Consider the following 72,089-nt stretch of genomic DNA (forward strand, 5'->3'; position numbering starts at 1 on the left):
CACAAGAGGATCAACTGTGAGCCTCACTAGAAACAAGCATCCAGGGGAGATATTTCTTCCTATGGCCCCGAGACTCTTCTTTTTGCAGAGAGTTACTGAAAGGGGCAGGGAGACTAGGCAGGGGAATTCAGCTATAGCAGGCAGCCTGCTCAGGAAAGACCCTTTATCTCGCAGGGAGACTCTTCTTCCCCAAAGACTCAGGACAGCCAGGAGCCACTGATGAGGGATCCTCCCACAGCCTTCTCCCACTGAGAGACACCCGTGGGCTTCCTGAAGAATCTCGCTTGGTTTCCTCAGGTAGCACCAGCTGGGATCAGTGGAAGCCCCAGGGACACTAGATGGACCAAATTAACAAAAGTAACAGACTAAACCTCTAAAAGTTAGACTGCCATTGGAAGCACAGCCCATGGGTATAAGCCAAGACCCACAGGCTACATCTAGACAGGGTGACTGCTTGTTAAATAAAAGATTTAAATAGGACTCAGAGTCTCCTAACAAAGCAGAGAATATGTCCAAGGTAAGTATCAAATCATAACTCGAATGAGAAAAGACAGTCAATCCACTAATGTCAGCACCAAGATGAATCAGTTATCGGAAATATCTGACAATGATTTTAAAGCAGCTATTAAGAAAATGTGTTGACAATCAACTAAAAATTCTCTTGAGACAAATTAAAAATGTAGAAAATCACAGCCAAGATGTAAACTTATAAAAGAGAACAAAATGGAAATTATAGAACTGAATGACACAAAAATTGAAATTATAAAAACTCACTGGATGAACTCAATACTTAATTAAGCACAGATAATTGATAGAGGATTATGCATTCATTTTTAAAATAGTCACTGAGAATTTACAAAGTGTGAAACAGTCAGATCTATTACCTGTAAAGACCTTCAGTGAAATAGAGGAGATGGGTATTAAATAAATCATTGCAGCAATAATTACAATTGTGACAAGTGCTATGGAGGAAATGCTACAAATAAGAAGTACACACGATCATTCTCAAGGGTGTGGGATTTGAAGAGAAGATGAGGTGAACAGAAGATGATTCTTAAGGAGAGAGTTTTCTCTTTGAAGGGAGTTCAGTGAGTTTCCTGCCGAGTTCCTCCTGCCTTAACCAGCTCACGATTGCCTCAGGCATCTGTTGCCAGTTCTCTTGTTAAGGCAGAGACTATCTGAAATCCTTATGCTTCCTCTGAACCTTAGGATTGTGATGAGGGGCGTTATGGGTGACTTGTAGGTTTCTGGTATGGATGATGGGGTGAATGTGGCAACATTATTAAGACTGGTTGCAGAAGAAGTAGAAACAGAAATGAGGTCACTTTTGCATGCACTGAGATGGAGATGCTCAGTTATCTGTTACACCCTCTGGCAGATTTGTGGTTTGGAGCTTGGCAGAGATTGAAGTTAGTGATATGGATTTACCAGTCTTTAGCATAGATGGAGGAGAAGGCGATGGCACACCACTCCAGTACTCTTGCCTGGAAAATCCCATGGACAGAGGAGCCTGGTAGGCTGCAGTCCATGGGGTCGCTGAGAGTTGGACACGAGTGAGCGACTTCACTTTCACTTTTCACTTTCATGCATTGGAGAAGGAAATGGCAACCCACTCCAGTGTTCTTGCCTGGAGAATCCCAGGGACGGGAGCCTGGTGGGCTGCCGTCTGTGGGGTCACACAGAGTTGGACACGACTGAAACGACTTAGCAGCAGCAGCATAGATGGAAATTAATGCAAGAAAGAAATGAGGTCACAGGAAGAGAGTATGAGAAAATGGTATAGGACATAAATGTAGGAATTTGGAGAAGAGAGCCTGCAAAGAAGATGAATACAGAGAAAACAGAGAGAGGAAATAGAAGCCAGATAATGTTAAAGAAGGAAGGAAAGGTTAATGTCAAATGCTGCATAAATGTCAAGGAGGTAGAAGGACAAAAGCAGTTTGCAATAGAACACTCAGTGCCCTTGGCAGGAGCAGTTTCAATAATTTTTAAATGGAAAAAAATGGGAACAGGACATGTAGACTCAGTTTCTGGGAATTTGGCATAGAGAGAAAAAGAAAAAGGGAGAGGGTCAAGGTAAAGATTTTGTTTTTGATTTTGCTATGAGACACAGCAACTGGAATGTTTCCAGGCTAGGTAGAGAAGGCAAACCAGAAGGAAGAGGTTGGGACCCCAGTAAGAAAGGAAGTGACAGATGAGGCAATGGCCTTAAGTGGCCATGAGAGCTGGGATGATGGAGCAGAGGAAGGGACGTTATCCTTCATGGGACGGGGAGGGAGATTCCTTTTCCAATGAGGGGAGGGTTATTCCTAAAGGGGGCAGGGATTGAAGTGTTATTACTTGAGCCACTTGAAGCTCCTTGTCAGGTGGAAACATTGTGTCCTGCTAAAAATAAAAGGAGAAGTCATGGCTGGTGAAAGTTTGGAAAATATATTGGAAATCCTAAGAGGAATAAGGAAAAGGAAATTAGACATTTTCTGGGACTCACTGACTTACTAGTTGAGGTTAGAGGCATGCATGTGATGAATTCTTTTGAATATTTCTTCAGCAGGTAGTTTTGAATGTGAATGTCAGCTGATCAATTTTGGAATGGGAGTTTAAGGAAGTGTTGGCACCTAACCAAAGTTTTCAGAAACAAAGTGGAATATTTTGTAGCATTGTTACTGTCAGTGTTTACTTCCTGGCAAACCTTGTCAGTTTACTAAATGTATCTCTAATTAGTTGATTAAAAACATGGTTTTCTTTTATTTATTGTCCTGTAGGCCCTAATCCATTGACTACGGTGTGTACAGTACTTGGTCTGTCCCAGCAGGGAAGCCTAGAAAAGTTGCATTTCCTGCTTGCTATAAATTATCTGTTTATTTGGAAGGAAATGATAAATAGTGCAACAATCAGGGAAGATAAGCAAAAATGAAAAGACAACTGTTATTTGTGTTAAGGCTTGCTACGTATCAGACATTGTTTTACAGAGGCAATATCGGGTGATGATTCAGAGTGTGGCCTCTGGAACCAGATTCTAAGTGCCTAATACATAATGGCGATTATTATCATCTGATTGATTTCACAATAAATACAGGGAATAGACATTATTATTCCCATTGTATAAACAAGAAAAGTGAAGCTAGAGGGGTTAGAGAATCTTGCCCAAGATCACGATTGAGGTAGATTAAGATTCTGATTTCTGATTGTGCCTGCATTTATTTCCACGGACTCTGTTGTCACTCCGTTCGTGTATAAAGTTGCACAAGTTGTATTGTCCTTAGAACCTTTGCTTGCAACGTAGGAGGTATGCTCAGCATGTGGTGACACCAATCACAAAAAATGCAGTGATGAAAATGAGTCTTAGGGAGGGATTTGTGTGTTTTAATTAGAGAAACAAAGTTAGAAAGACATTCCAGAAAGAGGAAATAATGTAAATCAAGCAACCGCCATGGGAATGACTTTCTTTTTTAAGGTCTGGAAAATGATAGGGAGGTAATTCTACTGGAGTTGACCTGCATGCGTTGTGAGATGAGAGGGCAAGTAACTGTATGACTGTCCTAAAAATTATGTGATTTGTGAGCTTTTTTTTACTTGCCTGCCCTTTTGATATTATTGCATTGTAAGAAAAATTGGAAATAATAATTTCTTCTCCTTTCAATTTAGATCAGTCCAGTGGGCCTACCCAGTTACATGGCCTTTCTTTCCCTAGGAATCACTAACACTGAACACAATACTTGTGTACAGCAAAATTTGTACATTACTACTTTTCTTATGGATTGCCTCTTAAATACTAAGTATATTCCATTTGAATGGCTTTTGTTTCTAGAATTTTCTAACTGGCTTCTTCATTTCCATCTTGACCCCTCTACAGTAAAGGCTCTTCCCACAGCCATGGTGATTCTTGGAAAATGTAAGTCCAGTCACGTGTGGACTGCTCAACATTTCCAATGACTTTTCTATTTTCTCAAAATGAAATTCAGTGTTCTTACTCTTGCCTATACAACCCTATAGACCTTGTCTCAGGCTAGCAACCTTTCTGACATTGCTGCTGCTGCTTCTTTCTCTATCCACATTGCCTGGTTCATCATTTCCTTCAGCTTTCCACTCACATGCCATCTAATCCATGGGGTCTTTCCTGACTACTTTCTCTAAAATAATCCAGTTCTTCTCACCTCTTCTCACATCTGTCCTGGCAACTTCTATTCTTCTTTACTTTGACTTTGTTAATATTGCTCATCACCACCCAAAGTATTATATATTAATTTGTTTATTGCCTTTCTCTTTTCATTTGAGATAAGCCCCATGAAAATGGGAACTTTGTTTGGTTTACAGTTCTTGGTATACTATAAAGAACACTGACATTTTTTTGTTCACTCACCAAGTTGTATCCATCTCTTTTCAATCCCATGGTTGGCAGCATATCAGGGCTCCCTGTCCCTCGCTATCTCCTAAGTTTGCTCAAACTCGTGTCCATTGAGTCAATGATGCCATCCAACCATCTCATCCTCTGTGCCCTCTTCTCCTCCTGTCCTCAATCTTTCCTAGCTTCAGGGTCTTTTCCAATGAGTAGGCTCTTTGCATCAGGTAGCCAAAGTATTGGAGCTTCAGATTCAGCATCAGTCCTTCCAATGAATATTCAGGGTTTATTTCCTTTAGGACTGACTGGTTTTATCTCCTTGCTGTCAAGGGGACTCTCAAGAGTCTTCTCCAGCACCACAATTTGAAAGCACCAATTCTTAGGCACTTAGCCTTCTTTAGCTCAGTCAATAAAGAATCTGCCTGCCAGTGCAAGAGACACACGACATGTGAGTTCAATCCCTGGGTCAGGAAGATCCCCTGGAGAAGGAAATGGCAACTGACTCCAGTATTCTTGCCAGGAAAATCCTACAGTCCGTGGGGTCACAATAGGACACAACTTAGCAACTAAACCACCCACCATCACAGCCTTCTTTATGGTTCAACTCTTATATCCATACATGACTACTGAAAAATCCATAGCTTTGACTATACGGACATTTGTCAGCAACGTGATGTATTTGCTTTTTAATATGCTGTCTAAGTTTGTTATAGCTTTTCTTATAAGGAGCAAGTGTCTTTTAATTTCATGGCTACAGTCACCATCCACAGTGATTTTGGAGCCCAAGAAGGTAAAAACCTGTCACTATTTCCTTTTTTTCCCCTTTTACTTGCCATGAAGTGATGGGACCAAATGTCATGATCTTAGTTTTTTGAATGTTGAGTCTTAAGCCAGCTTTTTCACTCTCCTCTTTCACGGTTATCAAAAGGCTTTTTAATTCCTCTTTACTTTCGACATTAGGGCAGTATCATCTGCATATCTGAGGTTGTTGATATTTCTCCTGGCAGTCTTGATTCTAGCTTGTGACTCATTCAGCCTGGTTAACTGTTCTTGGTGTAACACCAAGAGCATTGGCATGTAGTAGACTCTAAACTAATATATGTATGTATATGCTTAGTCCCTCAGTTGTGTCTGACTCTTTGTGACCCCATGGACTGTAGCCCATCAGGCTCCTCTGTTCATGGGATTCTCCAGGCAAGAATATTGCAGTGGGTAGCCATTCCATTCTCCAGGGGATCTTCCTGACCCTGGGCTTGAACCTGGGTCTCCTGCACTGCAGGTGGATTCTTTACTGTCTGAACCACCAGGGAAGCCTAAACAAATACTTATTGAATAAATGGAAAGAATGAATAAAACTGTTTGTACCAGTGCTAGTATATTTAATATTTTAAATGTATATTGGGGAGAAATGTGTCTCTAATACGGGAGCTATGCTGTACTAAAGTACTTCTTAAAATCATTGACTAAAACTTGTCATGCAATGCCAGAATTTGTGCCAGCAGGGCTATTTTCCTTATCTAAATAGTATTTAGTACAGTGAAAGCATTTCCTAAAACAGACATGAATGTCTTTTTTAAAAAATTGAAAACCATTAATGTACAGTGGATATATGTCAACCCCAATCTCCCATTTCATCCCATTGTCTCCCCTTCCTCCTTGGTATCTGAAGATTTGTTCTCTACATCTGTATCTCTATTTCAAATAAGTTGATCTGTACCATTTTTTTTTTCTAGATTCCATGTGTAAGTGTTAATATACAGTATTTCTTTTTCTCTTTCCATGCATAAAATAGGTAGCTAATGAGAATCTACTGTATAACACAGAGAACTCTACTCAGTGTTTTATTATGACCTAAATGGGAAGTAAATCTAAAAAAGAAGAGATACACATATAACTGATTCATTTTGCTATACAGCAGAAGCTAAAACAGTATGTAAAGCAACTATATGCAGATAAAAATTAATATAAAGTTTGGATGGGGTTAACAATCCAGGGATATGAACAAAGCAGCAACAACAACAGCAACAAAATTTGCATTTTTCTTTTGGCAGAGTGGTGATATTGTTGTGGAAAATCTGGGAGGGGTTATGAATGAGAAATCTAACATGAAAGTAAGTTGTACTTCAAGCCTCTCTGCTTGAGAGAGTCTAAGAAAGGCTAGAGTGGTTTGTCTATATTTGAGATACAGTAGGAAAAAGAGAGTTATGAAATCCTCCTCAAACATCAACACAGTTTATGAACTTGGGTGGGTTCCCAACAACCACTCAAGGTCTGCCATTTCCCCTTGGGAATGAACCAGACTGTCTCTCCTTTTTCAGGAAGGAGTCAGGAGTTGCTGTTTAGTCATCATAGTGACCTCTGGAGATGGAAGGGTAGACTATAGAACCCTCTGAGGCAAGTCAGCATCCAGGTTTGTGTCTTTCTAGGTGTCCTTGATCTAATCAGTTTAACCTATTTATCTATCTCCTGGATTCAAATGAAAACCGGCAAACAAGAGAGTATTGTTACTAACCTCGAATTCGCGTCTTCCGAGTTTTTCATGTTTTACTTCACTGATCTTAGGCAAGGCTGAGAAAAACACAGTCGTGTACTAATAATAAATTATCAAAGACAATCAGGCCAACCAGCCTGGTTGTGTTGTGTTGAAGAGATTGGCAAATTGGCAAACAGTAGGTTTGTGGGTTGTCGCTGGCTTTTTATGTGTTGCCCGTGCCCCCAAATTTCTTGTTTTGGCATGGCTGTCTTTTATAATGGTTCTATTACAAGTGAAGTTTTCAAATTTAGTATCAAGTGTATTATAGTAGAAATGATAGCTGCATGTGTTTGGTTGTCTACTAGACAAAAACATTAGTTAGAAGTTAGAACTTCTTCCCTGACACCTAAGTTCTCTTGCAATCATGTAAATACAGTGTGTTGTGTCAAGAGACTACAGTCACAGCAGTGATATTCCTTTTTATATTTATGTTCTTAAAGAAATCTCCCTGATGGTAGAATATATGTCAAGTTCCAGCAAACTTCCAGGTTGAGAATGGGAGAGGAATTCCTGGCCCAGCATTATTGGTTAACATAGAACTCATTATGTTAAATTGGGTCATGTGTATTGCCTCCAATACTTGCCAGGTTTTTTCATTCAATAATGCCAACAATGCCACTTCATCATGCAAACAAACAATCGAAGCCTCAAATATTCTTCTGCAGATACTAATGACAGCAATCTCAGAGGGAGGCTAGTTTTTGTTTCAGCGCTGCTGTCCCTCAGAGCATCATGTGGCACTCTGCAAATAGTGAGTTTTAAATGAAAAGTGGTCAGCTGTCTCAGTGACTGCAATTGAAGTCTTGGGATCTGGCTGTGAGTGTCATCCCTGGGATATCCGAATTCACCAGTACATTGGACGCTTGGAGAAGAGCCCTGCCTGTTACCATCTGTTCACTCATGCCATGCCATCCTCTTTTTTCCATGGGGCTCAAAAGACTTCCTTCCCAATAAGGAGAAACTAGAAGTTCAAATTTGAATACTGTTATCATGGTTAGTCATCCACTCATAGATATTTACATTTTCTGGGACCCCACTGGTATGTGGCATGGCTCCTGCATCTTCTGTATCCTTGGCCATTATGATCTAGTCAGAAGGCTTGTTGCTGCTATCAGAGGAGATGTCTGTACCCAAGATGCCCCTTGGGTAACTCAGTTTAACCTGTTCTCTATCTTTAAAATCTTTTACCGTGGGAAAGTAGCATGGATTTATCTCATAGGTGTGGGCGTGTAGTGGTGTTGTAGGTATATCATTGTTTTAATTTGCAGTTAAAAGATGATCAATGATGATAGCATCTTTTCCTATGTTTATTCTTCATCTGTATATCTTCTTTCATGAGATACTTATTCAGATTTTTTTGCTCCTTTAAAAAAAATTGGATTGTTTTTATTTTTATGCTTGAGTTTTAAGTGCTTTTTGAATATTTTGGATACCAGTGCTCTATCAGGTAAGTATTTTGAAAACATTTTCCCTAAGTTTATCACTTATATTTTGATACAGCAAGCCCCCTACCTACGAACTTTCAGGTTGTGAGCTTTCAAAGAGGCGAAATACGTTCCCATGTCCAGTCATGTAAATTAGTTCGTGTGTCTGGCGTACATTGTCACACGTATGCCTCCTCTACAGGAGGCTGTGATTTTCTGCACTTTACTCTACAGCACTGTTGTGCAACATGAGGTGCTTGCTAATGAAGACCTGATGGAACTGGAGGCCCAGAGAACGGGTGAAAAGAGGCAAGAGGAAGAAAAAAGAACCAAAGAGAGTCTCAACACAGAACATGGTGAGGGGGCTTTCTTGATTTGAAGAGGCACTGTTAGCTTTTGAGGCCCCGGACCCAAATGTAGAATGGTACATGAAGGTTGCAGAAGCTGTTCAGAATGCAATCCAGTGTGACCGTGATGAGCAGAAAAGAAGAGCTACTACCCAGATATCACTGGGTTATTTTTTCAAGAGGGTAGAACGAATTGAATCCAGCAAGGAACCAGAACATGTGCCATCAATGTCAGGCATGAGTGAAACTGCAGCCTGCTCTCATTCTCCTATTGCTGAAGATCCTTCAGCTCTACCATCTCCCACCTCCTCTCCTTCCTCCAGTCAGTAGCTCTTCTTGCTTGTTCACTCGATGGCAGTCCCTTTTATGCCAGCCATTGTACTGTACTTCTCAAGGTACTATACTGTAAGATTAAAAATGTTTTGTTTATTTTTTATGTTTACTTCTTTTTATGTATTGTTTGTATAAAAAGTATAAATCTATCACAGTATAGTACTATATATCTGATGGTGTTAGTTGGGTACCTAGGCTAACTTGGTTGGACTTATGAATCAACTGGACTTACAAATGGGCTCTTGAAATGGAACTCATTTATATGTAGGGGACTTACTGTACTTTTAACAATGTATTTTGGAGAGCAGAGGTTTCTCATTTTAATAGAGTCTAACATCACATTTTCTTTAAAATTCATGGATGATGCTTTTTAAGTTGTATCTATAATCTCATCACTAAACTCAAGCTTGTCTAGATTTTGTTCTGTTTCCTTCTAGATATTTTGTAGTATTGAATTTTATATTAAATCTATGACTCATTTGAAGGTAATTTTTGTGAAAGGTATGAGGTATATGAAGGGGTTTATACATTTATTGTATCAGTTCAGTTTAGTTCAGTCGCTCAGTCGTGTCCGACTCTCTGCGACCCCACGAATCGCAGCACGCCAGGCCTCCCTGTCCATCACCAACTCCTGGAGTTCACTCAGACTCACGTCCATCGAGTCAGTGATGCCATCCAGCCATCTCATCCTCTGTCGTCCCCTTCTCCTCCTGCCCCAGATTCCTCCCAGCATCAGAGTCTTTTCCAATGAGTCAACTCTTCGCATGAGGTGGCCAAAGTACTGGAGTTTCAGCTTTAGCATCATTCCTTCCAAAGAAATCCCAGGGCTGATCTCCTTCAGAATGGACTGGTTGGATCTCCTTGCAGTCCAAGGGACTCTCAAGAGTCTTCTCTAACACCACAGTTCAAAAACATTAATTCTTCGGCGCTTAGCCTTCTTCCCAGTCCAACTCCCACATCCATACGTGACCACTGGAAAAACCATAGCCTTGACTAGACAAACCTTTGTTGGCAAAGTAATGTCTCTGCTTTTGAATATGCTATCTAGGTTGGACATAACTTTCCTTCCAAAGAGTAAGTGTCTTTTAATTTCATGGCTGCAGTCACCATCTTCAGTGATTTTGGAGCCCCCAAAAATAAAGTCTGACACTGTTTCCACTGTTTCCTTATCTATTTCCCGTGAAGTGGTGGGACCAGATGCCATGATCTTCGTTTTCTGAATGTTGAGCTTTAAGCCAACTTTTTCACTCTCCTCTTTCACCTTCATCAAGAGGCTTTTGAGTTCCTCTTCACTTTCTGCCATAAGGGTGGTGTCATCTGCATATCTGAGGTTATTGATATTTCTCCCGGCAATCTTGATTCCAGCTTGTGTTTCTTCCAGTCCAGCGTTTCTCATGATGTACTCTGCATATAAGTTAAATAAGCAGGGTGACAATATACAGCCTTGACATACTCCTTTTCCTATTTGGAACCAGTCTGTTGTTCCATGTCCAGTTCTAACTGTTGCTTCCTGACCTGCATACAGGTTTCTCAAGAGGCAGGTCAGGTGGTCTAGTATTCCCATCTCTTTCAGAATTTCCCACATGTATATGGGCATCCAATTGTTCCAGCACCATTTACTGAGAAGTCCATCCTTTCTACATTGTATTGCCTTTGGTCCTTTGTTAAAGAAGTTTCCTTTATTTGCATGGGTCTGTTTCTGGCTTTCTATTTTGTTCTACTGAACTATTTGTTTTCTTTTACCAACACCACACTGTCTTGTTATATTGAGTCTTGAAGTTAGCTTTAATAGTATATGTCTTCCAGTTTTGTTCTTCTTTCGTATTGTGCTGACTACTTCATGTTTCCATATAAAACCCTTAAAACTAGATTTTACAAAATAACTTGTTAGAATTTTGGGAAAAGACTGTGTTGAATCTATAGATCAAGTTGGGAATAAATTACATCTGAGCAATGTTGTCTTCCTATACATGAATATCAAGTATCTTTTCATTTATTTAGATCTTCTTTGATTTCTTTTATAAGAGTTTTGTAGTTTTTCTCATGTAGAGCTTATAATATTTTGTTAGATTTTTACATGATTTTCCTGTAAATGGCATTATATTTTTAACTGAAAAATTCAACTGTTTATTGCTGCTATATAGGAATCAACTAACTTCTGTTTTAAACTTTGTATCCTGAAACCTTGACATTATCACTTATATGTTTCAGGAGTTTCTTGGTCTGTTATTTGGGATTTGGTATAGACACTCATATCATCTGTGAGCTAAAGCCATTTTATTTCTTCCTTTTCAATCTGTATATCCTTTCTTTTTATACTAAATAAGACTTTCAGTTAATATCTCTTGTTTCCTATTTTAGGGGAAAGCATTCAGTTTCTCTCAGTTAATAACAATGTTGGCTGTAGATTTTTGTGAATGTTCTTAAGTTGAGGAAGGTCCCCTCTATTCCTAATTGCTGAGAATTTTTATCATGAATGGGTATTGTGTTTTATCAAATGCTTTTTCTTTTTCAGACTGTTAATGTGATAGATTACATTAGCTCATTTTCAAATGTTGAACAAGCTTTGCATACCTGTAATAAATCCTTTTTTGGTCATGGTGCATAGTTCTTTTTATACATTTTTTGACTCAGTTTATTAATATTTTGTTGAGGAATTTTGCCAATAGGCAAATATCTTTGATTCCCTTTCCTATGTGAATGATATCTTGGCTGAATATTTGATTTGGGGGTGGTATAGTCTTTGCCTCTTTGGAGAATAAGGGTGAGAGATGGCAGGTTGTCAGGCTCCTTTGAAACCACTCAGTTTCCAGTTCTCCTTAGCTGCAAAGTCTAGAGTTCTTCTAAACTTTGAAGTACGAAGTATAAGAAAGAACCAGTCCATCTTTTCAGGGGTAAGTTTCCCCAGCCAAGCTTTCTCCATTAGTGCAGAGCTTTGATATTTCCCCTGAGAGCCTGCATATTTGGTCCTCAGACTGTTGTCAAGAACAATGCACAAGAGAGTTGCTAAGGGCTTCTCTCTCTCTCTCTCACACTCTCTCATTTTCTTTCTCAGGAGAGCCTAAAGCCTGAATCCTTCTTCATACTCTCTAGTCTCTCTGCCTGCTAAATCTAATCACTGCAAAACACAAAACTAAGGAAAATTAATTGGCAATTAGCGTCCAATGAAAGAGGAAGAGAACAAAGACTTATAGTTAGCGCAATAACTTCCCATAATCCCTGCCACATTGTAATCTATTTAGCTCCTCTTTCTCCGCTTCCCAGCGTATAATAAATTTCATTTAATACCTTTTAAATGAAATAGTACAATGCATCAGACAAGCCGCCATTTTTGGTGTCAGCTGTACATAAACTTTAAACTTAGAAAAAAGTATGTTACATATAGCATGGGATTCAATTTAAGCCTGAACTTTACCGATACAGACAGTACAGACAGAAGTAAAATGACTTCATGCAGCTTAATCAGCAACAGGGGCCTTGGAGAAGTGCCTGGAAGTGAGCTGTCATTGAAGTGGGCAAGTGGAAGAGGAGGAAATGGCAGAGTCAAGTGGTAATAGGCAGGACCAGTTCAGGAATACAGGTGAGACCACTCTCAATATCTCCAAAAAGAGTTCACGATATTTTACACAAAACTGGAGATCTTATGGGGATGGAAATTTAGTAGCAAAACTAGCAAAATTCAATCACGACTTGTAATATGATACCCTTTTATTAATGAACACCCAAGTGTGGCTTAGGTGACTCAGGTTACACAGTATTAGAGTGTGAAGATTAACTTTCTTAACAATTATATTTAACAAGCAAGTAGATCTACTTTATCTTTTAACCCATGTTCTTTGGTCTTCAGTATTTTCTTTGTGTGATTTAAAGAGGAAAATTAATTAACACATTTTAATAAACATCTCATTATTTACTTGGAGAATATGACTTTATAAAGTATGCAGGATCGCTTGATCAAGGGAAAGGAATCTTTAGATGGTCAACAGCTGCCAGTGTTCATTTATAAGGAGGCAAAACCTTTTCCTCTGTTATTTTTGCTGTCTTCCCGACACATTCAGCAGACCTTGACAAGTACAGCACATAAAGCTTATTTCTGTAGTGATAGGAGTAGTACTCCCCTCCTCACTAAGAAACCTTTATAGGCAAGGCTTCATTCAGTTCCACAAAAATGAGCTGAGACAATCTTACAGCTTGCAAAACGTAGCTCGCTAGCCTTGCTTCATTTCACTGGGTTTCTGAAAGCAGTCCTGAACCATTGTTGCACCGAGTTATCTCTTTAATTCATCCATCAGTTTGGGGTACCATTTTTTTCTTTTTTTTGATGGAGATCAGATTGCTTAGGAACCAAGATAGAAGTATTTGAAATCCAGGTCTTTGGTGCTTGGGAAGGAGTTCTTTGTGCTTTTCCTACCTGTAAACTCTTAATTTGTATTCATTTACAGTGTTTTAGTTTCTTATACACAAAGAATGGATTTTCCACAGTTGATGAGAAAAGTGAAGAAGAGTGTGAATTTTTGCTGAGCTTAGAGCTAACCTGCTTGAGTTACTAGGAGCATCTTAGAAATACACACTGTCAAGTTTAAGAATGTGATATAATCTTTGGGGGAATATTGTTTGGGTTCTAGAAAGAAGGGATTTGTTTCATTTGATTTGGTAGATAGTATTATATATCTGACAGATAGTGGAGTTGGAAAAAATACAGTTTCTTCTCCTTTCCCTTGCCTTGCATAAAGAAAAGATTAAGATAAAAATAAATAATTTTAAATACTTTAAAATAATACTCTTTCCTTTAATTATATAGAATTGGAATTGAGAATGTGAACTTCATTTGGCATTCGACAATTGAGTTGGAAAATCATTGTAACTTTACTAAGATTGGTGCAAAACAGTGTTTCTCAATGTTCTGATCAGCATCATTTGGGAAATTGTTAGAAATGCAAATTCTTAGACTTCATCCCAGACCTACTCAATCAGAAGCCCTGGGGTAGATGCCCAGCCATCTGTATTTTAATAAGTCCTCTGAATGATTATGATGTAGGATAAAGGGAATCACTGGTGTAGAACACAGGTCTTTCTTAATGCCCTTGCAGATCATTTATTGCTAGGAGCCTGGAAGAAGGTGCTATCGTTCCATTTCACACATGACATGCTAATGAAATGTATATTTCCAAGATCAGTTTGATAGATAATGCTGTATCTAATTAATTCCTGCTTAGACCTTAAGTGCTAAGAGAGTCTGCTTTTGTGGAAGGGTAGATTAGAGTCAAATCTTGTGTATTGAAGGGGGAAACATAGTCATTTTATTAATAGAGAATATACATGGTGAATTGGGGTATAATATATCAGTGGAGATTAAGGGTAAACATAAGAGATGTTTTTTATGCCAGTGTCAGTCACGTTCTCAATCTGACCACCATAGGTGAAATAGCAAATGCTTTCAACCCTGTTCTGGCTATTCTTTCTCCCCCTAATCATCTCTGCTCTTTTTCTCTTCCACTTATTACTTCTGCTGCTGTCACTTCAGTCGTGTCCGACTCTGTGTGACCCCATAGATGGCAGCCCACCAGGCTCTGCCGTCCCTGGGATTCTCCAGGCAAAAACACTGGAGTGGGTTGCCATTTCCTTCTCCAATGCCTGAAAGTGGAAAGTGAAAGTGAAGTCGCTCAGTCGTGTCTGACTCTTAGCGACCCCATGGACTGCAGCCTACCAGGCTCCTCCATCCATGGGATTTTCCAGGCAAGAGTACTGGAGTGGGGTGCCATTGCCTTCTCCAACTTATTACTTCTATTCTATTCTAATTTTCTCATTTATTATTTTTGGTATTTATTGTCTCCCCACCGCAACTGAAGAATGCAAACTTCTCAAGGGATGGTATATTTTTCACTCTCTTGATATCAGTGATAATGAGAGAAAGATAAATAAAACAGTGCCTGACACATAGTTGCTGTTGTTTAGTCACTAAGTCATGTCTGCCTCTTTGCAACCCCTGCCAGGGAGAGTAAGTACTCAATAAATATTTGTACATGACTAGGATATGTAGTGTTTATATTCCTGCCACTGTAAGAGTGAAGAGTTGTGGGAATATAAGCAAGTGAAGGAGATAATTCACCTGAGGTTGATGTGGGGAAGCATTATGCTATTTGTCCAAGTTGTGGGGTTTCCTTATTGCACTAATGATGTTACAATGAATCATGTTACGGGCAAATAATGTGAATCTTAATTAGGAGTGGAGTAACAAGTGTTCCAGCAGGCTTGTACACTAGAGGAGGGTTAAAGCGGGAAGTTTGGGAGGATCTTTTATTGTGGACAAAGAGGTCCCAAGGACTTTTAATGAAAATAATAGGTGTATACATAAAAAAGACTGTCTTATAAATAAAAGAGATTGTATTGGATTGTAAATTCATGAGTTTGGGGGGTCATGCATGTCTGGAGGCTTCACTGAGGAATCAAGACTGGAAGGTAGTGGCTTTTGTGAATGATTGTTATTTTGACCTGTCTTGACTGTTTTTCTTACTCCTTGCTGCTACCCAGCAGCTTACCTGAAGGGATTAGGGTGCTTAGAAAGTGAAGATAAGCACAGAGTATATTGGATTAAGATTCTATTATTACAATCTTTAACTGAGGGAAAATACTTTTTAAAATAATTTTCTTCACAATATTTTTGTCCTAGGTGGTAAATGTAAGAATGTTACAGAATGCTGAGAAAGGTGGATAAATTAAATAGTTAAACACAATTCTATAGTATCATGTGTGTGCTCTGTTGTGTCCAACCCTGTGACCCCATGGACAGTAGCCCGCCAGGCTCCTCTGTCAATGGAATTTTCCAGGCAAGAATACTGGAGTGGGTTGCCATTTCCTCCTCCAGGGGATCTTCCTCCTGACCCAAGGATTGAACCCCTGTCTCTTGAGTCTCCTGCATTGGCAGGTGGATACCTCTAAATTACACTCCTGTCCCATCAGTAACACAAGGAATACTTCTTTTTTTCAAAGTTATGATTTCAAATATTTTCTTTTACTGAAGAGAATGCTAATTATTGAAAGGATGCAGTTAACTTCAGTCATATTTGTAGCCTGAGACTCACTTAGGTTCTTGTGAAGTTGCTTCAGTAACTAAAGCTAATTCTGTTAACAGTGTTTAACACAATTCACCATGGTAGATTCTGAAAAAATTAAATGAACAGCGAGCCAACATTTTTTAAAACTGTTTTATGTTTATCCCTGGGCTTTTCCCGTTCACAGCCCAGTAACAATTAAGAAACATAACCATTTCCCTAAGCTGTGGCTATTCATTTCAGCTGTCACCGACACCCACTCTGGTAAACAAGAATGCCCATGAAAAGAGCCATGTTGGCTTCTGTTCTTTGGGAGACTCCAGAGACAACTTAGCATCTGGCAGATGGAAAATAAAAATAGTGGCTGTGTGCTTTACTAATTATAGACTTCTAAAACAATAGCTATGTCAGGAAAACACATGTTAAAAAAATGAAAAGCAAAGCATAACTATCTACAAGTTTCTTCAGAGGAACATTCTCGCGTTAGGTGTTAAACTTGAGTGCTTGCTAAAAAAGTCATTTTTAGCAGAAGGAAAGAAAACTGCGTCCACAAACATGTCTCTCTGCGTGTGCCCATGTGTATGAGTGAGGTGAGAGGTAAAGAGCAGAAGAGAGGGAACAGGAAGCAGGACAAGAGGCCGAGAGAGGGAGAAAGGGAGAGAGAGACTGATGGATTTCCTTGCAGGAGATTTTGATTACACTTGTTTTCCTGAAAGCAGAGGCCCACGTAGCGGGGGAGCAAAGGTTTGGGACCCACAGATCTTGAGTGACAATTTCAGTAAGAAGGGGATGCTCCAATTTTCTTTGCTGAAAGAGTAGAAGTGGGAAATTTATGCATGGGTTCAACTGTTTGCTTCAGATACCTGTTTGCTTTGAATATCTGTGTGCCCTAGAACTTGGGAAATGCCTGGATGCAAAATATTAATATATGTGGAGATGAAAGAGATGTCCAGAATTTTGCAGAACATTTGTAAATTATGAGGGGCTTTCTGTCTCCAGATAACCTTAAACTTGATCTGTATCAATGAGTTAGCTGAATCTTCAAGGAGCTAGACTGTATTTGTAACTGACGGTATAAACACACTTGATTCTATTTCAAGGTTGCATATTTTTCTGGGTGAAGTTAACAATGTTGAGTAAAGCAAATTAACAGTGGAAAATAGTTATTGTTCAGAAATTTATATTTTAAAATGTGACATCATTAACATTATTCTTTTAATTCTTCTGTGGTATAACTTTAGGACTTGATATACATTTCATTAATAGCAGCAACCGTTGTATCTAGTTAATGGTTCTGGTAAATTTAACCTTTAGTGGAGTAAGGGAGAGGAGGTCATTAACAAAATTAGTAACAATTGCTCTTGTAGACAAAGGCCTCTGAACACACGCTGTGGATGTGGTCTGCTCTAGGGGACAAAGAACCAGCCACATGTCTTGTCTGTAGAGGGTTTTAAAAACAATTATCAAATTAGGTGAAAGTCTCTTATTTATTATCATAAAACACTTGGACAATTCTAAATGTCAATTCATTTAAGACGTTAATTTTCCTAAATAGTAGAATCAAAGGTGGTGTATGAGGATTACACTCATAATCAATATGCCTGAAGGCTTTTCTAAAACAGTTTGGATATTAAACTGCATCAACTTCCCCTTTGCCGCACCATACTTTTTTTCCTACTAAGTCAGGTAAAGGAAATCTGATGAGTTCATAGATTAATTTCTTTCAGATAACTCTGGACTAGAAATTTTTCCATCCTCTGTAAAGCCTTGTAGCAGCACTTGTGAACAGGAATCAAGCTTCAGATTTTTACTCTCAGAAGGAAAAATGACTCATACATCTTATACTGATTTTATTAGATCCTTGTCAGATGTGGTCTTGAATCAAAAGCAGGCATTATAGAGAAAATGCAATAGTCTGCAATTCTTCTCTGGAGTTAGATTGGGTGGTTAGAGATTGCACTGGTCAATCACCGATAAGAAAAGGAGCTTTGTGGATTTTACACATAAGGATAGTTCAGTTCAGCCGCTCAGTCGTGTCTGACTCTGCGACCCCATGAACTGCAGCATGCCAGGCCTCCCTGTCCATCACCAACTCCCAGAGTTTACTCAAACTCATGTGCATCAAGTCGGTGATGCTATCCAATTATCTCATTCTCTATCATCCCCTTCTCCTCCTGCCTTCAATCTTTCCCAGCATCAGGGTCTTTTCAAATGAGTCAGTTCTTCTCATGAGGTGGTCAAAGTATTGGAGTTTCAGCTTTAACATTAGTCCTTCCAATGAATATTCAGGATTGATTTCCTTCAGAATGGACTGGTTGGATCTCCTTGCTGTCCAAGGGACTCTAAAGAGTCTTCTCCAACACCACTGTTCAAATCATCAATTCTGCAGTGCTCAGCTTTCTTTATAGTCTAACTCACATCCATACATGACTCCTGGAAAAACCATAGCCTTGACTAGATGGATCTTTGTTGGCAAAGTAATGTCTCTGCTTTTTAATATGCTGTCTAGGTTGGTCATAACTTTTCTTCCAAGGAGCAAGTGTTTTTTAATTTCATGGCTGCAGTCACCATCTGCAGTGATTTTGAAGCCCCCCCAAATAAAGTCTGTCACTGTTTCCATTGCTTCCCCATCTATTTGCCATGAAGTGATGGGACCAGATGCTGTGATCTTAGTTTTCTGAATGTTGAGTTTTAAGCCAACTTTTTCATTCTCCTCTTTCACTTTGAACAAGAGGCCCTTTAGTCTTCTTCACTTTCTGCCCTAAGGGTGGTGTCATCTGCATATCTGAAGTTATTCATATTTCTCCTAGCAATCTTGATTCCAACTTGTGATTCATCCATACCAGCTTTTCTTATGATGTACTCTGCATATAAGTTAAATAAGCAGGGTGACAATATACAGCCTTGACATACTCCTTTCCCGATTTGGAACCAATCTGTTGTTCCATGTCCAGTTCTAACTGTTGCTTCTTGACCTGCATACAGATTTCTCAAGAGGTAGGTCAGGTGGTCTGGTATTTCCATCTCTTGAAGAATTTTCCACAGTTTGTTGTGATCCACAGAGTCAAAGGCTTTGGCATAGTCAATAGAGCAGAAGTAGATGCTTTTCTGGAACTCTCTTGCTTTTTCTATGATCCAATGGATGTTGACAATTTGATTTCTGGTTCCTCTGCCTTTTCTAAATCCAGCTTGAACATCTGGAAGTTCATGGTTCATGTCCTGTTGAAGCCTGGCTTGGAGAATGTTGAGCATTACTTTGCTAGCATGTGAGATGAGTGCAATTGTGTGGTAGTTTGAGCATTCTTTGGCATTGCCTTTCTTTGGGATTGGAATAAAAACTGACCTTTCCAGTCCTGTGGCCACTGCTGAGTTTCCAAATTTGTTGGCATATTGAGTGCATTACTTTCACAGCATCATCTTTTAGGATTTGAAATAGTTCAACTGAAATTCCATCACCTCCACTAGCTTTGTTTGTATTGATGCTTCCAAAGGCCCACTTGACTTCACATTCCAGGATGTCTGGAATAGTGGTAGATATCTAGGAGATCTAAGTGGAGAGTTTTGAGGACACAAGAGTATGTGTTTGTGTGTGTGTGTGTGTGCACATGTGTACACACATATGCATAGGGATACACAAGTGAGTAAGCATGAAATGAGAGGACCTGAGAAGCAAGTTCCATGTAGTATAATAAACTCTGAGTAACTTGAGGTTTGTGCTAGTAACCTGGGAGTCCAGGCCCAAAGCATAGGATGTGAATGAAGTGACCTGTATTCATAACAGGGAAGGTAGAGGAAAATCCAGCCAGAATACCAGGACCTGGTGAAGTTCCACCTTGGCAAAAGGAAAACAGGATTCCTGCTAGTGTGGAAGTGGGCCAGGACTCAGAGCACTGTCACATCCATTGTGTCTTCCAGCATAAAAACACAAAACAGTTGGGAGATCAAATACATGTGGACATTTTTTAGCCTTTTTTAAACTAAATATCTTTTCCATTTCCCATAAATTTCTTTTCCATGCTTTTGAAACTCCTGCTCTTATTGCTTTTCCCCTCAGAATAAAAATATAATTCCTAATTTTTAATGAACATAAAATTTACAGAGGGGATCTCCTTCAACTTTCAACCAACAAACACAGATTTGGCTCAGTCTACACTGACTTTAAAAAATTTCTTTCTTTCTGTTACAGTGAAATATACCTAGGAATCTCCTAATATTCTTCCAAGTTTTGCTTTTGAGCTCATCTCCTCCCTCCTCAGGGATCTTAATGTACTGATCATTTCCTCTTTCTTGTGTCTTCAATTTCTCCCTACTTTATTCTTCCCAGAAGAATTGAAAAACTCGAGTCTCTTCTATCACAAAACAAACACAAAACATCTGCTTTCTTTACCTGCCCAGTACTCTGTAACTTGCTGTAATCTGGCTTCTGTGTCCACTCAGTTACTGAAATTATTTTCACCAAGATCACCAAATGTCATTATTAAATCTAATAGATACTTTTCAACTTTTTCTAAATGGAACCACTGTCACTCTCTCTCTCTCCTTTAAATACTCCTTGCTTTGTCTTCTAAGTTACCCACTCCTTTTTTTTTATTTCATATTTTTCTGATAGCCACTATACATCTACTTTGCATGGTCTTCTGCTTCTTCTACCAGGAATTTCAGCTCCACCTCTTTCCCTGCCTTGTTACTTGCACTCTTGCTTTATCCACATCACCCCTACTCTTCCTAAAATCAGTTTTGTTCTTACACACTCCAAGAAGTTTTTCCTGAATTTTGAAATGTGTGTTCTGTTCAAGTTTGTATGCTTTCATAACACATTTTCTTCAAATAGCGCTCACCACTGTGGTATTGTAATCGCCTCTATACACACCTGTTTTCCTCATGTTATTGCTGCTCAAATTATGGCTTGGAAATGCTCAGCATCAGCTTCGCTTGAGAACTCCTTAGAAATGCAGAATCGTGGGCACCACCTCAGACCTACTAAATCAGAACCTGCCTTTAAACAAAATCCCAAAGGATTAATATCCACATTAAAATTAGGAATCTTGGTGTGGTCATAGTAGGCATTTGATAAAGATTTGTTCAGTGAAATAGAAAAATCCCTATGTACCCAAAAAATCTGGACAGAAGAAAGCAAATAGGATGGATTGTCTTAAGGTTAAAGTGATATATTTAGATGGAGAAGAAAATGGCAACCCACTCCAGTGTTCTTGCTTGGAGAATCCCAGAGACGGGGGAACCTGGTGGGCTGCCGTCTATAGGGTTGCACAGAGTTGGACATGACTGAAGTGACTTGGCAGCAGCAGCAGCATATATTTAGAAAGACACAACTTAAAAGTACTGCGGAATTGAGAAGGCTCTTTTGATCAGGTTCAGAAAACAATTGCACACAGCTGCTCTGCATCTACTTAATGCAAAGATGAGGGGGTGTGAGTGAGTGAGTGCACGTGTAACAGAGAGAGGGAAAGAGAGAGAGAGAAAGAAACAGAAAGAAGACGGAAAATAAATGTAGTTTAGCTAGTGAGCTTTGGAAATTTTCACTGGTTAAATTTCCTCTGACTGCAGAGCCCCATGGAGTCACTGTCTCAATGGAAACTCCTAGAAGATGCCGAATTCAGAAACTCCTCCTAAGGCAACACCAGGTCTGTTGATTTTATTCCATTTAAAAAATTATCAGAACAGGTTTTGCATTTGGTTAATATTTACTGCTACACAACTTACACAACTTGCAACATGCTCTGCCATCTAATGATAATTCAAAGGAGGGTCAGCAAACTAGGCCCCAGGGCCCAAATTCAGCCTTAGCCTGTTACTGAATAGCCAAAAAGCTAAGAATGGTTCTCATTTCTTTAAATTGTTTTTAAGAAAACAAAGAATAAAATATGACAGACCTAAGTAGCCCTCCAATCCTAAAATGCTTACTGTCTGTGTCTTTACAGAAAATGTATGATAGTCCTAACTCAAAATTAACACTAAGATCCATAACACTATCAGAACCAATTTAGGGCACAATCACACAACAAGGGAAATATTCAGTAACAAGAAAAGATCTTTAAGTCACCATCTGCCATAGCTCTGGTGTGAATGTACACACACCGCCCGCCCCACCCTCCCCTTTCTCTTTCTCTAATATTGACCAGAAACTCCTGGATAACTTTTTTTTTCTTTTTTGGCACAATCATTATCACAGAAAATAAGGAAAATAGAGCTCTTCTTAACAATTCCTTGCTTCTGTTTAAGGGGTAGTATTTAACAAAATTTATTTTGTTTGAAAAATACTCTTCCAGTTTTCACTTAAATTTTATAAAGAAATCATTACTCTGCCAGAAAAAAATTAACTTTTCAAAAAGTAGGTGCAGTCATTTCAGAGTCTTGCACTTGTGTGTTAGTTTGGGTATGTTAGTTTACAACAGCTTCTGGCTTCACTTCTTTTTTTTTTTTAATTTTATTTTATTTTTAAACTTTACAAAATTGTATTAGTTTTGCCAAATATCAAAATGAATCCACCACAGGTTCAATTCTTATGCACACAGTGGTAGCAGTGCTTAGGAAAATACTTTATTCCTGCTGATAAAGTGGATTCTTGTTATGATTTGATATAAAGATGGCAGTTTGTGCAAAAGATCCCAAGATTTGACTGGGTGGAAAGGTGTCTCTATCCCTGTTCAGAATATGTAAAGAAATTTGTTTTAAAATTTGTCAATAGTTTGATCATGGGATATGTGCGCATATGAGTGTAATTTTTGACACATTGCCTATTTTTGATTAATGAAGTAAAAAAATACTTTCTCAAAAGGTAAAGTGATTTTATACTATTTTGTTTCTGTTTAGTCTGGGAATTATGACCTTGTATATATGTAAAATGTAAAATTATCTCTTATCACATTTGTGAAGTGATATTTTGGAAGCACCTGTTGGTATTCATAATTTCTTAGGCCTGCCCGAGCTAGATAATCCAAAATTAAGTGAAAGTGATTTTTAGGGAGCTTTTGTGTATGATCATATGCAGGTTTCCCTGGGTTTCCCTGATAGCTCTGTTGGTAAAGAATCTGCCCTCAATGCAGGAGACCCTGGTTTGATTCCTGTGTCAGGACATGCTGGAGAAGGGATAGGCTACCCACTCCAGTATTCTTGGGCTTCCCTTGTGGCTCAGCTGGAAAAGACTTTGCCTGCAATGCAGGAGACCTGGGTTCAACCCCTGGGTTGGGAAGATCCCCTGGAGAAGGGAAAAGGAAAGGCTACTCACTCCAGTATTCTGGCCTACAGAATTTCATGGACTTGTATAGTCCATGGTGTTGCAAAGAGTCAGACACGACTGAGTGACTTTCACTCACTCATATGCAAGTTATGGAGGGAGGAAATACTCATGACAATGGAAATTATCCCCTAACTTAGATTTCCAGATATTTTGTCTTTATTTCCACTTGAATGCTGAGTGCTTATGCTTGGAAAAATAACTTTACAAAGTACATGTGTCTGTGAAATTATTTGAAAACAGTTTTAATTGTTAGGGTTTCTATGATTAGACTTGAATTGAACTTATCCCCCTTCTGTTTTATACAACATATAATGTGACCCAGAGGGTGCTTTATAAAACTTAATATATTTAAGGAATCAGTAATGATGTTAATTAAATTTGATCTTACCTTAGGGTAGGGTAGAACAATCTTGAAAAAATTAAAAAAAAAAATTAGTTTGTGTAACATTCCAGGCTAATTTTCTCCATATTACATAGCATCCCCAAAGTTAAGGTTAGTCATTACTTTTACCGTATCAGTTTTAGAGAGGAGCATTGACTTCACATCAGGTATTAACGGTTTTTACATAACATACAAAACTGTCAGCTACCTCTCTTATTTTTTGTTTATTATCAACACTCGAGTTGTAATGACTTAAATGATACAAATACCTGTTTTATGACTAATATTTGCACAATAGCATTCAAAGCATGAATGGTAGAAAAAAATGAGTGGGTCATGCTTTCAAAGTAAATTTTATGAGGCCAGGGTAATATCATATTCATCTTTACTGAATAAGATCATGGTACATGGTCTGTACACAGAGAATAATCATTCGATGTACATGTTGAATATGAGTGAATTTGTGATGAATATAATGGGAAGTGGATATAAGAAAAACGCAGAATTAATCGTAAGATAATAGAAGCATGAGAATATAAGTACCTTAGGAAAGGTTCAAAGTGATGTGAGAGTTTCAGGAAGACAGTAATTACATCAGGTTACATACAAACAGACAGGAGAAGAAATGTAGGAAGATTGCATGTCAAAGGAATTCTTCAGATGCCACAGGAGGGTAGGATGGTGAGAAATGGTTAAGGGGCAGTCCAGCCAGAGAGAACTCACATGAAAAAGGCACAGAGATGGGAACACACGGCAGGTGTTAAGGGATTGGTGACTCCTTTGGATGGACTCTACTGTGAGGTACAGATGGGGAGGACATGGGAAGATTGGGATTTAACATGCTCTGCTAGAATCGGAGAAAAAAGAGTAATTTATATCATCTAATCTGTAGGATTGTCAAAATGCTCTACAATAAAGTATTTAAACAAATCTCCTCAAGTTGACAGCAAAAATTATACAGCAGCTTTAGGTAAATTGTTCGAGTTTTTAAAAGGCAGAGTTATCAAGTAAGCACCTTAAATTAAGCCCAGATTTGCTTCAGAAGTAGAAGATGTAACTTTGATAATCCTTTTAGCAAATATGTTCTAAAATTCTCTTTTGTATTAGTTTTACCTTTTGTGAATGGAATGAGCATAGATATTTTTACATCCTCTTAAAGGTAAAATTATCTTACTACTTCTTTGCTTGCTTATTAGAGCATCAAAATACTGGGCAATAAATTTGGTTATAAGACATCTTGCATTTAGTATACATGGTAAAGAATCTGCCTGCCAATGCAGGAGGTGCAAGAGACAATAGTCATGGTTTGGTTCCTTAGTCATGAAGATCCCCTGCAGTAGGAAATGGCAATCTAGCCTGAAAATTCTAGGCTAGAAGAGAAGCTGGTAGGCTGCAGTCCATGAGGTCACAGAGTCAGACACGACTGAGTGACTAAGCACCACACAAAATATGCATTTAAATCTTGATTCCTTATATTTGCTTATTCTTTGCTTTTCATATATCATTAAAAATTATTTCTTGATTATACTTTCATAGGGAGCATTTGAGAATATTTCTTGAACATTTGCATTTCCAGTATATGGCAATGCTGTCATATGGCTGTTTGAAATTGTAAGAACAATCATAATGAAAGGAAGCAGATGTTCATTGCTGCGAAGGAATCGTATGTGATGCTACTACCAAAATATACATCTTCCATCTCAAAAAGATATTTTTCGTTTCTCCTTTCTTAGAATTTCCTATGTATATTATTCACTGCAGGAAATAAAATGTTAGAGGGAATATCATAATAAAATTTAAGTGTCATACCAAAGAAGAGTTTTTGGAAATTAACTTCAGAGATTTGAACAACTGCTTATTTCTTCTTTTTATTTCTAGGAGGTGAAACTTTTAAACTAGATTTTCCTGAGATGGTTTATGGGTGGCTCATATACTAGGGAATATAGAAAGGTGCAGGAATCTAGGGAGAAGAAAATATTTGTGTCTAAAGAATATGTTTAAAAATTATTTCTAGTGAAATATTGTCTTCACATCTTAGTGAATTTTATTGAGATGTTTTGATGTAATATTACTTTATTGAGACGTTTTTCTCAAAACTCACTGGAATAGGAATAGTTTTTTAGTACACATAGAGCATTTATTTGGAGTCAGTTTTGACTCTGAAACGCAGTACTTGGATGCAATCTCAAAAACAACAGAATGATCTCAGTTTGTTTCCAAGGCAAACCATTCAGTATCACAGTAATCCAAATCTATGTCCCAATCAGTAAAGCTGAAGAAGCTGAAGTTGAATGGTTTTATGAAGACGAACAAGACCTTCTAGAACTAGCACACAAAAAAGATGTCCTTTTCATTATAGGGGACTGGAATGCAAAAGTAGGAAGTTAAGAAACACCTGGAGTAACAGGCAAATTTGGCATTGGAGTACAGAATGAAGCAGGGCAAAGGCAAATGGAGTTTTGCCAAAAGAACACGCTGGTCATAGCAAACACCCTCTTCCAACAACACAAGAGAAGACTCTACACATGGACATGACCAGTTGGTTAATACAAAAATCAGAATGATTATATTCTTTGCAGCCAAAGATGGAGAAGCTCTATAGGGTCAACAAAAACAAGACCAGGAGCTGACTGTGGCTAAGATCATGAACTCCTTATAGCCAAATTCAGACTTGAATGGAAGAAACTAGGGAAAACCACTAGACCATTCAGGTATGACCTAATCAAATCCCTTATGATTTTACAGTGGAAGTGAGAAATAGATTCAAGGGATTAGATCTGATAGATAGAGTGCCTGAAGAACTATGGACAGAGGTTCCTGACATTGTACAGGAGGCAGAGATCAAGACCATCCCCATGAAAAAGAAGTGCAAAAAGGCAAAACGGTTGTCTGAGGAGGGCCTTACAAATAGCTGTGAAGAGAAGAGAAGCAAAAGGCAAAGGACAAAAGGAAAGATATACACAGTTGAATGCAGTGTTCCAAAGAATAGCAAGGGCAGATAAGAAAGCCTTCCTCAGTGATCAATGCAAAGAAATAGAGGGAAAAAAATAGAATGGGAAAGACTAGAGATCTCTTAAAAATAATTAGACATACTAAGGAAATCTTTCATGGAAAGATGGGCAAAATAAAGGACAGAAATGGTATGGACCAAATAAAAGCAGAAGATATTAAGAAGAGGTGGCCAAAAATACACAGAAGAACTATACAAAAAAGATCTTCAGGACCCAGATAATCACGATGGTTTGATTCCTCACCTAGATCGAGACATCCTGGAATAAGAAGTCAAGTGGGCCTTAGGAAGCACCACTACGAGCAAAGCTAGTGGAGGTGATGGAATTCCGGTTGAGCTATTTCAAATCCTGAAAGATGATGCTGTTAAAGTGCTGCACTCAATATGCCAGCAAATTTGGAAAACTCAGCAGTGGCCACAGGACTGGAAAAGGTCAGTTTTTATTCCAATCCCAAAGAAAGGCAATGCCAAAGAATGCTCAAACTACCGCACAATTGCACTCATCTCACATACTAGCAAAGTAATGCTTGAAATTCTCCAAGCCAGGCTTCAACAGTATGAGATGTTCAACATGGATTTAGAAAAGGCAGAGGAACCAGACATGAAACTGCCAACATCTATTGGATCATCAAAAAAGCAAGAGAGGTCCAGAAAAACATCTATTTTTGCTTTATTGACTATGCTAAAGCCTTTGACTCTGTGGATCACAGCAAATGGTGGAAAATGCTTCAAGAGATCGGAATACCAGAAAACCTGACCTGCCTCTTGAGAAACCTGTATGCAGGTCAGGAAGCAACAGATAGAACTGGACATGGAACAATAGACTGGTTCCAATTAGGAAAAAGAGTACGTCAAGGCTGTATATTGTCACCCTGCTTGTTTAACTTATATGCAGAGTATGTCATGAGAAACGCTGGGCTGGATGAAGCACAAGCTGGAATTAAGATTGCTGGGAGACATATCAATAACCTCAGATATTCAGATGACACACCACCCTTATGGCAGAAAACAAAGAAGAACTAAAAAGCCTCTTGTTGAAAGTGAAAGAGGAGAGTGAAAAAGTTTTAAAACTCAACATTCAGAAAATTAAGATCATGGCATCTGGTCCTATCACTTCATGGCAAATAGATGGGGAAACTGTGGAAACATCGACAGACTTTATTTTTTTGGGCTCCAAAATCATTGCAGATGATGGTGACTACAGCCATGAAATTAAAAGACACTTGCTCCTTAGAAGAAAAGCTATGACCAACCTAGACAGCATATTAAAAAGCAGAGACATTACTTTGCCAACAAAGGTTCGTCTAGTCAAAGCTGTGGTTTTTCTAGTAGTCATATATGGATGTGAGAGTTGGACTATAAGGAAAGCTGAGCACCAAAGAATTGATGCTTTTAAACTGTAGTGTTGGAGAAGACTCTTAAGAGTTCCTTGGACTGCAAGGAGATCCAATCAGTCCATCCTAAAGGAAGTCAGTCCTGAATATTCATTGGAGGGACTGATGTTGAAGCTGAAACTCGAATACTTTGGCCACCTGATACGAAGAACTGACTCATCTGAAAAGAGTCTGATGCTGAGAAAGATTGAAGGGGCAAGGAGAAGTAGAGGACAGAGGATGAGATGGTTGAATTGCATCACTGACTTGATGAACATGAGTTTGTGTAAGCTCTGGTGTTGGTGATGGACATGGAAGCCTGGCGTGCTGTAGTCCATGGGGTTGCAAAGAGTCAGACAGGACTGAGTGAAATGAACTGAACTGAATTTTAATTGTTTTATGATTCTTATTTGATAAGATGGGATCAAGGATCTTCTCAGTATCATCTCCTGGTGCCTTGTGTGTTGTCTTGGGTGCATGACCACATATGGGCACAAAGTTCCAATAATGTAATAATGATAAAAATATTTATTAAAAGTCAAAACTAAGAATATTGCTTATATTTGATTCTCCAATCAAAGATCAGTTGTTCTGATCTTAGCCTAGCAGAGACAATAACTAAATGATGATAATACTTTAGATTTAGACTAACATTTGCAGGTAACAATATTATTTACATTAACAATGTAACTAACAAGTAGGAATAAAAATAATATTTATATTGCTGATAACTAATTATAGGTAACAGGTGTTTTAATTTGTGCATTAGGAAAGTGATTAAGTTCTTAATCTCAGTGAGTCTCAGTTTTTCCAACTGTAAAACAGGCTTTAGTAATCATTCTCACTTGTTTTGAGTTTACACAGCTAATGAGTATGAGAGCTGGGACTCTAATCTAGGACTGCTGAATCTGAAATGATGGCACTTTCTCTTTAGTAAAAGGTTAGTTGTCCTAAGACATGACTTTATCTTATCTATTCAAAGGCTGTTGACTCCAGCTTTCACGTTATTTTTATTGTATCATATATTTGAGCTAATTGCATGGTAGCAAACATTCAAAAATGAAAACGTTCAGTTAAGAATGCAGACATTTTTGACTGTGATATTCACCACATGGTAGATGTAAAAACTCAGAATCAAGACAATTTTGAACTAACAATTTCAAGAATATATGATCCAATATCCTCGTTCTGCTGAGGACAACAGTGGATTGATGGCTCTCTGTACAAAACACAGGAGGGCTCTTCATGAACCCAACAAAAACTAAAAATGATATTACAGTAATGGTATTTTTGGAGGAAATGGTTTGCTCTTTTGGATTTTTCATTTAGATAGTCCTTTTTATATTTGGAGAAAGACGGCACTCTGTCAAACTCCTAAGTAAAGGAAAAGCAATCCAGACCATTTGTGTACACTGGAAGGCACATCAGGGCGTTAGCAATCTTGAAGGAAATTGCCGTTTGAATTATTTTGCTCACTTTTATTACCAGATGGTTTAAGATATTTAATAGACATGACAATGCTGATGTTATGGCCTGACAATACAAGAATATTCTATAGAAACCAGACAGTAAAAAAATAATTGGCTTTATTCTTTGTAATATATGAGTTCTCCACAATCTGGCGGGACTAAAGCATCATCACTTTAGCTCATGAGCTATGCCAGAGCCTGAGTCACTGCTCACAGAGAGGTAAGAAATGTTCCGAAATGACATCAACAGAGTTTGTGACTCCATGACAACGAAAGGTGCGGGGAGTTTCATTTTACCATATTAAAGATTTTCCCCTTTAATTTACCATATTTCATTGAATCTAAGATGTTACAATGATGCACATTACAGTTTAATGGTGTTAGCTGAAACCCAGGTTGCATTCTCTCAACTTAAATCTGTATTATCCTGAGCTGAATGAATTCTCTCCATAATAATAAAATAAAAATAATCTAGGACAGCAGAATTATTTTTCCAGTTTATGTTAGTTTATCAATCCTCAAAATATAATTGAGTGCCTCTTTCTGCTTGAGAAAGTGCTATATATAACAACCTGGGACTTGACCTCAGAGAGCTTACAGTTATATGGGCATTTGTGAAGCAATGTGATAAGTGCAGTTTATAGTCATATACAGAAGAAATTATAGCACCTGTCAGAGCATAAGTAGGTTGTGTGGGCTAAGAACAGAGTTCTTAAGTTCTTAATTACAGTAATTATTAATAATTGCTAACGACAATGATGCAACATATACTCTCGCTATTATATAATGAATGGTTTTCTGCCCCTTTATTTGGTATCAGCAATCAAGAATTCTCTCTTTAAAAGTAACATTTACTAGTATATTAGGTTGAATAATGTGAAATTGTTGTTTCTATAGGTTAAAAATAGCTGAATTGTGGCAATTCATGTGACTCAACCTATTCATCTTGCTGAATAGAAATTTCCAAGTGAGTCTTTCATGCTGTTTTGTGCCTTCTTTTTGCAGTTGCTTAGATCTTATGAGAAATACAGAATCAGTACTTTTCAGTTTTGATGAATCTATTCCTCTTACCAAATAGCAAAATTTATATACATATTTTTTTTTAACATGTGATTGGGAACTAGAAGAAAGAAATTTTGAATTAAAGTAGTAGATTTCTTTCCTTTAATTTAATTATTGGCCTCTAAGACAACTCTCAAAATTCCCAAGAAGACATGAGATACTACCAGATCCCATAAATAAACTTGTCCAAGTTAAGTAACTGTTCTTGGACATGAAAAACCGTCGACTTGTTCAGCATACAGTCAAAAGCAAAGTTCATACCGTTTTTTGGAAGTGGCCCCCCACTCCTGTCTTAAATTCTGAGTTCTTTATGGTCATCTTTGTATTCAGTTCCAGTTGGTATCGAGACTTGTATCCATAAGAAGTAACCCTACCTATTCAGCTGAAATGTTCTGAAACTTTCTCTAAGAGATGGGATAATGGAAATACTATACATATGGATCATTAGCAATTTGACTCTTAGAATTGTTTCCACTCCACTTTCTACTGTATTGCAGGATCAATAATCAAGCAATCTTCTTTCTGCTGGAAAGAAATGAAACATGATGACTTAAATTTTTTAAAATGTTTGAATCTTTGAGAGTTGTTTTGCCTTTAGAGAGTGGTTTAGAAAACTACTAAGTCTTTTGAAGCCAAAGCAGAATGATACAAATTTTTTTAAAAAATGAAAAAAATAGAAATTTTCAAAATGTATATTTTTAAATTTCAGTATGTGATAAGATTTCTTTCATTTGCTTCTGGTGGGAATGTAAATTGCCACCATATTTTACAGAGGATCATAGATAATTAGGTATAGTACCATGCCAAAAGTCAAGATATAAAATTATATACAAAGTCTCAGTTATTAAAACAATAGGAAAATTAAAATTTTCAAGAAGAAAGTATGTCAAAATATAAATAGTGATTATTCTTGGGAAGTGGGGAATGGGTTATTGAGTGGGGGGAAAAAAACAACTCAGAATGTGAGAGCTGTGAATTTCAGTTTTATTTGGGGGCTTACTGGGGACAGGAGACAGCATCTCAGATAGCTTTTGAGGAACTCCTGCCCAGGGGAGGAGTCAGTATACATATGATTTTTTTTTCCCCCTTTTTTTGGCTTGAGAATCAAATACACATCTTGGTTAAAAAGTTGCTGCTAGTCACAAGAATCATATATCTCAGTTAATATTTTTAATGTTTATCAACGTATGGAAGGTGCAAGAATCTGGGCCCAGTGAAATTCTTCCTTAGATATACATTCTATTTAGGGGTCATATATACAAAGCAGATACATCCTGCTTTATCCTGAACTCCTTTCAGGGTGTACTTGTACAGCGGTTGCAGTAGCTAATGACTTGATCTTTGTGGAACTAAATGGTGGGCAACTTTCTTTTGTTTACAGGATGTAGATGAGGAACAATAATTTTCCTCCATCCTATGGTTTTGGCTGAGCATCCCTGTAATTAAATGACAGATTAACATGAGAAAAACAAACAGAAGTTTAATGACATTTATACTTCCTGTATGGGCTTCACAAGTGATTCAGTGAAGAATCTGCCTGCCAGTGCAGTAGATGCTGATTCGATCCCTGGGTCAGGAAGATGCTCTGGAGTAGGAAGTGGCAACCTGCTCCAGTATTTTTGCCTAGAAAATTCCATGGACAGAAGAGCCTGGTGGACTGCAGTCCATGGGATCACAAGAGTTGAGCACGACTGAGCTACTTATCACACACACGCATACCTCCTGTACATAAAGGAGATACCCAGGAAGACTGAGTAACTCCCTGAAGTGGCCCAAGTCACCACCTTAAACACCATTTTCAGGCAAAAGTAAAATAAAGATGTTGGGGCAGGGAGAGGCTGGTTATGCGAAATTACTAGGAAAAGCAAAAATGATACATGGTATGATTATTATGCAGATTTATGTGCCTTCTCCATTGATGAGAGTTTCTAGAGATTATTCACTCTCCTCCTCCTGGTACAGAGAGGGAGATACCATTACAATGGCAATTTCCCTTATAAGTGTAAATTTCTCTTGTAAAAGGGTAACTCCTATTACATTTTCAGAGCTTCTCTTTGTTTGCTGTTTCTTAAAAATAACCAACTATATTCCTTATGCCAAAAAGGTATATTGTGAGGGTGGCGAATTCTGCTCAACCTTCATGGGTAAGCTTATACTTTTTTACACGCTGTGTGCTCAGTTGCTAGGGCGTGTCCGACTCTGTGACCCCCGTGAACTGTAGCCCACCAGGCTCCTCTGTCCATGGGATTCTCCAGGCAAGAATACTAGACTGGGTTGCCATTTCTTACTCCAGGGGATCTTCCCCACCCAGGGATCAAACCCACATCTTTTGGGTCTCCTGCATGGCAGACGGATTCTTTACTCATTGGGCCACCTGGGAAGCCCCATACTTTTTTATACTTTTTAAAAATATGTATTTAAAATAGTTTTTTTTTTAAACACATTTTCCAAGTGCTAAGCTAAGCATGAATAATTTTTTTCAGCTGGTTCATTTATTAAAGAGAAATGCATCAAATTGCCCACTGTAAGGGGCATGCAATCATTTGGACCAATGGTTTATGCCCTCTTGGATAATGGGAATACGCTAACTTTGGAAAGAGCATTTCTGAGAAGGCACTTTTTCTCTCCTCTTCATCAAGGGAAGTATTCCAACTGTAATGCCCAGGGTACTGGCAATGGGTGGTGGGAGTCAGTGAGACTGTCTGTGGTGCCCTTAGAGCAGGGCCTCCTTGGCCTCAGAAGGCAAAATCAGACTCAGAAGCAGGATTGCAAGGAAAAACTCAGAACGCTTGATTTTACTCCCCAGGTGGCCCTGGTTTCCTCAAGTTGTACAACTTGTTCATCTCCAGCAAAGCTTGTCCCCAGTACCTTTAGGGGGTTTTCAGGAGATGTGTGCATTTAATCTGGGTTAAAAATTACTTGATGCAGTTCAACATTTACCAAACTCTAACTATGTAGCTATCTGGTGCTAGGGATACAAAGATGAGATGACTGGGTTTAGCATGTATCATTTTTGTATTTTAAAAAAACAGTCCAAACTTGAAAAAATAAATATTTATTTAATATGTATTTTTGGCTGCACTGGGTCTTCCTTGCTGTGTATGGGCTTTCTCTATTTGCTTTGAAAAGGGGCTATTCTCCAGTTGCAATGCATGGGTCTTCTCATTGCAGTGGCTTCTGTTGATGCAGAGCACAGTCTCTAGGGTGTGTGGGCTTCAGTAGTTGCTGGCACATGAGTTTAGTTGCTCCGTGGCACATGGAATCTTTTCAGACCATGGATGGAACCTGTGTCCCCCTGCACTGGCAGACTGATTCTTAAACATGAGACCACAGGGAAGCCCCAAACATTTTATATATTTTTTTTAAATGAGGGATGGTGATTTCACCAAATGATATTTTTAGGAACAGTGGCATAAAAGAGATTACAGCATAATACTAAATATTCTCTGAAGCTACGTATTGGCTCAGATAGGATAAGTTTTAAATAATTTTAAATAAATTCATATTTATGGCTAAATGAAAAGTTCAATTTAATATTTAAAATTTCTTGAGCAGAACAAGGGTAAAGTTCAGGGAATGATGCTGTCTGGTTATTATTTCACTGTAGGAAATTTCCCTGTTCCTTTCCCTTTCTCTTCTCCTTCCTTTCCTTACATATTTGTCAAGCACTGACAATTGTGGGTGGCACTGTATTCAGTGCAGAGGATATAAAAAGAGTAAACAGTCCCTGTCTTTAAGGAGTTTGCAATTAAGGGTATAAACATTCTTGAAAATTTAACTGCTTTTGTAGAAAATAAACTCAAAGAGATTTAAAAGGAGACAAGCCTTTTGTGACAGCACACACTTAAGTTTAATTATTAGGAATCTCAGAAGCAAGAATACAGCTGCATTCTTTGTCTAAAGTACTTAAGAGGGACTTTACAATCTATTAGCTCAGCTAGGAGAGCTGTCAAGTTGCTGGAATGAAACAGGTAATCTTGTTTTTTCCTGAATTATAGAGACAGCAAGTGGGATTGGAAGACCACAGGGGACACATCTTTGAAACTGTGTCTCTGATGTCACGTTAACAACCACTTTCCTTTTCCTTCTGAAGTGAAAATAGAGCTAAAGCAGTAGAAAAGGGGGAAATAATAAAAACAGATTTATAGTCACTCTATATCGCGTAATTCAATAATTTCAGGAAGATATTTGAAGAATTTCTTTGTCGAGTGCATATTTATTTTTTCCAAGTCAAGAGAGTTTAGCAACATGACAACATAATGAGCAGTTCAAAAACACTCTTAGGTGACCAGTTTGCAATCAAAGCATACTTTATAAATTCCTATTATTATTCCCCCTTGCTTTTTGGAAAAAATAAAAAAAGAAAGAAAACTTCTGTCTCATTCTGTTTAGAGGATTTCCTTCCTCAACAGCATGCCCTTTCAGCAGTTTATTTCTATAACATCAACTGCCAATGCTAATTGCAGAAGCATCATGCATAGGCATTGAGGGAGACCTCAGGGATAACATCTTTATCTTTAAGTTTTATAGAACCCAAGACTGCTTTTATCTTTTAATTCTCTCTGCAGCAGCTGCACTTATCTTTCAGGAACAGATTTGAAATGTGAAGAAAATGTTAACAAATTTGGGAGTATGTAACCTTTCCTTTCCAATATCATTAAGGATCAGTATGAGTGACTCATTTCTTTATATGATCCTTATGCAATTGTGGTCATTACTGATCCCTTAATTATAGCTATTAGATGCCATGAAATTTCAAAGCTCTTTCCAACCTTCCTATTATTCGCAAACCAAGCCTTTTATTTTGGGGATACCAATATTACTGTTTCAGTGTTCAAGCATATTTCTTTAATAGGTAAATTTTGTATCCTTCTACTTATAAAGGAAGATAATATTAATGAGGAATATCTCAAATGATCTCCCCACTCCCATGACCCTCACAAAATATTCATCTTTAATTAATAATAAATAATGTAAAGAAATATACATTTCTAAAATTAAATGCCTAGAAATCAAAGTCTGCTATAGATACAGAAAAAAATCATTGCTATGCCTGACTGAAAATTACCATTTTTTCTTCATTCAGATAGCAGATATGTTGAACTCAAATTCATGTGCCCAATGTATAGTGAGGCCAAAAAAATGTTGGGGTATGGAGCAGAGAAAGGTTTATTGCAAGGGCCAAGCAAGACACGTATGGGTCATTCTTAAAAGACCCAAACACCCTGGTAAATTTCACAAAAGGGTTTTTATTTTTTTAATTTTTTTAATTTTTTATTTTGTTTTTTAACTTTACAATATTGTATTGGTTTTGCCATGTATCAACATGAATCTGCTACAGGTATACATGTGTTCCCCATCCTGAACCCTCCTCCCTCCTCCCTCCCCATACCATCCCTCTGGGTTGTCCCAGTGCGCCAGCCCCAAGCATCCAGTATCGTGCATCGAACCTGGACTGGCGACTCATTTCATATATGATATTATACATGTTTCAATGCCATTCTCCCAAATCATCCCACCTTCTCCCTCTCCCACAGAGTCCAAAAGACTGTTCTATATGTCAGTGTCTCTTTTGCTGTCTCGTACACAGGGTTATTGTTACCATCTTTCTAAATTCCATATATATGCGTTAGTATACTGTATTGGTGTTTTTCTTTCTGGCTTACTTCACTCTGTATAATAGGCTCCAGTTTCATCCACCTCATTAGAACTGATTCAAATGTATTCTTTTTAATGGCTGGGTAATACTCCATTGTGTATATGTACCATAGCTTTCTTATCCATTCATCTGCTGATGGACATCTATAGAACTGCCTTATGACCCAGCAATCCCACTGCTGGGCATACACACTGAGGAAACCAGAATTGAAAGAGACACGTGTATTCCATTGTTCATCGCAGCACTGTTTATAATACACAAAAGGGTTTTTAAAGGCAAGGTGAAAGAGAGAGTCACAGGATGTGTGATCAGCTGGTGCACAATGCTCTGGTGGATGGATGGTGAGGTAACAAGGTGTTGTCACAAGGGTTAATTAACATCGATTGTCAGGCTCCAGACAGTCTGGGGGCTGTGTGTTCACAGTTGTCATGCAGTTTATTTCTACCATTTGGTGGGATATTCAATATCTGCAAAACAACTCAGGAATGGGCATCAGACATTGTTATCTATGTCCTGTAGAAAGACCAAAGATTCTATGACTTTGCTATATGGCTCTTCTATTGTTTAAATTGTTACCAGTTCTCTTGGCCCAGTTGATATTTTTTGTTACTAAATTTCACATTTCTTCTGTCATTAATTCTTGAGCCAGTTTGTGAGACTCGGGTGAGGCCTGAGAGACTAAAGCTTTTTTCTACAATCAAGAGGCAGGCAGCATACATGTGGTGGGGTCTGTCACGGGAAGGTCCCAGTAGGGTCCTGCTCAGTAATAATAACGGTAAAAATAGTGGCAGCTGACATTTGTTTTATGCTTCCTCTGTGACAGCCATTATGCTGCCTTGGAATATTTCACTCATTCACACAATAATTGTAGAATCCACATTTCATAGATGAGGTCTAAAACAGGTAGAAACTGACATAACTAAGATTTGAACTTTTGTCTTCTAGAACCAGCTGCTTCTGCCTCCACACATGTTAGTCACTATAGTATAATTTGTTCCTTGTTTACCTTGCTATCAGATGCTCATGAGGGATAGTGAAAACTGATTTATTTGGGATGTTTCAGAGATATATTTCACATGATCATGATTTTCTTTTTTCTGTCCCCCAAACTGTTACTTTATTTTCTATCCAAAAGGTCTAATGCATTTTTATATGATTTTTTTTTCTTCTGAGAGCATGATTGCTTATTTCTGTATTCCTTGTTTACAGCACAGTTAGTTCTGGCAAACAGAAGATATTTAGTGAATATTTACTGACTGAGTAGATTTGCATATAATTTTTATTTAAAAAATGGATCAAACTATGCATATAATTTTGCTAAAATTTATTTTCCAATAACAGTTTCAGAACACCAATTAGTAACATCCTAAGTCAAAAAGTTCACTTTTGATACATTAAGTAACTGATTAATTATTTGAGAAATGGCATTACTAGGTCAAAGGGTTTGTACATTTTCAAGTTGAGGTAGACATTGATAAAATTCCAAAAAGGTACAGCACTTTACATTCTCATCAGAGAAGTAGAGGTAGAATAAAAGCATGATTGGATAAAACATGGATTTGATTTACTGCTACAACAGATTACTACAAAATTCTGAGCAAGTCACCTAAACTATGTGTAAGAGTTTCTTGATAAGATCTTGGATGGAGATTTCATTGCCTGTTGTAATTACAATTCAGAAGGAGCCACCAGATGTATAAAAAACACTCAAAATTCAAAAATAAGAAAACAAACCATTCAATTCAAAGTAGAAAAAATATCCGAACAGAGATTTTAGTAGAAAAGATATAAACATGACAAATAGGCATATGAAAACATGCTCAATGGAATTTGTCACTGCTGCTAAGTCGCTTCACTCGTGTCCGACTCTGTGTGACCCCATAGACAGCAGCCCACCAGGGTCCTCCGTCCCTGGTATTCTCCAGGCAAGAACACTGGAGTGGGTTGCCATTTCCTTCTCCAATGCATGAAAGTGAAAAATGAAAGTAAAGTCGCTCAGTCGTGTCCAACTTGTAGCGACCCCATGAACTGCAGCCTATCAGGCTCCTCCATCCATGGGATTTTCCAGGCAAGAGTACCAGAGTGGGTTACCATTGCCTTCTCCAATTTGTCACTAGGAAAACAAAAATTAAAATCACAGTGAGAATAGTTAAAACAATTAAAAAAAAAAAAAAAAAGCTGACATTAGCAATTCCTGATGAAGATTCAAGGGATTAGGTCTGATAGAGTGCCAGAAGAACTATGGACCCAGGTTCGTGACCTTGTACAGGAGGCAGGGATCCAGACCATCCCCAAGAAAAAGAAATGCAAAAAGGCAAAATGGTTGTCTGAGGAGGCCTTACAAATAGCTGTGAAAAGAAGAGAAGCAAAAGGCAAAGGACAAACGAAAGATACACCCATTTGAATGCAGAGTTCCAAAGAATAGCAAGGAGAGGTAAGAAAGCCTTCCTCAGTGATCAATGCAAAGAAATAGAGGAAAACAATCGAATGGGAAAGACTAGAGATCTCTTCAAGAAAATCAGAGATACTAAGGGAACATTTCATGCAAATATGGGCAAAATAAAGGACAGAAATTGTATGGACCTAACAGAAGCACAAGATATTAAGAAAAGGTGGCAAGAATACACAGAAGAACTATACAAAAAAGATCTTCATGACCCAGATAATCATGATGGTATGATCACTCACCTAGAGCCAGACATCCTGGAATGCAAAGTCAAGTGGGCCTTAGGAAGATCACTATGAACAAAGCTAGTGGAGGTGATGGAATTCCAGTTGAGCTATTTCAAATCCTAAAAGATGATGCTGTGAAAGTGCTGCACTCAATATGCCAGCAAATTTGGAAAATTCAGCAGTGGCCACAGGACTGGAAAAGGTCCCAAAGAAAGGCAATGCCAAAGAATGCTGAAACTACTGCACAATTGCACTCATCTAACATGCTAGCAAAGTAATGCTCAAAATTCTCCAAGCCAGGCTTCAGCAAAATGTGAACCGTGAACTTCCTGATGTTCAAGCTGGATTTAGAAAAGGCAGAGAAACCAGAGATCAAATTGCCAACACATGCTGGATCATCAAAAAAGCAAGAGAGTTCCAGAAAAACATCTACTTCTACTTTATTGACTACACCAAAGCGTTTGACTGTGTGGATACAACAAACTGTGGAAAAGAGATGGGAATACCAGACCACCTGACCTGCCTCTTGAGAAATCTGTATGCAGATCAGGAAGCAACAGTTAGAACTGGACATGGAACAACACTGGTTCCAAATGGGGAAAGGAGTATGTCAAGGCTGTATATTGTCACCCTGCTTATTTAACTTATATGCAGAATATATCATGAGAAACCCTGGGCTGGATGAAGCACAAGCTGGAACCAAGATTGCCTGGAGAAATGTCAATAACATCAGATATGCAGATGGCACCACCCTTATGGCATAAAGTGAAGAAGAACTAACGAGTCTCTTGATGAAAGTGAAAGCGGAAAATGAAAAAGTTGCCTTAAAACTCAACATTCTGAAAACCAAGATTATGGAATCTGGTCCCATCACTTCATGACAAGTAGATGGGGAAACAGTGGAAACAGTGACAGACGTTATTTTGGGGGGCTCCAAAATCACTGCAGATGGTAACTGCGTCATGAAATTAAAAGACACTTGCTCCTTGGAAGAAAAGCTATGACCAACCTAGACAACATATTGAAAAACAGAGACATTACTTTACCAAAAAGGTCCATCTAGTCAAAGCTATGGTTTTTCCAGTAGTCATGTATAGATGTGAGAGTTGGGCCATAAAGAAAGCTGAATCCCAAAGAATTGATGCTTTGGAATTGTGGTGTTGGAGAAGCCTCTTAAGAGTCCCTTGGACAGCAAGAATATCCTGTCAGTCCATCCAAAACGAAATTAGTCCTAAATACTCATTGGAAGGACTGATGCTGAAGCTGAAACTCCAATATTTTGGCCACCCTGCTTATTTAACTTATATGCAGAGTACATCATGAGAAGAGCTGGACTGGAAGAAACACAGGCTGGAATCAAGATTGCCGGGAGAAATATCAATAACCTCAGATATGCAGATGACACCACCCTTATGGAAGAAAGTGAAGAGAAACTAAAAAGCCTCTTGATGAAAGTGAAAGTGGAGAGTGAAAAGTTGGCTTAAAGCTCAACATTCAGAAAACAAAGATCATGGCATCCAGTCCCATCACTTCATGGGAAATAGATGGGTAAACAGTGGAAACAGTGTCAGACTTTATTTTTTTGGGCTCCAAAATCACTGCAGATGGTGACTGCAGCCATGAAATTAAAAGACATGTACTCCTTGGAAGGAAAGTTATGACCAACCTAGATAGCATATTGAAAAGCAGAGACATTACTTTGCCAACAAAGGTCCGTCTAGTCAAGGCTATGGTTTTTCCTGTGGTCATGTATGGATGTGAGAGTTGGACTGTGACGAAAGCTGAGCGCCGAAGAATTGATGCTTTTGAACTGTGGTGTTGGAGAAGACTCTTGAGAGTCCCTTGGACTGCAAGGAGATCCAACCAGTCCATTCTGAAGGAGATCAGCCCTGGGATTTCTTTGGAAGGAATGATGCTAAAGCTGAAACTCCAGTACTTTGGCCACCTCATGCGAAGAGTTGACTCATTGGAAAAGACTCTGATGCTGGGAGGGATTGGGGGCAGGAGAAGAAGGGGCCGACAGAGGATGAGATGGCTGGATGGCATCACTGACTCGATGCACCTGAGTCTGGGTGAACTCCCGGAGTTGGTGATGCACAGGGAGGCCTGGCATGCTGCAATTCATGGGGTCACGAAGAGTCGGACATGACTGAGCGACTGAACTGAACTGAACTGAATGTGAAGAACTGACTCATTGGAAAAGACCCTGATGCTGGGCAAGATTGAAGGCGAGAGAAGGGGATGACAGAGGATGAGATGGTTGAACGGCATTACCAACTCAGTGGACATGATTTTGAGTAAATTCCAGGAGTTGGCGAAGGACAAGGAGGAGGCCTGCCATGCTGCAGTTCATGGGGTCACAAAGAGACACAACTGAGTGACTGAACTGAACTGATGAGGATGTGAGACGATTGGACTGCTTTTTAATCGCTGATGCAAAATGGTGCAACTACTTTGGAAAACAGTTGGACAGTTTACTATATAATTAAATGTATTTGTGCCAATAGTAGTGAGTAGCGATCGCACTACTATTTCCACAAGAGACACATAGTTTGTATGTACATCAAAACCTAAGAGTGAATGTTTATAACAGCATTATTTATAATTTCCCAAAACAGAGATAATTAATATCCTTCACCGTGGAAATGGAGAAACCAACTATGATATATTCATACAATAAAGTAATTCTCATCAATAAAATGAAACAAACTATTGATACAAACCAATAATATGGATAAATCTCAAATGAATTATGCTAAGGGAAAGAAGTCAGTCACAAAAGACTATTGTATGATTTATTTTCTTGTCTCTCTCCCCCTGTATAGATATGAGATAAAGCTATTTTTAAGGCTAGATAAGAGAATTTTGCATATAGAATTCTCTCTGCCCATTTGGGCCACTAACTCTTTTTAGTGTGCGTTGTATATCTCCATTATACATTAACTAGATCTCCTTAGAAGATGCAAGAATACCTCCTCAACCAAAAAGAGCAATTTTCTTCTGGTGCCAGCAAGGTAACTCCTTAAGAGACAAGATTCCTTTCTAAATCCTGTCAGGAGTCATGATGACCCCCTACTTGCCTTGTATGTGCAGATCTGGACCATGTAAACTGTCAGTCTGCTACTTTGATGTGTGACCCTTTGTCTCGAAAACATGTACAGCTGTGCTTTGACTTATATCCAGTGGAACAGTCCTCAGAGCTTTCTGAAAGACTATCTGCTGGGTTATAACCCTCAGATTGGCTCAAATAAAATTCTCTATTTCTTTCTTAGATTGACTATTAATTAATTTTTCATCAAAAATATAAACATTCTGGAAAAGGTAAAGCTAAAAGCACAGAAAAGAAATCAGAAGGTTCTAGGGATTGGGAGTGTGTGAAGTGTTGACCACAAAGGGGCAATGTAGAAAAGTTTTCTTTGACTAATAGAGTTGTTCTATATTTTATTCGTGGTGATCTAAGATTTTATCCATTCATCAAAACTCACAGACTTCTATACCAAAAACAGCAAATTTATTGTATATAAATTAATAAAAAAAGACATAAAATTTCAAACAAATAAAAAATAGGAGTTTCAGAAGCGAATTTTGACACCTGCACGGCATTGAGAAGGCATGGTGAAGTCTGGTGTGTACAGGTGTGTGTGTGTGTGTGTGTGTGTATGTATTTTTATTGTTAATATTATTATCGCTACCATTGCCTGTAGTTTCCAGATTTCCTTAGGTAACAAGAGATGATTAGTCTTGTTTTCCTCTCTATTGTTTCCAGTTCAGACCCAGAGACAAAATCATTTAATTATTGTTAGATTTGAATTTTGTTTCTGGGAGAGTTTGTCTTGATTTATTATCCTTCTCATTTTGTAAAGAGATGCTCATTTAGATTGACCAAGTAGACTCATAAAGTCTTCTAACTTACTTTGGGATCAGAATCTTTAATAGATCTAGCTTATTTATTTTCCCATTGAATCAATTTCCCTGTTTTAGCAAGGTTATATATTAATATAACTCCAAATGTATTAATGTTACTCAAAGCTTCAGTCTATGGAAATCTTAGATAGTTTGTATTTCTTGTCATATACTTTTGAAAGTTAAAATTATCCTTCAGTTATAAAAAGACAAGGTTATCTAACTATAGCATTAATAAAATTGCATCTAGAAATTCTTTTTAAGTTCCTCTGAAGAAAATACACTTTTAAATTAAGATAATATAATTACCATTTTATGCAGATCAAGTTAAACTTGATCAATTCATTTAAGAAAACTGTTAGAAGTAAAACCATGTATCACTCTAATGTTTCTTACTTAGCTTTTGATTTTTGATTTGAATTTATATTTTGAAGTGTCATATGGCACATTTAAACTGTGGAGATTTATCAAAGTTGACTGACAGGTTTACCAAAACCAGATTTTTTAGGTGAATGTCTGCTCATTATATGAAATGATAAGAGCCTGTTTTGGTATGCAAATTGAGAAAGCATTCCTGAGATAGAGACTCAGTTCAGGTGTTACCACAGATAGACAAGATACTTCCCTGGGCATTTATTAAATGCCCAGATACTATGGAGAGGGCAAACCTCCATAAAGGAATAGAAAAATGGAAAAAGCTTATTCAGTGTCATTAATGTTTAGGATAATACTGAGGTGACAGCAGAAAGAAGGGTGAGGATAGCATCACCAAAAGTGATGCTTTTTTTCCCCCCTTAGAAAATGTTTTCCCTGTAGAAGCATTTTAGTAATAATTATTCCATTGTAATTTTGCTTTTTTTGCCTTTATTTTCTAGTTAAGAAATGAAATATAATGATAGTTTTTTTTTTTTTAAATAAACAATTTGAGGAGGTTTTAAGCTATGACATTGAGTCAGTTATTAAATCTCAAGTGTTACTGAAAAATAAAGAGATTTATCCCTCAAACTGAGCTTCCCTGTGGCTCAGTCAGTAAAGAATTTGCCTGCAATGCCAGAGACCTGGATTCAATCCCTGGGTTGGGAAGATCCCCTGGAGAAGGGAATAGCAACCCACTCTAGTATTCTTGCCTGGAGAATCCCTATGGGCCTAGGAGCCTGGTGGGCTACAGTCTATGGAGCTGCAAAGAGTTGGACACGGCTAAGCAACTAAGCACATTCCTCAAATTATACTTATTGCAATCATAGTTATTCCAACAGTTTGGATTATTTTACTTAATTTTTAGTTCAGTTCAGTTCAGTCACTCAGTCGTGTCTGACTCTTTGAGACCCCATGGACTGCAGCATGCCAGGTTTCCCTGTCCATCAACAAATCTTGAAGCTTGCTCAAACTCATATCTATCAAGTCAATGATACTATCCAAACATCTAATCCTCTGTCATTCCCTTCTCCTCCTGCCTTCAGTCTTTTCCAGCATCAGGGTCTTTGCCAATGAATGATCCCTTCTCATCAGGTGGCTGAAGTATAGGAGCTTCAGCATATAGTATATCAAATAAATGAATGATCCAAAATAGCAAGAAGATATAATATAGACCCTCTTTGTTGGTATGAGGAGTATCTAAAGGACATACCTTGTCAACATGATTTGATCAAAAGGAATTGTGAAAGTATATCCCTGGTCACCCAAAGACCACTAATATGGCACAAGAAAGCACAAAATCAAATGACATCTGGTTTCTAATGAGTGGGCCGTGGACCAAAACTGACTTCTGTGGTTTATACAAAATTTCCTACATTCTAAAAAGCTTTCCAGCCTCTTTCTACTTATATTTAGAGAGTTTTAAACTTATTAGGGTAGCTCTAGCTATGCTGAGGAGGAAAAAAAAAAAAAGAAACTCTTAACCTCAGTGTCTTTAAATAACAAAGGTGTACTTTCTGCTAAGGCAACAAGTTGTAGTTTGAGTTGCTGTCCCACACAGCTCCTTTCCAGGTAGGGACTATGAGGCCCAAACATTTCCACCTTGAACTTAGTTACTTGTTCTGGAGGAGGAGCCAAGATGGCGGAGGAGTAGGATGGGGAGAACACTTTCTCCCCCACAAATTCATCAAAAGAGCATTTAAACGTCGAGTAAATTCCACAAAACAACTTCTGAATGCCGGCAGAGGACATCAGGCACCCAGAAAAGCAGCCCAACTCTTCGAAAGGAGAGAGAAGAAATACAGCTCCATCCACCAGAACATCGACACAAGCTTCCCTAACCAGGAAACCTTGACAAGCCACCTGTACAAACCCACACACAGCGAGGAAACGCCACAATAAAGAGAACTCCACAAACTGCCAGAATACAGAAAGGACACCCCAAACTCAGCAATTTAAACAAGATGAAGAGACAGAGGAATAGCCAGCAGATAAAGGAACAGGATAAATGCCCACCAAACCAAACAAAAGAGGAAGAGATAGGGAATCTACCTGATAAAGAATTCCGAATAATGATAGTGAAATTGATCCAAACTCTTGAAATTAAAATGGAATCACAGATAAATAGCCTGGAGGCAAGGATTGAGAAGATGCAAGAAAGGTTTAACAAGGACTTAGAAGAAATAAAAAAAAGTCAATATATAATGAATAATGCAATAAGTGAAATTAAAAACACTCTGGAGGCAACAAATAGTAGAATAACAGAGGCAGAAGATAGGATTAGTGAATTAGAAGATAGAATGGTAGAAATAAATGAATCAGAGAGGACAAAAGAAAAATGAATTAAAAGAAATGAGGACAATCTCAGAGACCTCCAGGACAATATTAAATGCTACAACATTCGAATCATAGGGGTCCCAGAAGAAGAAGACAAAAAGAAAGACCATGAGAAAATACTTGAGGAGATAATAGTTGAAAACTTCCCTAAAATGGGGAAGGAAATAATCACCCAAGTCCAAGAAACCCAGAGAGTCCCAAACAGGATAAACCCAAAGCAAAACACCCCAAGACACATATTAATCAAATTAACAAAGATCAAACACAAAGAACAAATATTAAAAGCAGCAAGGGAAAAACAACAAATAACACACAAGGGAATACCCATAAGGCTAACAGCTGATCTTTCAATAGAAACTCTTCAAGCCAGGAGGGAATGGCAAGACATACTTAAAATGATGAAAGAAAATAACCTACAGCCCAGACTATTGTACCCAGCAAGGATCTCATTCAAGTATGAAGGAGAAATCAAAAGCTTTTCAGACAAGCAAAAGCTGAGAGAATTCTGCACCACCAAACCAGCTCTCCAACAAATACTAAAGGATATTCTCTAGACAGGAAACACAAAAATGGTGTATAAATTCGAACCCAAAACAATAAAGTAAATGGCAACGGGATCATACTTATCAGTAATTACCTTAAACGTAAATGGGTTGAATGCCCCAACCAAAAGACAAAGACTGGCTGAATGGATACAAAAAGAAGACCCCTATATATGTTGTCTACAAGAGACCCACCTCAAAACAGGGGACACAAACAGACTGAAAGTGAAGGGCTGGAAAAAGATTTTCCATGCAAATAGGGACCAAAAGAAAGCAGGAGTAGCAATACTCATATCAGATAAAATAGACTTTAAAACAAAGGCTGTGAAAAGAGACAAAGATGGTCACTACATAATGATCAAAGGATCAATCCAAGAAGAAGATATAACAATTATAAATATATATGCACCCAACATGGGAGCACCGCAGTATGTAAGACAAATGCTAACAAGTATGAAAGAAGAAATTAACAATAACACAATAATAGTGGGAGACTTTAATACCCCACTCACACCTATGGATAGATCAACTAAACAGAAAATTAACAAGGAAACATAAACTTTAAATGATACAATAGACCAGTTAGACCTAATTGATATCTATAGGACATTTCATCCCAAAACAATGAATTTCACCTTCTTCTCAAGCGCACATGGAACCTTCTCCAGGGTAGATCACATCCTGGGCCATAAAGCTAGCCTTGGTAAATTCAAAAAAATAGAAATCATTCCAAGCATCTTTTCTGACCACAATGCAGTAAGATTAGATCTCAATTACAGGAGAAAAACTATTAAAAAATCCAACATATGGAGGTTGAACAACACGCTGCTGAATAACCAACAAATCACAGAAGAAATCAAAAAAGAAATCAAAATTTGCATAGAAACAAATGAAAATGAAAACACAACAACCCAAAACCTGTGGGACACGGTAAAAGCAGTCCTAAGGGGAAAGTTCATAGCAATACAGGCACACCTCAAGAAACAAGAAAAAAGTCAAATAAATAACCTAACTCTACACCTAAAGCAACTAGAAAAGGAAGAAATGAAGAACCCCAGGGTTAGTAGAAGGAAAGAAATCTTAAAACTTAGAGCAGAAATAAATGCAAAAGAAACAAAAGAGACCATAGCAAAAATCAACAAAACCAAAAGCTGGTTCTTTGAAAGGATAAATAAAATTGACAAACCATTAGCCAGACTCATCAAGAAACAAAGGGAGAAAAATCAAATCAATAAAATTAGAAATGAAAATGGAGAGATCACAACAGACAACACAGAAATACAAAGGATCATAAGAGACTACTATCAACAATTATATGCCAATAAAATGGACAACGAGGAAGAAATGGACAAATTCTTAGAAAAGTACAACTTTCCAAAACTCGACCAGGAAGAAATAGAAAATCTTAACAGACCCATCACAAGCACGGAAATTGAAACTGTAATAAAAAATCTTCCAGCAAACAAAAGCCCAGGTCCAGACGGCTTCACAGCTGAATTCTACCAAAAATTTAGAGAAGAGCTAACACCTATCCTGCTCAAACTCTTCCAGAAAATTGCAGAGGATGGTAAACTTCCAAACTCATTCTATGAGGCCACCATCACCCTAATACCAAAACCTGACAAAGATCCCACAAAAAAAGAAAACTACAGGCCAATATCACTGATGAACATAGATGCAAAAATCCTTAACAAAATTCTAGCAATCAGAATCCAACAACACGTTAAAAAGACCATACACCATGACCAAGTGGGCTTTATCCCAGGGATGCAAGGATTCTTCAATATCCGCAAATCAATCAATGTAATACACCACATTAACAAATTGAAAAATAAAAACCATATGATTATCTCAATAGATGCAGAGAAAGCCTTTGACAAAATTCAGCATCCATTTATGATCAAAACTCTCCAGAAAGCAGGAATAGAAGGAACATACCTCAACATAATAAAAGCTACATATGACAAACCCACAGCAAACATTATCCTCAATGGTGAAAAATTGAAAGCATTTCCTCTAAAGTCAGGAACAAGACAAGGGTGCCCACTTTCACCATTACTATTCAACATAGTTTTGGAAGTTTTGGCCACAGCAATCAGAGCAGAAAAAGAAATAAAAGGAATCCAAATTGGAAAAGAAGAAGTAAAGCTCTCACTGTTTGCAGATGACATGATCCTCTACATAGAAAACCCTAAAGACTCCACCAGAAAATTACTAGAACTAATCAATGACTATAGTAAAGTTGCAGGATATAAAATCAACACACAGAAATCCCTTGCATTCCTATACACTAATAATGAGAAAACAGAAAGAGAAATTAAGGAAACAATTCCATTCACCATTGCAACGGAAAGAATAAAATACTTAGGAATATATCTACCTAAAGAAACTAAAGACCTATATATAGAAAACTATAAAACATTGGTGAAAGAAATCAAAGAGGACACTAACAGATGGAGAAATATACCATGTTCATGGATTGGAAGAATCAATGTAGTGAAAATGAGTATACTACCCAAAGCAATCTATAGATTCAATGCAATCCCTATCAAGCTACCAACAGCATTCTTCACAGAGCTAGAACAAATAATTTCACAATTTGTATGGAAATACAAAAAACCTCGAATAGCCAAAGCGATCTTGAGAAAGAAGAATGGAACTGGAGGAATCAACCTACCTGACTTCAGGCTCTACTACAAAGCCACAGTTATCAAGACAGTATGGTACTGACACAAAGACAGAAATATAGATCAATGGAACAAAATAGAAAGCCCAGAGATAAATCCACGCACATATGGACACCTTATCTTTGACAAAGGAGGCAAGAATATACAATGGATTAAAGACAATCTCTTTAACAAGTGGTGCTGGGAACTCTGGTCAACCACTTGTAAAAGAATGAAACTAGAACACTTTCTAACACCATACACAAAAATAAACTCAAAATGGATTAAAGATCTCAACGTAAGACCAGAAACTATAAAACTCCTAGAGGAGAACATAGGCAAAACACTCTCTGACATACATCACAGCAGGATCCTCTATGACCCACCTCCCAGAATATTGGAAATAAAAGCAAAAATAAACAAATGGGACCTAATTAACCTTAAAAGCTTCTGCACATCAAAGGAAACTATTAGCAAGGTGAAAAGACAGCCTTCAGAATGGGAGAAGATAATAGCAAATGAAGCAACTGACAAACAACTAATCTCGAGGATATACAAGCAACTAACTCCAGAAAAATAAATGACCCAATCAAAAAATGGGCCAAAGAACTAAATAGACATTTCTCCAAAGAAGACATACAGATGGCTAACAAACACATGAAAAGATGCTGTACATCACTCATTATCAGAGAAATGCAAATCAAAACCACTATGAGGTACCATTTCACACCAGTCAGAATGGCTGCGATCCAAAAGTCTACAAGTAATAAATGCTGGAGAGGGTGTGGAGAAAAGGGAACCCTCTTACACTGTTGGTGGGAATGCAAACTAGTACAGCCACTATGGAGAACAGTGTGGAGATTCCTTAAAAAACTGGAAATAGACCTGCCTTATGATCCAGCAATCCCACTGCTGGGCATACACACTGAGGAAACCAGAAGGGAAAGAGACATGGGTACCCTAATGTTCATCACAGCACTGTTTATAATAGCCAGGACATGGAAGCAACCTAGATGTCCATCAGCAGATGAATGGATAAGAAAGCGGTGGTACATATACACAATGGAGTATTATTCAGCCATTAAAAAGAATACATTTGAATCAGTTCTACTGAGGTGGATGAAACTGGAGCCTATTATACAGAGTGAAGTAAGCCAGAAAGAAAAACACCAATACAGTATACTAACGCATATATATGGAATTTAGAAAGATGGTAACAATAACCCTGTGTACGAGACAGCAAAAGAGACACTGATGTATAGAACAGTCTTATGGGCTCTGTCGGAGAGGGAGAGGGCGGGAAGATTTGGGAGAATGGCATTGAAACATGTAAAATATCATGTATGAAACGAGTTGCCAGTCCAGGTTTGGTGCACGATACAGGATGCTTGGGGCTGGTGCACTGGGACGACCCAGAGGGATGGAATGGGGAGGGAGGAGGGAGGAGGGTTCAGGATGGGGCACACATGTATACCTGTTGCGGATTCATTTTGATATTTGGCAAAACTAATACAGTTATGTAAAGTTTAAAAATAAAAAAAAAAAAAAAAAAAAAAAAGAACTTAGTTACTTGTTCTTCATGTCCTTGGGCTAGAAGCAATGTGTCCCCAAGTACTCATATTCTTTAGGTGAGAATTGTTCATATGATGATCTCTAGATGCAGGGAGCCTGGGAAGTGAAGCTTAGCTGTGGTTGAAAGAATATGAAATAATTGGGTAAATAAATAAGCATTGTCTCTGTTGTTAATTGTTTAGTCGCTATGTCTGACTCTCTGACCCTATGGACTGTAGCCTGTGAGTCTCCTCTGTCCATGGAATTTTCCAGGCAAGAATACTGGAGTGGGTTTCCATTTCTCCTTGAGGGCATCTTCTCGACCCAGGGATTGTACCTGGGATTGAACCCACGTTTCCTTCATTGACAGGTGGGTTCTTTACTACTAAGCTACCTGGAAGCTAACTTCAGTTCAATCATTCAGTCAAGTACGACTCTTTGAGACCCCATGGACTGCAGCACGCCAGGCTTCCCTGTCCATCATTAACTCTCGGAGCTTGCTCAAACTCATGTCCATCCAGTTGGTGATGCCATCCAACCATCTCATTCTCTGTTGTCCCCTTCTCTTCCTGCCTTCAGTCTTTCCCGGCATCAGGGTCATTTCCAATGAGTCAGTTCTTCACATCAGGTGGCAAAAGTATAAGAGCTTCAGCTTCAGCATCAGCCCTTCCAATGAATATTCAGGACTGATTTCCTTTAGGATGGACTGGTTGGATCTCCTTGCAGTCCAAGGGACTCTGGAGAATCTTTTCTAACACCAGCGTTCAAAAGCATCAGTTCTCTGGCACTCAGCTTTCTTTATAGTCAAACTCTCACATCCATACATGAATACGGGAAAAACCATATCTTTGACTAGAGGGACCCTTGTTTTTGTTGGCAAAGTAAGGTCTCTGCTTTTTAATATGATGTCTAGGTTGGTCATAGCTTTTCTTCCAAGGAGCAAGCGTCTTTTAATTTCATGGCTGCAGTTACCATCTGAAGTGATTTTGGAGCCCAAGAAAATAAAGTCTGTCACTGTTTCCACTGTTTCCCCATCTATTTGCCATGAATTGATAGGACTGTATGCCATGGTCTTAGTTTTTTGAATGTTGAGCTTTACGCCAACTTTTTCACTCTCTTCTTTCATTTAAATCAAGAGGCTTCGCTTTCTGCCATAAGGGTGGTGTCATCTGCAATCTGAGGTTATTGATCTTTCTCCTGGCAATCTTGATTCCAGCTTGTGCTTCATCCAGCCCAGCATTTTGCATGAGTTACTTTGCATGTAAGTTAAATAAGCAGGGTGACAATATACAGCCTTGACGTACTCCTTTCCCAATTTGGAACCAGACCGTTTGTTGCCATCCAAACCCAATTTGTTCCATGTCCGGTTCTAACTGTTGCTTCTTAACCTGCATACAAATTTCTCAGAAGGCAGGTAAGGTGGTCTGGTATCCCATCTCTTTAAGAATTTTCCATTCTGTGTGATCCACATAGTCAAAATCTTTGGTGTATTCAATAAAGCAGAAGTATATGTTTTTCTGAAACTCTTTTCCTTTTTCTATGATCCAGCAGATGTTGGCAATTTGATCTCTGGTTCCTCTGCCTTTTCTAAATCCAGCTTCAACCTCTGGAAGTTCTCGTTTCATGTACTGTAGAAGCCTCACTTGGAGAATTTTGAGCATTACTTTGCTAGCGTGTGAGATGTGTGCAATTGTGCAGTAGTGTGAACGTTCTTTGGTATTGGAATGAAAACTGACCTTTTCCAGTTCTGTGGCCACTGCTGTGTTTTCCAAATTTGCTGGCATATTGAGTGCAGCACTTTAACAGCATCTCTTTAACAGCATCAGCATCATTTGGAAACTAAGCCACATATTTAAAAAATGTTCATGGCATCTTCTCATTCCTATTAAGATAAACAGATTTATTTATTTTGAAAACTGAGATAAGTTAAATGGCTTGATTTTTTTATGTCCAACCTGTTTTCTAAGAATAGTCTCAGAGCTAAAATTTGGTTGTAGAATTTCAGACACCTTTGTCTTAGATCCAGTACCTTTTTACCATGGATAATTTAGGATTGAGTCATGAAATCGATTAGGAAGGAAGACATGAGTTCTGATTAACAGTATGTTTGAGATAATTAATTATTAATATGTCATATAATCTATATTATTTCTAAAAAGAAAATAAACCGTGAAAAAGTGTGCCTATATAAAAGAGATGTGACTGTTAGATTTCTGTGATGCCATAGAATATCTTCATTTGTATTAAATCTATTTACTATTTTGTTTATTCATCCTCTAATTCATTTATGAACTCAGTAGATAGTTATTGAATCTCTTAATAATAGGCAAGATCCCTCCCAGAGTTTAAAGATAAAGATGAAAATAAATATGTTCCCTACCTTTAAAGAGGTTCTAATATTGTTGGAGTTATTTATCACTACTTTAAAAAAAATAGTCTTAATTTTTTGAATGTTGAATGTTTTTTGAATTTTGAAATAGAAAGACAAGTGTTCTGCAAAGTAGGAAAATTTGCCACCCTTAAGTATTTAGTCACCTGGTCACTGAAAAGCAACAACATGGTCCTACACCCCTTTAACCGTTTGTCAGGAAGTCACTTGATGAGCTTCTCTGGTCCTTTAACCTGGCCTCAGGTGGTCTTGTCTGAAGTGAAGAATGCTAGCATCTTCGTTTGTTGGGGGTTTTAATTCTGTAAGGGAGTCAAAGATGTTGTTTGATATGTATCCCCTGAGGTGGAACCAGGACCCGCCCCAAGGCTGCACTATTGTTTCTTGGCGGATCCTCCCTTGTCTCTGCAGCCCTTCCCTTCCCTGATTAACAACTGTCTGCATCTACCTACTGGGACTTAGGGTAGGTCATGGAGGCTGGAGTCTGCCTCCTACAAACAAGGAATGGTGGGGGAGTGGGGGGCACAGAAAGGCTTTCATGCCCAGGAGACCCACAGGGTCCTACTTGGTTTCACTTACAAAAGATAACAAGTTATACTAAATTATATTGTCTTCAGTTGAAAAACATTACTTTTCCCCTGAGGTTGTCTTCTGTATCCTTTCTTCCTGCTTCCCTAAACTTTATGTGTTCTCTCTCAAAAGTAAAAGAATTCCTAATATCATTATATTTTATTGATGTTATCAAACTTTTTACAGTCTAGCTAGGCTTATTTAGGTCAGACTGTGGGGCAAAAGGGACAGGGCAGGTTGAGAAAACAGTGGTTCTGGGCAATGACAGACATAAGGGGAATGATACTTGTTCTTGGCTTCAGCAGTACTCAGAGTGACGAATGCCTATTAATACATGTTCTGAGAGCAAATGAAAAGTGAGGTGACAGAGTGTGGTGTTAGATTGAAATGGACAGGACAAGTACGATACAGAGACCCTGGAGGAACAGGAGTTAGTACTAGGGCCTTCTGCTGCTGCTGCTAAGTCATGTCCAACTCTGTGCGACCCCATAGACGGCAGCCCACCAGGCTTCCCAATCCCTGGGATTCTCTTGGCAAGAACACTGGAGTGGGTTGCCATTTCCTTCTCCAATGCATGAAAGTGAAAAGTGAAAGTGAAGTCACTCAGTCGTGTCCGACTCCTAGCGACCCCATGGACTGCAGCCTACCAGGCTCCACTGTCCATGGGATTTTCCAGGCAAGAGTACTGGAGTGGGGTGCCATTGCCTTCTCCGACTAGGGCCTTAAGTGGAATGAAAAAAAAAAAAAGACACGACATGGTGAAAATAGTTATTTTTATTTTGTTCACTTATGTGTGTATAAGTGTGTTGGGTGGGTGTGAATTTATTTCCTGACTTTATCAAGAAAGGATTCAAATTAATGCAACTGATAAAAATCCAACATGCCTGCTGATAAAGCTATCAGCTAACTGGGAATTGAAGGAAACTTACTTCAACTTGATAAAGACATCTACAAAAATCCTTCTGCTAACATAATACATCCTGATGAAAGAAGGAAAGCTTTCCCCCAGTGATTAGGATGGAATGCTTTCCCCTATGACAGAAATCAAGGATGTTTGTCACTATTTCTATCCAGCTTTATATTAAAGCTAGTAAATATGTTTTCAGGAACAAGGTCAATTCATAAGAATAATTGTATTTTGATATCCTAGCAATAAATATTCATGCACCAGAATAAGAAAAACTATGCCACTTATAGCATCAAAGTTATTCAATACTTAGAGATAAATCTGACAATGTGTAAGATATATACATTAAAACTATAAAATGTTACTTAGAGAAATTAAAGAAAGCCTAAATAAATGGAAAGAGATATCATTTTCATGGCCAGAAAGATTAATATTGTCAACAAAATTACAGTTAAAATCTGAGCAGATTTGTTTTGGTAGAAACTGTCAATCTGATTTTAAAATTCATATTGTAATGCTAAGGAACTGTTATTCCAAAACGGGGTTTGCCTCTTTATGGGTATTGAGTCAAAAGACAACTTAGTGAAAGATTATGAGAAGGGAGGCATTGTTATTTGCAACAAACAAGGAGAACACCAGGGATCTTTCTCAAGTGGTGTCTCCCTGAACAACAAAGTTGGTGAAGTTTTAAGCTAAAAGTACACATACATTCTGGCTTCCCAGATAGCACAGTGGTAAAGAATCCATCTGCCAATGCAGGAAACATGGGTGTGAAACCTGGGTTGGGAAGATGCCCAGGAGTACGACACAGCAACCCACTTCGGTATTCTTGCCTAGAAAATTCCATGGACTGAGGAGCCTGGTGGGCTACAGTCCATGGGGTCACAGAGTTGGACATGATTGAACACACACAAGCATACACATTCATGAAAACCAATACAATATTGTAAAGTTAAAAAAAAATTAAACTATCATACAAAAAAAAAAGAAAAACATATTCAGAGTCTAAGCTTTAGTTTATTGAAATCATAACTTTCAGAAGGGTCAGAAGAGATCCCATCATCTTTCCTTCAGTTTCAGTTGTTTGGTGGTCGAGCACTTTAGGCTAACCTTTACCACTGAAACAGAACTGGGAGTCTTTACAACTGATATATTAATATTATCTTTACCATTATTAAGGGCTTCCCTGGTGGCTCAGATGGTAAAGAATCCAATTACAATGCAGGAGATCCAGGTTCGATCCCTGGGTCATGAAGATACCTTGGAGAACAAAATAGCAACCCACTCTTCCCTTGTAGCTCAGTTGGTAAAGAATCTGCCTGCAGTGCAGGAGACACAGGTTTGATCCCTGGCTTGGGAAGATCCCCTGGAGAAGGAAATGGTAACTCACTCCAGTATCCTTGCCTGGAATGGACAGAGGAGCCTGGTGGGCTGCAGTCCATGGGGCCACAAAGAGTCAGGCACGACTGAGTGACTAATACTTACTTACAAGTATTCTTGCCTCAAGAATCCCATGAACAGAGGAGCCTGGCAGGCTATAGTCCATAGGGGTCACAAAGAGTGAGGCACAACTGAGTGAATAACACTTTCAATATGATTATTTTTGTGTCTGAGTTCTGACAAAATGTGGTCCACTAGAGAAGGGAATTGCAAACCACTTCAGCATTCTTGCCTTGAGGGCCCTATGAACAGTACAAAAGGCAAAAAGATGAATTGAAAGATGAACCACCCCCACCCCCACCCCTCCCCAGGTTGATACGTATCCAATAAGCTACTGGAGAAGAGCAGAGAAATAGCTCTGGAAGGAATGAAGAGGCTGAGATAATGTGGAAAAAACACCCAGTTGTGGGTGTGTCTGGTGGTGAAAGTAAAGTCCAATACTGTAAAGAATAATATTGCATAGGAAGCTGGAATGTTAGGTCCATGAATCAAGGTAAATTGGAAGTGGTCAAACAAAAAGTGGCAAGAATAGATATTTAGGAATCAGTGAACTAAAATGGATGGGGACAGGAGAATTTAATTCAGATGGTCATTATATATCTATTACTGTGGGCAAGAATCCCTTAGAAGAAATGGTGTGGCCCTCATAGTCAACAAGAGTCTGAAATGCAGTACTTGGGTGCAATCTCAAAAATGACAAAATGATCTCTGTTCATTTCCAAGGCAAACCATTCAATATCACAGTAATCCAAGTCTGTGCCCCAACCAGTAATGCTGAAGAACCTGAAGTTGAACAGTTCTGTGAAGACCTACAAGACATTCTAGAACTAACACCAAAAAAAAAAAAAAAAAAAAGAAAGAAAGAAAGAAAAAAAGATGTCCTTTTCATCATAGGGGACTGGAATACAAAAATAGGAAGGCAGGAGATACCTGGAGTAACAGGCAAGGTTGGCCTTGGAGTACAGATTGAAGCAGGGCAAAGGCTAAAAGAGTTTTGCCAAGAGAATGCATAGGTCATAGCAAACACCCTCTTCCAACAACACAAGAGACGACTCTACATGTGGACATCACCAGATAGTCAATACTGAAATCAGATTGATTATATTCTTTGCAACCAAAGTTGGAGAAGCTCTATACAGTCAGCAAAAGCAAGACTGGGAGCTGAGTGTGGCTCAAATCATGAACTCTTTATTGCAAAATTCAGACTTTAATTGAAGAAAGTAGGGAAGGCCACTAGGCCATTCTGGTATGGCCTAACTCAAATTCCTTTTGATTATACAGTGGAAGTAACAAATAGATTAGATCTGAGAGAGTGCCTGGAGACTGAGGACAGAGGTTTATAACATTGTACAGGAGGCGGTGATTAAGACCATCCCCAAGAAAAAGAAATGCAAAAAGGCAAAATGCTTGTCTGAGGAGGACTTAACAAATAGCTGAGAAAAAAAGAGAAGTGAAAGGCAAAGGTAAAAAGGAAAGATATACCCATCTGAATGCAGAGTTCCAAAGAATAGCAAGGAGAAATAAGAAAGCCTTCTTAAGTGAACAGTGCAAAGAAATAGAGGAAAACAACAGAATGGGAATGACTAGAGATCTCTTCAAGAAAATTGGAGATACCAAGGGAACATTTCATGGAAAGATGGGCACAAAAAAAGACAGAAATGGTATGTATCTATCAGAAACAGAAGACATTAAAAAGAGGTGGCAAGAATACACAGAAAAACTATACAAAAAATGTCTTAAAGACCAGGATAACCATGGTGGTGTGATCACTCACCTATAGCCAGACATCCTGGAAGATGATGTGAAGAGGGCTTTAAGAAGCATCACTATGAGCAAAGCTGATGGAGGTGATGGAATTCTAGCTGTGTTATTTTGCATCCTAAAAAATGATGCTGTTAAGGTGCTACACTCAATAGACAGCAAATTTGAGAACTCAGCAGTGGCCACAGGACTAGAAAAAGTCAGTTTTCATTCCATCCCCAAAGAAGGGCAATGCCAAAGAATGTTCAAAATATCACACAATTGCACTCATTTCACATGCTAGCCAGGCTCCAACAGTACATGAACAAAGAGCTTCCAGATGTACAAGCTGGATTTAGAAAAGGGAGAGGAGCCAGAGATCAAATTGCCAACATCTGTTGGATCATAGAAAACGCAAGGGAACTCCAGAAAATGTCTTCATTGACTATGCTAAAGCCTTTGACTGTGTGGCTCACTACAAACTGTGGAAAATGCTTAGAGCTGGGAATACCAGACCACTTTACCTGCCTCCTGAAAAACCTGTATGCAGGAAAAGAAGCAACAGTTAGAACCAGACATGGAACAATGAACTAGTTCAAAATTGGAAAGGAGTATGTCAAGGCTGTATATTATTATCATTTTACTTATTTAACTTATATGCAGAGTGAAAGAAAGTGAAAATGAAAGTCGCTCAGTCATGTCTGACTCTTTGAGACCCCATGGACTATACATTCCATGGAATCCTACAGGCCAGGATACTGGAGTGGGTAGCATTTCCCTTCTCCAGGGGATCTTCCCAACCCAGGGATTGAACCCAGGTATCCCACATTGCAGGCGGATTCTTTACCAGCTGATCCACAAGGGAAGCCCAAGGCTATATATTATCACCCTGCTTATTTAACTTATATGCAGAGTACATCATGCAAAATGCTGGACTGGCTGAAGCTCAAGCTGGAATCAAGATTTCCAGGAGAAATATCAATAACCTCAGATATGCAGATGATACCACCCTAATGGCAGTAAGTGAAGAGGAACCAATAGCCTCTTGATGTAGATGAAAGAGGACAGTGAAAAAGCTGCCTTAAAACTCAACATTCAAAACAATGAAGTTCATGGCATCCAGTCCCAGCACTTCATGGCAAATAGATGGGGAAACAATGGAAATAGTGACAGACTTTATTTCCTTGGGCTCCAAAATTACTGCAGATGGTGACTGCAGAAATGAACTTAAAAGACACTTGCTCCTTTAAAGAAAAGTTATGACACATGTAGACAGCATATTAAAAAGCAGAGACATTACTTTTTACCAACAAAGTTACATCTAGTCAAAGCTATGGTTTTTCCAGTAGTCACATACAGATGTGAGAATTGGATGATAAAGAGGACTGAGTACCAAAGAAAAGACTGAGTACCAAAGAAATGATGCTTTCGAACTGTGGTGTCGGAGAGCAAGGAGATCAAGCCAGCCAATCCTATAGGAAATCTATCCTGAATAATCACTGGAAGGACTAATGCTGAAACTGAAGCTCCAACACTTTGGCCACCTGATGGGAAAAGCCAACTATTGGAAAAGACCCTGATGCTGGAAAAGATTGAGGGCAGGAGGAGAAGGGGACAACAGAGGATGAGTTGGTTGGATGGTATCCCCTAGTCAATGGACATGAGTTTGAGCAAACTCGGGGAGATAGTGAAGACAGGAAAGCCTGGTGCGCTGTAGTCCATGGGATTGCAAAGAGTGGGACCCAGCTGAATGACTGGAGAACAACTTTCTTGTCTGAAAACAGGCAATGTTTCTGCACTCTTTTGTTCCCTTAGAGTCATTAATTGCTGAGACCTGTTCAAGGACAAGCGTTGTGACCACCTTTAGATCACAAAATGGCTTAGACCAAAAATGTCTTCTCATGTCTAGATAGCTTTGCTTTGTCCTCTTTCTCTGGGGACCTTAAGAAATACATGTCACCCCCAAATTTAAAGATGCTTAATAAAGAAAAGAAGTGAATGGCTAATACAACCTGATTTCAAGGTTTATTGTAAAGCTACAACATCAAGATTGGGATATTGGCATAAAGTTAAGCAAATCAGTGGAATTTAAGGAGTCTAGAAATAGTCTCATAAATATGAAAAGTTGATAGATGACAAAAACACAAAGGCAATGAACTGGAGACAGGATCATTGCTTTCAAGAAGTAGCCTGGAATAATTGGATACTTCTGTGCCAAAAACAAGTCTAATCTTAAATTTGCATTATATAAAATATTAATACAAAGTGAATTATAGACCTAAATATAAAATCTAAAACCATAACACTTTTAAGAAAACAAATCAGTTACACTAGAGGATTTGGACTTTGTTTTTCATTCTGCAACTCCATGTGTTTTTCTGAAGTACCTGGAAGGAGGGAAAATGTACTCATTTTAGCTGCTGCTGCTGCTGCTGCTAAGTCGCTTCAGTTGTATCCGGCTCTGTGCGACCCCATAGACGGCAGCCCACCAGGCTCCCTGTCCCTGGGATTCTCCAGGCAGGAACACTGGAGTGGGTTGCCATTTCCTTCTCCAATGCATGAAAGTGAAAAGTGAAAGTGAAGTCGCTCAGTCGTATCTGACTCCTAGCGACCCCATGGACTGCAGCCTACCAGGCCCCTCCATCCATTTTAGCTAGAGAAGGTAATAAAAAAAAAAGAATCTGAAAACACTGGAGCAAAACTTATTCTAAATTGTAGTCTTGATTAAGACCCTCTGTATTTACATTCAAATATAACCTCTAAGGGGGAACATTCATTTTGATAGTGCCCAAGATAGGACCTTGCAGATAGTTGGCAGTTAATGAACACATTTCTTGGATAAAGTGAAAAATTCTATAGACAATGTCAAAGAAAAATTATGCTGGACAGAGTTAAACAGGAAAGAAAGGTGTTATTCAAGGCTGTTGCAATAGGGTAGAGAGATTTAACCTAAACCTGGGAAATAGAGGCCAGAGGATTTTTAAGCCCTTTGCTGAGCTGATGGAAAAGTATTGGAGGGCTTCAGAGGAGGTTGTTCAGTGTGTTAGGCCATCTGTGTTTGCTAATGGTGCTTATCAAAGATAGACTTCTATCTTCCCACGAAGACTGGGAGTTAGGATCCCTGTCCTTCTTGATGATTAAATTGCAAAAGGATGATTCCCAGGTTCTTGAGAAAGACATTGTAAGAAAGAAAGAGTTGTAAAATGGGCAAAAGACTAGGAGAAAATTTATATCTCAAAGGGACAGATAAATAGTTTATGATGGAAAGCCTTCTAAAGTACTTGCTCTAAGGGAAATCAGGAGTTTATAGTCTAAACAGGGCTTAAACTGGGGGCTCCCCTAGTAGCTCAGCTGGTAAAGAATCTGCCTGCAGTGTAGGAGACTCTGGTTTGATTCCTGGGTTGGGAAGATCCACTGGAGAAGGGAAAGGCTACCCACTCCAGTATTCTGCCTGGAGAATTCCATGGACTGTATAGTTCATGGGGTCACAAAGAGTCAGACACGACTGAGTGACTTTCACTTACCTTACTTATCATCATGATACAAAGCAATAACTTAATAACTTACAGGAAGAGTCTGTGATGTCTGTTTATATGAAAATACATGCAATTTTATTTGTTTTAAGGAGAAATACTGTAGCATAATACAGTAAATTCTATTTGAGTCTCATTGTGATTTTTGATGATTTGGTTTTGTGATAATGATTCTTTTCTGGACAGCTAAATGGGCTTTTTTTGATCTTTTTAATATATCTAACTTTAATCATTAACACAGTTGGCTTTACTAGAATGGGTTAAAAAAGTTATCAAATATTTTGTGCATTTTTAATGTATAAAATTACAAGTTACATGTTAATTTCAAATTGTCATGCCACATTTTGCTAAATTATCATGTTGAAATTATATATTTGAAAAGATTTAAGTTTTGCTTATTCTTCTAACATAGGGTAGTAAACCACAGTGCCAGTTACTTTTAAGAAAAACATTCAATTTTTTGGAAAATTTTGCATTAATTAGGTGTTGACTAAAAAAAAAGGTGCACAACCTTAAACTTAAGAATTATGTTTTATTTAGCAGAGATACTGAGGACTTAAGCTCAGGAAAGGAGTCTCAGATAGCCCTGAGGGACTATTCTGAAGAGGTGAGGAAGGAGCCAGAATATACAAGAGCTTTGCCAAAAGAACAAATAAATAAAACAGGTAGTCAGAACATGGAAAGATTACTGTTAAAGAAACACCAGGCATCTCAAGTTCATGAATTTAGTAGTTTATGATGCATGAGAGATGCAAGAGTCTAAACTCATTGAAATCATTCCTTTGATTTGCACTTGAACTATCTAGGGCTAGTATCCTCCTTTCTCCAACCTGAATCCCCTTGGATGATGGGGGCTGATGCAGTGGCCAGTGGCTTGATGGTTGTAACATCTATTGTTTATTGATGTAACAGGCAACATTCTTTGTCCGGCATAGGTAAATTTAAGAATTAAGCTATGTAGTTAATTAGAGACAATGCTAATACATAATTATACCTTTGTTGTATTATATACAACTGTTGTAACTACAGAGGTTTCAAGGATTTTTAAAAGAAAAATGTAGATAGAGAAAAAGCTGATTTTTATTCAAATACTGTACTTATGGTAACAGTGATTTAGAAGGAAGCAGAGACACCCAAGGCAGTCACCTGAATAACTAAGAATTATTCCCAAACTCTGTAAAAGGCTAGAGAATTTTACTGAAAAGGTTGGTGATGGGATAAATATTTATCATTTTCTGAGTTCAATTTCTGCAAGAGTTCATGGGTTCAGTTTGGAATTCTCTTCCACAAGGAAAAAGAAGCTGCTCTGATGAATTTGTCAGGGGAGTGTATGCTCCTTGGTTTTTGTCTCATCACAACAAAGATTTGGAGTGATGGACATTAAAGCCCCCTCGGCATGTCACAGCTCTCGGGTCTTGGACAGACTGTGTTATAGCGCACCGTGTTATAGCTCTTAGACAAATCAGTGTTACAGCTCAGTGTTACAGCTCTATTTTATTTAGAAGATAGCAGGAAAATCTGTCTTTGGGGCGTGAGGGCACATCTATCCAAAGACGTGAAGAGAAGAGCACCCCAGAGCGAGAGCGTGAGCGCGAGCAAGCAAGAGAGCCCTTTGGCTCCTCTTTTTATTTGTTTTTTCCTTCCCCCTGGACCTGCCCTATGCAAATTGGGCTTAGTCAGGAGTCCTCACTCCAGTCCTTGGACCTTCCTTTGTTCTATTTTTGTGGGCTTTTCTCTTTCTTATCTTTTAGCCTTCACTATTTTGGACTCCTTTTCCCTATTCTAACTACCTAACAAACTGAAGGATGAGGACGTAATACAATTATTACTGCTTTCATATTTACTTTGCTACAAATTGAAAATAGAATCTGTGGGTAGCAGGATCCAGGGACAATTTTAGCCTTGCCACTGCCAATGCTCAGAGACAGCAGAATCCCTCTCCATCCACTATGACCCACCTCTGGCTCAAACTTCCAGTCACTGTTTAAAATATACTGGTGCAAAAGTCAAACTGGGCAAGCAAGCTGAGTGATACGTTGACATGGCGGCCTTCATGAAGTCTGAACAAGAAGCTGAATTAATCTCTCAGTTGCTTATGAAAATGTTGCAGGAGCCCATAGATCATCTTGGAGGGTTGTCTCAAGTGCTGAGAAAATGAGGGAAGGTTCCAATGGCTTGAGAAAACAGAGAGAAAGGCGACAGTGAGCTCTGAGATATCTGCAAGTGATTTACTGTCTCTTTTGAATAACAACAACAACAACAAAACCTTCATCCCTAGTGTTTCACAAGCCCAGACAAAGTCATTTACTTGAAAATGAAAGGAGACTACTACTGTTACTTGGTTCAGGTTACTGCTGGTGACAACAAGAAAGGATTATGGATCAGTCACAGCAAGCCTACCAAGAAGCTTTTCAAGTCAGAAAAATAAAATGCAACCAAAAACATCCTATTGTATTGGGTCCGGGCTGTAAATTCTCTGTGTGCTATTGTGCAATTCTGAACTTCCTGGAGAAAGCCTGCTCTCTTGCAAAGAGAGCTATTTTCCCCTACAGCTTTATTGAAATATAATTGACATATTACACTCTATGTTAAGGTGTACAACATGAAATTTTGAAAAATGCATATGCTACAAAATGATTACCACAATAAGCTGAGCAAACATTTATCACCTTACATAGTTACACTTTTTTTCCTTGTGATGAGAACTTTTAAGATTTCCTCTCTTACAGCTTTTAAATACACAATACAATATTAACTATAGTCATCATGTTGTAGATTAGACAACATGTTAGAAAATAAATATATGTTATTTATCTTATAACTGGAGGTTTGTACCAATTAACTATCTTTACTCAATTACCCTCCCCCTAGCAACCACAAGTCTGACTCTGTTTATATGAATTTATTTTAATTTCACGTGTAAGTGAGATATATGTATATAAAGATATATATATAAAGATATATATATGTATATAAAGATATATATATATATATTTTTTTTCTTTCTCAATCTGACTTATTTCACTAGCACAATGCCCTCAAGTTCCATCCATATTGTTGCAAATGGTAAAATTTCTCTCTTTTTAATGGCTGAATACTATTCTATTATATATGTATGCCTTATTTTCTTTATATATTAATCTGTCAATAGATTGTCAGCTTTTGATGATGCCATTGCTGAACTTCATACATTTAAGAATCACACAGGTAGCATGGTAACATGCTAGGCATGATAGGCATGCCTAACATGAGAACCATGAGAGGTAACTTGACATTGTGAACACTGGATGCCCAAGTGTTGAAACAGGAGAAGGAGGGGCAAATTACCCAGCCTCCCAACTCTCATCTATCGCATTTTGAAATTTACACATTTGTTATCCATACTGCCCCACAAATAGATTTTTTTGGACAAGTGTATATTAATTTTGTTTCAATTTCTATTTTTTCCCATAAAGTTTTTTGTTTAATGTTAGGGGAATATAATCAGTTAATATTTAGAAATTTACCTTTTCTTTCTTTCTCTTTCTTATTTTGAAATTTTACATTCAGACCTGATTTAGTTTTCAATTTATTCAGCTATTTTAACAAGATATTTTTTATCTTGCTTTAATAAGGTTTTGTTATTTCTTCAGTTAGGTTTTGAACCTTTATCACATTTTCCTAAGTATTTTATCATTTGGCTATTATCAATTAGATTTTAAAAATTGAGATATAATTGACATTAAACATTAGTTTTAAGGTGTACAATATAGCAATTTGATATGTGTATATATTGTAAAACATTTACCAAAATAAATCTAGTAGACATCCCTAACCATATATAGTTAATTTTTTTTTTCTTGGGTTGAGAACTTGTACTGTCTTAGTAATTTTCAAGTATACAATACAGGCATATCTTGGAGTTTTCATCAGCTCAGTTCCAGACCACAACAACAAAGTGAAATTACAATATAGTGATGTGAACAACTGACTCCTTGGAAAAGACCCTAATGCTGGGAAAGATTGAAGGCAGGAGGAGAAGGGGATGACAGAGGATGAGGTGATTGGATGGAATCACCAACTCAGTGGATGACTGGATGGACATGGGTTTGAGCAAGCTCTGGGAGGTGGTGATGGACAGGGAAGCCTGGCATGCTACAGTCCATGGGGTCACAAAGAGTCAGACATGACTGAGCAACTTAACTGACAATATTGTGTCACACAAATTTTTTGGTTTCCCAGAGTATATAAAAGTTATGTTTATACTATACTTCAGTTCAGTTCAGTTCAGTTGCTCAGTCGTGTCCAACTCTTTGCGACCCCATGAATTGCAGCACACCAGGCCTCCCTGTCCATCACCAACTCCCGGAGTTCACTCAGACTCACGTCCATCGAGTCAGTGATGCCATGCAGCCATCTCATCCTCTGTCGTCCCCTTCTCCTCCTGCCCCCAATCCCTCCCAGCATCAGAGTCTTTTCCGATGAGTCAACTCTTCGCATGAGGTGGCCAAAGTACTGGAGTTTCAGCTTTAGCATCATTCCTTCCAAAGAAATCCCAGGACTGATCTCCTCCAGAATGGACTGGTTGGATCTCCTTGCAGTCCAAGGGACTCTCAAGAGTCTTCTCCAACACCACAGTTCAAAAGCATCAATTCTTCGGTGCTCAGCCTTCTTCACAGTCCAACTCTCACATCCATACATGACCACAGGAAAAACCATAGCCTTGACTAGACGGACCTTTGTTGGCAAAGTAATGTCTCTGCTTTTGAATATGCTGTCTAGGTTGGTCATAACTTTCCTTCCAAGGAGTAAGTGTCTTTTAATTTCATGGCTGCAGTCACCATCTGCAGTGATTTTGGAGCCCCAAAAGATAAAGTCTGACACTGTTTCCACTGTTTCCCCATCTATTTCCCATGAAGTAATGGGACCAGATGCCATGATCTTCGTTTTCTGAATGTTGAGCTTTAAGCCAACTTTTTCACCCTTCTCTTTCACTTTCATCAGGAGGCTTTTGAGTTCCTCTTCACTTTCTGCCATAAGGGTGGTGTCATCTGCATATCTGAGGTTATTGATATTTCTCCTGGCAATCTTGGTTCCAGCTTGTGTTTCTTCCAGCCAGATTACTATACTTAGTAGAGTCTATTAAGTATGCAACAGCATTATGCGTAAAAAATAATGTATATACCTTAATTAAAACATACTTTATTGCTAAAAATGCTAACCATCATCTGAGAATGAAGGGTTGCATTCTTGAAGGGTTCATTCTTGTAAAAAAATGTAACATCACTAGATGGTCAATACTGAAATCAGATTGATTATTCTTTGTAGCCAAAGATGGAGAAACTCTATACAGCAAAAACAAGACCAGAAGCTGACTGTGGCTCAGATCATGACCTCTTTATTGCAATATTCAGGCTTAAATTGAAGAAGGTAAGGAAAAACACCAGACCATTCAGGTATGACCTAAATCAAATCCCTTACGATTATACAGTGGAAGGGAAAAATAGATTCAAGGGATTAGATGAGATAGACAGAGTGCTTGAAGAACTATGGATGGAGGTTTGTGACATTGTACAGGAGGCAGGAATCAAGACCATTCTCAAGAAAAAGAAATGCAAAAAGGCAAATGGTTGTCGGAGGAGGCCTTACAATAGCTGAGAAAGGCAAAGGGGAAAGGAAAGACATATCCATCTGAATGCAGAGTTCCAAAGAATAGCAAGGAGCGAAAAGAAAGCCTTCCTCAGTGATCAATGCAAAGAAATAGAGGAAAACAATAGAATGGGAATGAGTAGAGATCTCTTCAAGAAAATTAGGGATACCAAGGGAACATTTCATGCAAAATTGGGCACAATAAAGGACAGAAATGGTATGGACCTAACAGATGCAGAATATATTAAGAAGAGGTGACAAGAATACACAGAACTATACAAACAAGATAACGACCCAGATAATCACGATGGTGATCATCCACCTAGAGCCAGACATCCTGGAATGCAAAGTCAAGTGGGCCCTAGGAAGGCTGAACTGACTGAATTGAACTGAACTGAACTGATTTTCCCCTAAACTCCCCTCCTACCCAAGCTGCCACATAACATTGGGCAGAATTTCCTATGCTATATAGTATGTCCTTGTTGGTAATCCATTTTAAATATAGTGTTACGAAAAAAAAAAAAACAAAAACAAAATCCAAGCAACAATAAAACAGAAAAAATGTAATATTTGTCAAGTACAATAAATTCAAGTGCTGTAAAACAAGGTATGCCTATACCATATTATTAACTATGGTTTCCATGCTGTGTGTTATATCCCATGAATTATTTATTTTATAACTAGATTTGTATCTTTTGATGCCCTTCATCCATTTCACCCATTCCCCCAACCCCTGCCTTTGGAAACCACCAACCTGTTCTCTGTATCCACGCATTCATTTTTTTTTCCTTATTCTTGCTGTTTTTTAGCATCTACATATAAGTGACATTGTACAGAATGTCTTTCTCTGTCTGATTTAGTTCACTTAGCATAATGTTCTCAAGTTCTGTCCATGTTGTTGCAAGGTTTTCTTTTTTTTTATAGCTAAGTAATATTCCATTGTATATATACATATTTCCATATTTTCTGCATTCATTTATCCACTGATGGACACTTAGTTTCCTTCCATGTTTTGACTATTATAAATAATGTTGCAGTGAGCCTGGGAGTGCAGATAACTTTTCAAGTTAGTACTTTGTTCCCTTTGGATAAATATCTGAAAGTGGAATTTCTAGATCACATGTTAGGTATATTTCTAATTTTTTGAGAAATCTCCATGCTGTTTTCCATAGTAGTTACACCAATTTACATTCCCACTAACAGATCACATGGGTTCCCTTTTCTCTATATCCTTGTGAACACTTGTTATTTCTTATCTTTTTGATAATAAGCATTTTAACATTTTATAAGGTGAGGTGATAATTTAATTTTTTCAATTTTTATTTTTTAAAAATTTTATTTATTCTTTTAATTGGAGGCTAATTACTCTACAATATTGTGGTGGTTTTTGCCATGCATTCACTTTTCCCTAATAATTATGATGTCAAGGACAATTTCATGGATCTGTTGGCCATCTGTATGCCTTCTTTGGAAACATGTCTGTTCAGATCCTCTGCCCATTTCTTAATCAGATTATTTGTCTTTTTTTTTTTTTTTTTTTTGCTATTGAGCTATATGAGTTCTTTATATATTTTGGATATTAACCCTTTATTAGATATATGATTCTCAAATATTTTTTCCCATTCGAATGGTTGCTTTTTTACTTTGTTGATAGTTTCCTTTGCGGTGATGTAGTACCACTTGTTTATTCCTGAGTTTGGTATTAAATCCAAAAAATCATCACCAAGACCAGTGTCAAGGAACTTTTCGTCTATTTTCTTCTAGAAGTAATATGGTTCCAAGTCTCATATTCAAGTCTTTAATCCATTTTGAGTTGATTCTTGTATATTTGCCCAAGATTTGGGTTCAGTTTCATTCTCTTGCACGTGGCTGTCCAGTTTTCCAACATGATTTATTGAAGAGATTGTCTTTTCTCATTGTCTAGTTTGGTTCCTTTGGCATAAATTAATTGACTGTTTATGTATGGGTTTATTTCTGGGCTTTCTATTCTGTTTCATGATCTATGTGTCTCTTTTTATGCCAGTACCATCCTGTTTTGAGTAATATAGCTTTGTCACATAGTTTGAAATCACTAAACTTGATGCCTTTAGCTTTACTCTTTCTCAAGATTGCTTTGACTATTCAGGGTCTTTTGTGGTTCCAAACAAATTTTCAGATTGTTCTATTTATGTGAAAAATGCCATTGGAATTTTGATAGAGATTGCACGGAATCTGTAAATTGCTTTTGTGTAGCATGGGCATTTTAATAGTATTAATTCTTCTAGTCCATGAGCATTACTTAGCTTTCCATTTCTTTGTGTTGACTTCAATTTCTCTCATCAATGTCTTACAATTTTGAGTACAAGTCTCACATTGGTTAAATTTACTTCTAGATGTTTTATTCTTTGTGATCCAACTGTAAATGGGATTGTTCTCTTAATTTATTCTTCTGATAGTTTGCTATTAGTGTAAAGAAATGTAACTGATCTTGATATTGATTTTGCATCTTGCAACTTTACTAAATTTGTTTTTGTAATTAGTTCTAAGCATTTATGTGGCGTCTTTAGGGTTTTCTATATATAGTTATCATGTCAACTGCAAATAGTTACAGTTTTACTTCTTCCTTTCTAATTTGGATACATCTTACTTATTTTTCTTGTCTAATTTATGTCTAAGGTTTCATGTGCTATGTTGAATAAGAATGGTGAAAGTGGGCATCCTTGCCTTATTCCTGACCTTAGAGGAAAAGCTTTTAGCTTTCTACCATTGAGTATAATGTTAGTTGTGGGCTTGTTGTGTATGACTTATTATGTTGAGGTGGTGGTGGTTGTTCAGTCACTCAGTTGTATCCAACTCTTTGCAACCCCATGGACTGCAGCATGCCAGACTTCCCTGTCTTTCACTATGTCCTGGAGTTTACTCACACTCATGTCCATTGAGTTGGTGATGCCATCCAACCATCTCATCCTCTGTCACCCCTTCAGCTCTTGACTTCAATCTTTCCCAGCATCAGGGTCCTTTTTTCCCCACCCTAAAGATGCCACATAAATGCTTAGAACTAATTACAAAAACAAATTTAGTAAAGTTGCAAGATGCAAAATCAATATCAAGATCAGTTACATTTCTTTACATTAATAGCAAAATATCAGAAGAATAAATTAAGAGAACAATTCCATTTATAGTTGCATCACAAAGAATAAAACACCTAGAAGTAAATTTAACCAAGGATCAGCTCTTTGTATCAGGTGGCCAAAGTATTGGAGCTTTAGCATCAGTCTTTCCAATTAATATTCAGAGTTGATTTCCTTTAGGATTGACTAGTTTGATCTCCTTGCTGTCCAAGGGACTCTCAAGAGTCTTCTCCGGCACCATAATTTTAAAGCATTGATTCTTTGGCGCTCAGCCTTTTTTATGGTCCAACTCTCACATCCATACATGACTACTGGGAAAACCATAGTTTTAACTAGATGGACCTTTGTTGGCAAAGTAATGTCTCTGCTTTTTAATATGCTGTCTAGGTTTGTCATAGCTTTTCTTCCAAGGAGCAAGCATCTTTTAATTTCATGGCTGAAGTCACCGTCTGCAGTGATTTTTGGAGCCCAAGAAAATAAAGTCTGTCACTGTTTTCATTGTTTCTCCATCTATTTGCCATGAAGTGATGGGACTGGATGCCATGATCTTCATTTTTTGTATGTTGGGTTTTAAGCCAGCTTCTTCACTCTCCACTTTCACCTTCATCAAGAGACTCTTTTATTCCTCTTCACTTTCTGCCATTAGAGTGGTATCATCTGCATATCTGAGGTTATTGATATTTCTCCTGGCTTTCATGTGTTGAAGTATGTTCCCTCTATAACTAATTTGCTGAGAGTTATCTTCATCTTGAGGTGACCAATATGGAGATGTGGAAATGTTATACATAGTACCTTTTCTATATTGTGGCTTTGCAAGGACTTGTGTTAAAACTGCATCTATATCTAAGCAGAGAAAACTACCTGCATATTGATTTTTCCTGGTGTGGGATAGGAGAAGAAATTGGTTCCTATCGTAGATATAGTTGTTATGGGTACTTAAGAATTAGAGAAATTACAAGACTATAGTAAAAATGGATCTCCATGGATATTATTGCGAAACCAGGTTTGTTTTGCCTGATGCACAGTAAGCCAAAATGCTGAGACACTGAAGTTTAGGGCAGAAAGAGAGTTAATTGGCAAGATATCCCAGTGAGGAGATGGGAGAAAAGGTCTCAAGTCAGCCTCCCCTAAGGCAAGGGGCTTGTAGTATTTGTGGTATAAAGAATGAAGAAGCAGGGTCGTCTGAGGCTTGGAGAGCATGGGAAAACGTGATTGAAAAAAAGTGGAGTAATCATTGTTCTGCTCAGGCATAACTCAGCTATAGGTCTCTGCACATTCAAAAGATCGCTGAGTGGACACTCCTGCATGTCCAGTTGGACGGTCAGTGGTCCTATCCAGTCTTCATCAGCTCAACTAGAACTTGACACAGCTGACTCTCAGCTCAACTTGTGCTTGGATTTGGAGGTGACTCCAAATTCCTGGAAGATAACTTGAGTAAACGTCTTATTGTTTGGGCTATGTGCTGCTTGGAGGACATGTAAGTCTTAAAATCACCTTAATTAGTAAATACAAATGAACCGGATTTAACCGAAGCTTTGCACATTTTGAACTGTGTGTACCATGGAGCACACACTCTCAGTGTGCATACTTTTGACACTAGTTGTGGAAGTGTTCCTTTAGACTAAGTTGTGATCCAGTTTTATCTACAGAAGGGCAGAAATCATTTGCATTTCATTGTTTAAAAGTTACCTGTTGTTTGCTTTCATTAGTTTTGTAACACTTTTTTTTTTTTTTGCATTTAAATATTTTAAGCAGCCTAAGCACAATTGTACAAGTAAAGGTGCCTTACAATGAATTGCTTGATATCCAAATGAATATCAAACAGAAAATTAAAGCAAATGCTTCAGAAAAACGAAAAAAAAATCCTTTTTACTTTTCTATTTCTTTGAAACTTATCTAACATGCATGTTCTATAAAAGCATGCATGTTCTATAAAAGTGGAATAACTTGAAATGGTGCCTAGTTTGTTTTAAATAAGGTGCTTAATATCTAAGGTATTTAATTAAAGTATTTAATATCTTATGAAATCTTTATGAACAATCCAAGCACAATTATTAAGAATGTGTATATTAAATTGGTATAGGTGGAATGAAAGAAACCCTAGGAACATGAACTCTCAAATTGTTTTTTTTTTTTTTTTTTTTACTTTTTTCTAAGTTTAATTTTAATATTAAGGAAGTACATTTATGCTTTTTGGTGTCAGCAGTTAGCTTAGAAAATACTTTCATCAAATTTTTTCTCATGAAAATGCTTTCATCAAGTTTTTCTCATGCTTTCAGGAAATGCTTTTGAAATGAGACTGATTTTAAGATATACTTTTCACCACTCTTTGCTTTGTTGTATTTATTGATTTACAATGCTTTGAAATTTTAGTTATTCTAACAAAATAACTTTAGTACAGCTCATATAGAATCCAAAAATTGTCTTATTCATTGGTAAGGAAATAAA

General features: G+C 38.0%; 1 long non-coding RNA gene and 1 pseudogene across 1 annotated transcript; both read left to right on the plus strand.

The window, feature by feature from the left end:
- Window positions 1-20,143: 20,143 nt before the first annotated feature.
- Window positions 20,144-32,201, plus strand: LOC123330712. The gene is made up of 3 exons (XR_006546786.1): window positions 20,144-21,670; window positions 30,418-30,487; window positions 31,964-32,201. It is a non-coding gene; the product is annotated as an uncharacterized LOC123330712 (long non-coding RNA).
- A 21,343-nt stretch (window positions 32,202-53,544) lies between these two features.
- On the plus strand, window positions 53,545-64,130 carry LOC112580831 (annotated as a pseudogene).
- The last annotated feature ends 7,959 nt before the right edge of the window (window positions 64,131-72,089 follow it).

Source organism: Bubalus bubalis, chromosome 20, assembly GCF_019923935.1.
Source record: "Bubalus bubalis isolate 160015118507 breed Murrah chromosome 20, NDDB_SH_1, whole genome shotgun sequence".
Classification (NCBI taxonomy): Eukaryota; Metazoa; Chordata; class Mammalia; order Artiodactyla; family Bovidae; genus Bubalus; species Bubalus bubalis.